Below are 72,089 nucleotides of genomic sequence, written 5' to 3'. Positions count from 1 at the left end.
GTACTCAATAAGTGGCAACTATTATTATGATTATTATTATTTCATGTGAAAAATATCAGATGAATAGGATCAAAGGGTAAAAGAAGAACAGTCTTAGTTCTGCCTGACTTATGCCTTCCCACACCCTCACTCTTTTCACTTCATCTTGGCTCTTAAACACAGACCCTTGCAATTCTGTCCCAAGCCCCCAAAGGGCAGGCAGGGCAAGAGTTGACCTGGCCATAGAGAAGCACAAACCAATCACTCACTGGTCCATGTGCACATCAACAGCAACTCTGAGCATGCCTCTTTTTTCCTCCCTGCCAGGTCCATTTTCTGTATTTTACATCTCCTTGACAATAGAACCTTGGCCTGGCTCCGCAGGACAACATATGAGGCATGCCATAGCAATGTGACAGATAGTTCATTGGCTCTCCTGCCAGGTTATGTAGCTGTGAATCAGAAATGCCAAGGCATTTGAAAACAAAATCCACCCCTTCTGTGGTGGCCACCAAAAATAATGCCCCAAAAGGGATTTTTTTTCTTTTTCTCGTGAGTGTAAAGTAGAAAGGAAAAAAAAATGAGTGGCAGTGGCTAGTCCAGCAAAAGACAGGTTTCATCTTGCTGTGTTCATTTGTTCATTCACTTGTTTGTTCATCACATTCTTAGCAACCACCTACTCTTTGCTGAGTAATATGACATGGGACAAAGGGCTCACCGTCTAGTTAGGGAGATAGACAAACTAAATGAATAATTCTAATGTGCTGTGGTAAGTTTTCTGCCAAAGAGGAACACACAGTGCTCTTGGGCCCCCAGAGGAATGGGAGTGTGTTGTTTTAGTTTGAGAAAGAACCAGCAGCAATAGCAAATAGGTTTTGATGAAAACTTGCGGAACTCAGCAACCCAGCAAACCAACGCAGAGAGTCTGCAAAAGCAGTTCATCTGGGTCACAATGACTGTGTTTCTCTTGCTTGTCCATCCCTGAGCTTGCTGATTAAGCTCTTGTCTCCAACTCTCAAGACAGAGTTAATCCTTAAGAAAATGCTCACAATATTAAGTTACAAAATACAACATAAAAAACACTCAATCCTGTATATACAGTAGGGTTCTAATTTGTATATTTTGTTTCTGTATGTGGGAGTACATATGCATACACAGTAAAAAGACTGGAATGAAACCCAACAAAACATTAACAATGGTTATCTTTGGAAAGCATTTTTATATTTTAATTTTTCTACAATAAACATGTATCTAAAAATAACATTATCTAAAAATGTTAATTTTACAAGGGAAGAGTCTGCAAAAGGCTACATGTTGTATGGCTATGTTTTAAAAAAAATACTTTTATTGATTTGAGAGAGACAGACAGACAGACAGACAGCAATCAGTTGCTTCTCACACACTCCCTAACCAGGGATCAGACCCACAACCTAGGTATGTGCCTTGACTGAGAATCAAACCCATGACCTTGTGGTGTATAGCAGAATGCTCAATAAACTGAGTCACACTGGCAAGGGCATATGATTATGCTTATCTGACATTGTGGAAATGGAAAAATTATAGGGACAGAAAGCATGTCAGTGGTTGCCAGGAGCCTAGGGATGAGAGGAGCTACAAAAGGACACAGAAATTTTTAGAGTGATGGAAATGTTCTGTATCTTGATTGTGGTGATAGTGACATAACTACATGTTTTTGAAAACTCAGAACTTTACATTAAACAGGATTTTACTCCATATAAAGCATACTTCAATAAATCAGAGTTTCTTTTACAGTTAGAATATAAATCATTTTTCCAATTCTATTAACTCTGGAGAATTCAATGGACCTAGGAAGATAATGAAAATTTTGGAGTGTATAATCTCCAAAGGAAGATGAAAAAAAAAGCAGATGAAGAGACTTTTGACCAAAATGGAGGCATAGGTAGATACACTTTGCCTCCTCACACAACCAAAAGAAGGACAACAACAAATTTAAAAACAAAACACAACCAGAACTGCCAGAAAATCGAACTGTATGGAAGTCCAACAACCAAGGAGTTAAAGAAGAAACATTGGAGGGTTTCCAATAAAAAGTCTTATTAGGTGTTGTCACAGATGTAAATGTGTCATAAAGATAGCACTCCAGTTGTAAATCATATACTTGAATTCATACTAAAGTCACCTCATTAAATACTAAAAAAAAAATGTATTTCACATAAATCCTGGTCTCATGTGACTTAACAAGAAGTAGCAAAAAACAATAAACAAAACTCAACCCCCACTGTCTAAGGCTGAATTTGGAGAGACTGACATAAATACAAAATTCTCTTTATCTGTATATATATATATATATATATATATATATATATATATATATATATATAATTGATTATGCTATTACAGTTGTCCCATTTTTTTCTCCCCTTTATTCCCCTCTGCCCTGAACTGCCTCCCACCAGCATCCCCCACTTAGTTCATGTCTATGGTCATACATATAAGTTCTTTGGCTTCTCCATTTCCTACACTATTCTTAACCTCCTCCTGCCTATTTTGTACCTACTATTTATGCTGCTTATCCTCTGTACCCTTTCCCCCATTCTTCCCCCTCCCCCTCCCCTCTGATCTCCATTTCTATGATTCTGTTTCTGTTCTAGTTGTTTGCTTAGTTTGTTTTTATTTTTTGTTTTTGTTTTAGGTTCAGTCGTTGATACTTGTGAGTTTGTTGTCATTTTACTGTTCACAGTTTTGACCTTCTTTTTCTTAGTTAAGTCCCCCTAACATTTCCTATAATAAGGGCTTGGTGATGATGAACTCCTTGAACTTGACCTTATGTGGGAAGCACTTTATCTGCCTTTCCATTCTGAATGATAGCTTTGCTGGATAGAGTAATCTTGGATGGGGGTCCTTGCCTTTCATGACTTGGAATACTTCTTGCTAGCCCCTTCTTGCCTGCAAGGTTTCTTTTGAGAACTCAGCTGATAGTCTTATGGGGACTTCTTTGTAGGTACCTGTCTCCTTTTCTCTTGCTGCTTTTAAGATTCTCTCCTTGTCTTTAGTCTTGGGTAACTTAATTATGCTGTGCCTTGGTGTGTGTTTCCTTGGGTTCAACTTCCTTGGGACTCTGAGCTTCCTGGATCTCCTGGAAGTCTATTTCCTTGGCCAGATTGGGGAAGTTCTCCTTCATTATTTGTTCAAAGAACTTTTCGATTTCTTGCTCTTCCTTTTCTCCTTCTGGCACACCTCTGATTCAAATGTTGGATCGTTCAAGGTTGTCCCAGAGGTTCCTCAGCCTCTCCTCGTTTTTTTGAATTCTTGCTTCTCCCTTCTGTTCTGGTTGAATGTTTGTCTCTTCCTTCTGCTCCCAATCATTGATTTGAGTCCCAGTTTCCTTCCCTTTACTGTTGGTTCCCTGTATGTTTTTCTTTATTTCATGTTGCCTAGCCTTTGCTTTTCCCTCCATTTTGCGACCATACTCAACCAAATCAGTGAGCATCCTGATTACCAGTGGTTTGAACTGTGCATCTGATAGGCTGGCTATCTCTTCATCTCACTTAGTTCTATTTTTGGAGCTTTGATCGGTTCTTTCATTTGGGACATATTTCTTTGTCTCGGCGCACCTGTTACATTGTAAGGGGCGGAGCCTTAGGTATTTGCCCGGGCGGGGCAACTCCTGTCCCTGCGTTGTGATGCTGTGTGTGGGAGAGGGGTCCGAGAAGGAACAATGCTACTTGTTCAGCTCTTGGAAGAGCTTTGCCTTCTTTTTTTCTAGGACTATTTCCTCTTGGTGATGTCATCCACTCCCAAAGTCAAGACCTCTCTCCTGTGCTTCAGGCTTACAGTATTTTGCCATGTATAATGAGTACCCACATCTTTGTGCACATGATACACAGAGTTATTATACCCATTGTTATACCCATGATATGTAATTATTATACCCATGCATAATGTGCATCCTTATTTTCCCTCAAAAATTTGGGTAAAATGTGAGCATTATGCACAACAAAATACAGTATATATACAACTTATTTTTAAGGCTCAATGCAACATCACCTTCTTCAGGAACTATACAATAATAATTCATCTTATTATAAGTCTGTATCTACCACTAGACTGTGAGCTCCTTGAAGGCAAGTAGTATGCTTTATTCACCTCTGAATTTCCACTACGTAGGGTATGCACTCAGACAAAGTTTGTTGAATAAATGAATGATTAGTAGAATCAAGTAATTGGTATCCTACAAAAGTTAGAGGTTTGAATTCCATTGTGGTTATTCCTACCAAAGGGTCAGAAAGAGCAGAGCTCAGCTGGAGAAAGTACAGTGTAATAAGGGCAAAGTTGCTGGTTCCATCATTACATAGACTAGCTAGCTTTGTCCTGGATGATAACCATAGGCCAACTGTGAATTCTGACCATTCTGAAAATGTGATGTTAGTTATCAAGAGAAGTGGGTGCAAAGGCAGAATCGCTAACCCAAATGGTGGTAGGCATCCAGCCCCAGCAAGTAATCTTCCTCTCTCATTGGTGTCTTCACCTGAACTCCATTTGTAAGGCAAGACTGTTGTCAGTTCAAGAAAACCTTGGGGAGAGGTAGAGGAGAAATGTCTTCTTCCTTAGTGTTCCTAGGGGCTACAGATCTAACACCACCAGCTACTGGGAAAGAGTATGGTGAGCCAATAAATTTTTCTTCATGAGTGAAGGGCGTACTTTGTGAGGTTCTGAGCTGAATATACTTTTTTTTAGGTCAGCACATGAGTCTTATAATTTTGGGGTGGAGAAATGAAATTCTGCTGAGAAATGAATGTAATCATGGGTTAATATAAAAGCAATTTTAGGAAATACCAGTATTTCCTATCAAGACCAATATTACATTTTTTTTAAATGACATCTCTCTGTGGATCATCTTTCTCTCAAGGTAGTTCTGAAGTGACTTTTCCCAATGATTCCAAAGGCAATGAAGACTTCATTTTGGAAACACTGGCTGAAGAGCTGGTGACTCACACCTCAGATGAATTAATAAAAGTTAAGAAAACAAAAACCAGATGTTTCCTTTATCTTAATATAGGCATCTATGGTTTCTTTTGTCAGTTACACTGTCAATTGCTGATTTCCTTCTACTGAAGCAAAAATCAATTTTTAAAAAGTTTTGAATCCCTGCATATTTGATGAACTCTGTCCCAATAGTTGCTATTTGGATCAAACATTGACAAAGACTGCAGCTCCAGCGCTGACTGTTTCAGCAAGCTAATGGCACACAGTGTTTGAGAACAGCATACCAGAAGGCTTTGGTTGCTAAATTGGATTTGCTAGAGAACTTTTGCAACAGCCTTTGGGGAAAAGCACAAAGTGAAAGAGTCTTCTTGTTTGCACGTAGTCCTACCCAGAACCAGAATGGGTCTTTTTAACTAGCCATGGCTTCCTTTCCAGATCTAGTATTTATTAGTTGGCCCTTTATCCTCCTGGAAAATGCTAAGAGCTGCATTTTAGAGATCCCACAACATATATATTCATTCTTCCAACTAGACCAGTGGAGGATACACTGAAATCCAGAATAACATACTTTTAAAATATTCCTAATAACACCACCCATCATTCCCTAAGAACTTTGGAAGCTTTCTGCTTTTTGTACTTTGGTTAAAGCACTTATTTTCCCGGACACCACCCATACCAGAAAGATCCAGATGTTCCTAGGTTATAATGGAAGAATAAATTATAAATCCTTTTGTTTTTCAAACTTGCATTTTCTCCCAACTTTCTTGTTTGAGGCACGTGGTCCCCTTTTCTCATCCTTCTTTTCCTGATTGGGCTCCATCTGCCCTTACCTATGTTATCCAGAGGCAAGTTTAGATTTGTACATTTACTGCTACATCTCTTAACTTCTTTGTCATACAATTTGTTTTCTAAAATTGTAGTTAATACCATTCCACCAACCTATTTGCCCAACCCAGACTGTGGGGAATCACTGCAAATGGCACCTTCTCATTCTTTCGCTAGATTTTCACTAGTTGCCAAGTTCTTTTTTTTTTATTTCTTAAGCTCGGTGTTTATTATATTTTTTATGCTCTCTCGGCATAATTATCTTAATGCTGAGAAGAGACCAACCATTTATATTTTAATCGTTATGATCTATTGCAGGTCTCAAATTACTTGACTTTATTATTTTTTAAAGCTTTTTAAATTGATTATGCTATTACAGTTGTCCCAATTTTTCTCCCCTTTATTTTTCTCTCCTCCACCCTGCACTGTCCCTCCTCCCAGCATTCCCATCCCCCCACTTAGTTCATGTCTATGGGTTGTACATAAATGTTCTTTGGCTTCTCCATTTCCTATACTATTCTTAACCTCCCCCTGCCTATTTTGTACCTACTACTTCTGCTGTTTATTCTGTGTACCTTTTCCCCTATTCTCCCCTGCCTCTTCCCACTGATAACCCTCCATGTGATCTCCATTTCTGTGATTCTGTTCCTGTTCTAGTTGTTTGCTTAGTTTGTTTTTATTTTCTGTTTTTGTTTTAGGTTCAGTCGTTGATACTTGTGAGTTTGTTGTCATTTTACTGTTCACAGTTTTGACCTTCTTTTTCTTAGTTAAGTCCCCCTAACATTTCCTATAATAAGGGCTTGGTGATGATGAACTCCTTGAACTTGACCTTATGTGGGAAGCACTTTATCTGCCTTTCCATTCTGAATGATAGCTTTGCTGGATAGAGTAATCTTGGATGGGGGTCCTTGCCTTTCATGACTTGGAATACTTCTTGCTAGCCCCTTCTTGCCTGCAAGGTTTCTTTTGAGAACTCAGCTGATAGTCTTATGGGGACTTCTTTGTAGGTACCTGTCTCCTTTTCTCTTGCTGCTTTTAAGATTCTCTCCTTGTCTTTAGTCTTGGGTAACTTAATTATGCTGTGCCTTGGTGTGTGTTTCCTTGGGTTCAACTTCCTTGGGACTCTGAGCTTCCTGGATCTCCTGGAAGTCTATTTCCTTGGCCAGATTGGGGAAGTTCTCCTTCATTATTTGTTCAAAGAACTTTTCGATTTCTTGCTCTTCCTTTTCTCCTTCTGGCACACCTCTGATTCAAATGTTGGATCGTTCAAGGTTGTCCCAGAGGTTCCTCAGCCTCTCCTCGTTTTTTTGAATTCTTGCTTCTCCCTTCTGTTCTGGTTGAATGTTTGTCTCTTCCTTCTGCTCCCAATCATTGATTTGAGTCCCAGTTTCCTTCCCTTTACTGTTGGTTCCCTGTATGTTTTTCTTTATTTCATGTTGCCTAGCCTTTGCTTTTCCCTCCATTTTGCGACCATACTCAACCAAATCAGTGAGCATCCTGATTACCAGTGGTTTGAACTGTGCATCTGATAGGCTGGCTATCTCTTCATCTCACTTAGTTCTATTTTTGGAGCTTTGATCGGTTCTTTCATTTGGGACATATTTCTTTGTCTCGGCGCACCTGTTACATTGTAAGGGGCGGAGCCTTAGGTATTTGCCCGGGCGGGGCAACTCCTGTCCCTGCGTTGTGATGCTGTATGTGGGAGAGGTGTCTGACAGGGAATAAGGCTGCTTGCTTGGCTCTCAGCCCCTTTCAGTCACTTCCCCCACTACCCACAATCAAATTGGGTCCTTCTGGTGCTGATTCGTGGGTGAGTGGGTTTGTATATGTTCTAGGACCCTGTGGGTCTCTCCAATTGAACTCCCCTGTGAGGCTGGGAGTTTCTCCTGCTTCTGTATCCCCCACAGGTTTTTACCCCCCGGAGGTTTTGAGGCTTTCTTTTCCTACACTGAAACCCAGAATTGCGCGGTCTGCCTCACTCCGGAGCTGGTCCTCCCAGTTTATCCACATGCAAATGTTTAACTGCTCCATTCCCCAGCCACCCTCTCACCCACCTGGTCCTCTAGCCGCCACCTTGCCACACATCCTCTCTCCCCTGGCTACCCGTCTCCACCCCTCCTACCACTCCGGAGGAACATCTCTTCTTTAACTCCTTGGTTGTTGGACTTCCATACAGTTCGATTTTCTGGCAGTTCTGGTTGTGTTTTGTTTATAAATTTGTTGTTGTCCTTCTTTTGGTTGTGCAAGGAGGCAAAGTGTATCTACCTATGCCCCCATCTTGGCCGGAAGTCTAGTCTCCAATTTCGGTTAAGTTGGGCTACATATCTCTTGCATCTATTCCTTCTTCTGCACTTCCAGTGATGTTACTCTAGTCCAGGCCATCACTCTCTCTCTCAGACCAAGTCTAACCAGCATCTGTGTCCACTCTTGCTCCTATTCGTATAATCCATATTTCCACTGCAGCCACAATGACAGTGATCTTTCTAGAACCCAAGTTGATCATTTTTCCCATACACTGTCACTCCCTGGTAATGTAGTTGGCATGGCAGCCTGGGAAAATTTCTTACACAAGTAAGTAATGTGGAAGTGTTAGTTTAAGCTAGGCTAACATCATAGAAATGACAGGGCTTCTGCAGCCTCCCCATCCTTCCCCAGGTTACATGTTTATCACCTGGATTTTCCTTCATTATGCTTCCATGTTGTCTCTATACTTGCTGGTCTTCCCCATTGGACTGTGGACTCTGGGTCTTGATCAATTTTGTGTGTAGCACTATGCACAGTGCCTGGCACAGAGCAGGCATTCACAACTACATAATACAGAGACACCCCCTCTCCTTCCAAGTCGACGCATCAGTTACCTATTGCCCTTATAACATATTACCACAAACTCAGTGGCTTGAAACAATACCTACTTGTCATCTTATGGTTCTGTAGGTCAGAAGTCTGACACAAATCTCTTTCGACTGAAACCAAGGTGTCAGCAGGCCCGCCTTCTTTCTGGAGGCTCTAGGGGAGAACCATTTTCTTTGCCTTTCCCAGCTTTAGGAACCACCTCCCTCTATCTTCAAAGTCAGGAATATAGCATCTCTTTCTCTGAACACAGCCAGGAAAACTGTGAGGGCCTGTATGATTAGATTGGGCCCACCTGGATAATCCAGGTGTATCTCTCCATCTCGAAATCAGATGATTAGCAACTTTAATTTCATCTACAACTTTAATCCTTTTTGCCATATAACCTAACATATTCACAGGTTCCAGGGACTAAGATGTGGACAGCTTTTAGGGCCCTTATTCTGCCAACCATAAGCCACAGTTGGGGAGGGACCTGAATTCCATACAGAAACCCCTTTCTGATGCTTTTCGCACAATTGAAATATTTTTTATCTAATTGGCCCCAGTCACCTTTAGATCAAAACCAGGATTTAGTCACCTCTATGTCCCCAGTACCTGGTCCAGGGCATAGCCTACATGAGGTGCTCAGTGTTTGTGACCAGAAGTTAGTAAGTAAAAGATTAGTTGGCTGGAATGTTTAAATATCAACCTCTTGGTCCCCTTTAAAAAAATGGAACTTTGATTGTTGAAGTTTCAAGAATCAGTTTTAAAAAATCAATTTTGTAGCACAATCAGGGGTCCAATTGCTGTTATCTTGCACTCTCACACTAAACCAGCTCTAAGATTGAAGAAACAGGCATCTTCCATTATCTGACAGAAGTCTTCTAGCTTTTTCAAATGACAAAAAAACAGCTCTCATGCTTTGGGCCTGGTCCACTTGGGAACACAGCTATATAGGAAATTCAAATGAACAAAAGAAAAAAAAATCATGCAATAAAGCCTTGTGATTCCCGAAGCAACCAAGAATGAATACTTCTCAAGCAATTTTTGTAGGATTAGTGTTTAAACACAGTGAACCACGTCAGTTCCAACAAATCTGGAGAAATTAAACCTTGTTTCCAAGAAGCACTCACAGAGCCCTCAATGCCTTTTTCAATCAGTGCAAAAGAAATAATATGCACAATTAAGCTGTGTCTCTTTAGTGGGTCCTGGTGCCCACGAGGCCATACCAGGTAGGAAATAACCAGATCCAGTGTCCAGTCAGAACACTAAGGGCAGGACTCCCGAGCTGCAATTGCAGTATGGGTACATGGTAAAGGAGAAGGGCTCTTTTACTCGGCAGACAGAATTGGCCAGAAACTGTCAGGTCTCATAGAGTTCAGGCTCCAGCCATGAAAGCCCCAGCTAATCCAGTTCTCAGAGTTCAGTCTTTGCCATGGCAACCACTTGGGATATCTCCAGCTTGCTGAACTGGAGATTCTGAAGAAAAGCAGCCCAGGGTAGAAGCATGGTCTGAATAGAGTTTTCGATATTTTATTCATATAGCACCTCATCAGCAAGACCTTACAGAATACTCAATTTCAGTTTCAAGAGACTTCTGAATCCTGGTCAAAATGCTTCAATGTACATCACTCCATCTGGTCTCCTGAACAGGCCTGGCAGCAACTTGGGGCTGGAAACATAATCCAGCACCTACCACAGTGTTGGCACAGGACAGTAACTCAGTAAATGTTTACTGAATCAGTGAATTGTCATCATTTTATAGAGGAAGAAACAGGCTCAGAGAGGTCTGAGTGGCTTCCTAAGAGCCTCCAGTGGCAGACAGGGCTAGGACTCTGGTCTTTATCACTTCTATGCTACCATGCTGACCTTTGAAATCCAACTCAATAAAGGTCAGGAGGGCTTTTCATTGCTTTTCAACATTCATTGAGTATCTACCCTACACCAGACCTTTCCACCACTCTTCCCGTGTCCCCTGCCTTCCTGGTGCCTTTCAAGCCTTGGTTCTAATGTTACCTTCTGAGCAAGACCCCGACAAGGCCTCCTACACCTGCGATGCCCCATCTGCCACACCCATTACCCTCCTATCACATTTCCTATTTCTCACTTATCCCAATCTTTTATTATTTTACATGTATGCTTATTTATGGTTGGCCTTTCCCAACTGGAACGTAAGCTCATGAGGACAGGGGGGCTGGCTCACTTTCTGGTGACAGCCTAGTCTTAAGATGAGGGAGAAGTGGCCACTGAAACAGAAAGCTAATGTGGTCTTAGGCACATTCATAAAAATGTCTAGAATAGTCTTCTGGTGTGTGTCCAGAAGAAAGGAAGGGAATGGACTTGTAAGCCTGGGAGTAGAAAGACTCAGGGAAGATATACCAGCTCTTCTTTTTCAATTCCACAGGGTGATTCCCAGAGGAGGGGTGTGGAGTTTCCGGAGAGGTGCAGTGGGAGAAGGCTGAAGGAAGTTAAAAGGCAGGTTTGGGTTCCAGGTGCTTCTCATTGTGATTGTTGGGCAGTACCTCCTGTTTTCCACTAATATTCTAGTGCTGTGAGGAGAGCCCACATCATTTATTCCTCAATAGGTGGATATAGCTCAGTACTCAGCTTCTTGGTCACTCAATAACTACTTGATTGAATGTTGTATGAAAAATCGATTGTAGGTGGGGAGCTGTCACTGATCATGCTGCCTGGCACATTCCTCATCCTTACCCCCTTCATCTGGATGACCTTTTGCTTACTTTTGAGGGCTAAGCTGAAATACCATTTTGTCAGGAAACTCTTTCCTCTTCCCCTACCACCAGATCACAGTTCCCTCATGGCTTCCTGTAGTTCTCCATCATAGCCTTATTATTGTATTTGATATTATTTGCTGATTATTTAAGATAAGACACTCCCTTTCCAGAAGGCAATCAGTATTTATTGTATGAATGATTCCTAACAACCAGAGATAGCTGTTAGCATCTCCTGCAGAATAGGCTCTGTGAGAGCAGGTACAATTGTTTGGTGCTGTGTTCACCTTGTGTGACACATTGTAAACACTCAACTATTCATTGAATAACTGAACTTTACACCTAAGAAAGTGGAAAGGCAACTGGCCAATGTTACACAATAAGCAAGTAGCAGGGTCTGAATTTGAATCCAGATTTGTGTAACTCCAAAGCCTGGGTTTTTTCTATTACACCAGACTATGTGGTCACAGAGGCATCATTCAGGACCACAAGCTCTGTCTTAAGACATGGGCCCTTTGGTGAAAATGTTGGAGGGTGGAATATGCAAGCAGGGTGCTAACCAGGTTGCCTTATCCACGGGCTTGGAGACACAGGCACTTCACAACGCATTTGAGAAGCTTCCCAACCAGGGGAACTCGTGTCTGCAGCCAGTAGTGCACCTAGTGGAGAAACAGAGTTGAGACTTCATGCTCTACCCTGACCTGATGACATACAGGTGGTGGGCAGCAGGACTGAAGTCTGCAGCTCCCTTTATCATCCTTCTAGGTATACTCGAGATAGATTAGCCTGGATCCTGCCACTGAAGCCAACAGAGTAGTGGTTAACAGTTTACACTTTGGAGACAAGATTGGATGTGATTTAGCTTTTTCACTTACTAGCAGTGTGACTTCTCTGAATATAATGTATGCTCACAGCATAATTAAGGTGAAATTATATGTAGATTTAAAAATACCTCATATTGCTCTGGCTGGCATGGCTCAGTTGGTTGGAATGGTGTCCTGTAAACCAAAAGGCTGCAGGTTTGATTTCTGATCAGGGCATGTGCCTAGGCTGCGTATGGGTTTGATCCTGGTCAGGGCACATACAAAAAGCAATCAATTGATGTTTCTCTCCCTCTCTCTAAAATCAGTAAGCATGTCCTTGGGTGAGGATTAAAAAAAATACCTCATATATACACTGATTTATCTAAGAGGGGCTCAATAAAGGGGAACTACTGTTATTCATTTTTATTTCAAGCCTCATGCTTCATACTGCATCATGTGTGGGGTACTTCCTATTAAGGACTTCCTGATTAAGTCAAACCATCTACGCTTTCACCTCCTTACGCTCCCATATTGAGTCAAGTTAACAAATGTACTTGCTCAAATCTAATGAAGGGTCTGACTTGTAAACAGGGGTTTAGTCAAGAAAAGGGCCTACGGTATATAGGTCTACCATGTGTGTCTTTTGTAGGACCATGAGCAAGGAAGCTGGAACGGATGGCAACAAAACACAATAATGTGGTTAGTGCCACTATTAGACTACACAAAGTTGCCGTCAGCAAACTCTAACCTACAAAACTTTTCATGTCCAAAAAGAAAGACTTAGCTTTAACTTGAAAAAAGAACAAGTTGTGTGATCACGCTTTCAGCCAGACTTGGAACTGCCTTTCTACCTAACTGGATACAGAATTTACTTTCCCCATATAATGGAACTAACATTTTTCATGACATTATCCATTACTGAGCCAACAGGCTACAAATTAGTACAACAGGGTTCAACTGCTTTGAATCATATTTCTTAAATTGTCCAATTGTGACCATAAGCAAATACATCCAGCCTTATACATAAGCACTAAAAATTTACCACGCCATAAGTTACACTCTGTTGGGTTTCCATTTGTTTCTTTTATAAACATTAGTCTTCCTCCTTTCCTGCCAGGTATATAGGTAGAAAAATAAATGAAGTCAGCATTCTTTACTTCTCACTAGAATAAACTGTGACTTAAATACGGTTGAGTGGTTATTTGCAAGGCTATAATTTTTTTAATGACAGATTTTCCTAAAAGAAACCACTATAACATTTGTCCAAGTACTCCAAGTGAAAACAAAAAATACATAAAGATTAAAAGTCTATTACTGTAACATCACATTGCCAAACACGGACAACTAAGATAAAATGCCAAGGAATCTTAAAAAATAACTGTAAAAGGTACAACGTTCAAGTCATTCAAACGTGTAGAGTTCACAAAGAGCAGAAAAACAAGTCCAAGAGCAGATCTACTTGTGCATGATGGCAACTCAGACCGTACTTCATATAGATTCATTCAGGTGTCTAAACCCAACAGGTATATGAGCAGAATTTGTTTTTTCCTTCTTTGCTTGGAGATGTGCACACAGATTAGAGGAGAGAAGAATCTTCCAGATGCTGATCTAAGCACAGCAGGCTTGGTTCCCCTTTGAAAATGTACAAAGGCTGATTTAGTTGACTCAAGCATTAACAGTTTCTCTAAGAAAAAATCTTATGCATGCTGAAACAGACGAGTTACTGAATTTGTCATGCTAAGTATTTATAGTCATTCTAATAAAGTGAGCACACAAGCCTGACAGGATAAAAAAGGTAACTGTTAATTTCTTGTATAACCTTTTGCAATGTGAGTAACTTCATGGGTAAATGATGCTGAAGTTCAAAGCCCCTCAAGCATACACTATCAAGAAAATATTGACTGCATGAAGAGGCACACATCATATAAAATGCACACTTCGCAGGGTTCCTGCATAGCAGGAAAGTCACTATCGCTACATAACAAATGGCTCTGTCAACAGTTAGAGCTGCCACTCGAGTGTACAACAGTAGAATTCCCTTAAAATCTCAAGGAGTATTTACAACAGCACAGATACCTTTGGGAGAATAAATATAGTTTTTTTTTGAAAGATACTTTTCATTGGAAAAGTTGAACATTGTGTAAATTTATCAATTTTTAAACTGGGTAAAACATAAGGCAAAGCTACTAAACCTGAGGGGAGAAAACCCACAAAAAGTTTCTCTTTTCCTCCTGAAATATTAACAGGTCAGAATCAACATAAGAAAGTATGCCCTTTCCAAGCGTTCAATGAACCTTTAGGTATTTTCGGCATCACAAAATAGCATCCACTTTCATACTATGAATATGAAATGGGAAACTGTTATGTACTGTTCCTTGAAAACTGTAAACAAAGAAAAACACACAGCAACTTAGGTATTTCATATTAAAAAGTAACATGAAAATAAAGACAACTACACCAGCATGCAGAGAAGAGTCCTCACCCTTACAATACGCCCTCCAGAGCACTGAATTTCTCTTATCACCAACTTTGGTGTAGTGTGCAATGATCATGGATTCATAAATTAACTTTTAACATCAACTACAGACTAACAAATGACAATTAGACACAGTAAGTTCAAAAGTTTTACATTTTGCTCCTGTTTGGCTGCTAAAGAGCAGCGATTTAAATCCATATAAAAAACTTCTGACCATAAAGCTTGCTATACAGATCAAGTACAGAATCAAAAAGTAAGCAGCAATCGAGTTTCTTATTTAAACGTATCTGGTATAGAATATTTACATATTTGGGAAGAGAGACCTCCAAACCACCATTGTCTTTACTCCCCTCCTGCCCTCTGCCCCCTCTCTGGCCGCCCCAGCCCCTCCAAATCAAAATCAAGTGCCTTAAACTATATACGCCTGTATTTTGGCTAAGCTGACTGGATGCATCTCCTTCTATGGTCTTGGTCTAGAAGAAAAGAAACACAGACTTGGAAGGCATCGGTGGCCTTCTTTTCCCAACAGCAGCGGACTGTAGTCAAGGAATAGGTCCTTTCATAGCAAGGGACAAAGGGCCCCACACTTCATTCTCCAGCCTGAATGGGGCAGGATCAGAATGCCATCAGACTCTTGCACCACAACAGGCCACCAGAGAAAAAGGAAAGAAAAAGGTCAGGACAAAGGCAGCAGCAATCAACTTAAGTTTCCCAACAAAGGAACCTCTCCTCCCTGGGCTCCCCCAGAAATAACATTCCCTCTTTCTTCTCCCCTTCCCCTCCCACAAAACAAAATTAATTCACATCACAAAAACATGGTACTCTGGTTAAGTGTCAGGTAAATATAAGAAAGAGTAAATCTGTCACTTTTTATATTTTAACTGAGACAGAAAGCTAACGGAACACACAACATCACTGTGAAAATAACTTTCTAAAACAAATCCAGTCTACATAGTGCAGCCAATAAAACATAAAAGAGTTTGTTCACAATCTGCCTTGTACACGATAATTATATTCTTTCGATGCCATATAAATAGCATTTATATAGCTTAAACATTCAGACATGCACTGGGACTTTTTAGGTAGTACGAATTTCTTCACAATCACATGTGCAAATTTTACAAATCACTAAGTGAGTATTAGTAAGTTTAGGCTGGACTGTGTCTCGTATTATCTAACAAATTTAATGGGGGCTCAGAATCATCCATAGGGAGAACCAGGCGTGTTCCCCGAATGACCAGTTCATGGTCTCCAAATGCAAGCTCTCGATCCAAGGCATCTTCAGAACTGTTTCCCATAAATCTCCTCGGGGCACCAGATGATGCTGATTCAGTGTTCACAGTAGAATCCCCATAGGTCAAACTAATATCACCATCATTGAGAATAAGATCGGAGTCATCATCTTTCAATTGTTCCTGGTTCTAAAAGCAAATAAAATAAGTTTTAGGAATTGTGAAATTCAAGAAACATTTCCAATAGAATTTTCAAGTACTCTCTACTTAAATCCCTCAGGGATAGCCCACTGCCCTTAGGATTCAAGTCAAAAGTCCTTAACTTGGCCTAAAAGACATTGTTGACTTAGGCCTTCAGCTTCACCTCCCACCATGGTCTCCTTCCCCAACCCCAACAGCCCCATTGTGTGCCTGCAACACTGAACTGCTGACAGCTGCTTAAATCTCTCAAGCTTTCTCTTACCTCCTATACCCTCTGGCCTCCGTCACATGATGAGCACCTAGTTATCACTGAGGTCTCAGTTTAAAGTCACTTTTTCCCAGAAATCATCCTTGATCTTCCAAGGCTAGCTTGGAAGTGTTTCTCCTATGCTCTCCTGTAGCACCCTCTACTTAGCCCTCTCCCCAGAGCAGCACTTGCCCTCGTATCATAACTGCATGGACACTGGTCTGCTTTGGACACAGCCCCCCACTAGACTAAGTCCCTTCTGTGCTCTAGTCCAGCAACGTAACAGTTTGGGGCACACAGAAAGAATTCACTAAACGCAAGTTCAATTGATTATTGAATGGATTTATGTAAATGAAACTTTTACTTCTGTATTAACAATGCCTAGCTGTAGTTGGCGTGGCTCAGTGGATTGTGTGCCAGCCTGTGAACCAAAGGGTCGCCAGTTCAATTCCCAGTCAGGGCACATGCCTGGGTTGTGGGCCAGGTCCCCAGTAGAGGGTGCACAAGAGGCAACCACACATCAGTTTCTCTCCCTCTCTTCCTCCTTCCCTTCCCCTCTCTAAAAATAAAGTAAAAAAAAAAAAAACCATGCCTAGAAATACAATGTCCCCCAAATATATTGAACCCTCACTGCATACTTATTTCCCAGCTTGATAAACATTGATCCTAATGGATACTTTGTGGTCCAAAGAGTATAATTAAATACAGTTCTACAATAGGGGAAAACGTCAAGAAAATATAGTTCCAAATTCGTAAAAAAATGTATGTGTGCATAGAAAAGTCTGGAAGGGCATTCAACAAAATAATGACATATGTAGTTCTCTGCATAATACAGTGCTTGTAATTTTTATTTTCTTCTTATGTTTCTGTACTATCTCAACGTTTATTATAATGAACACATTACTTTTTAATTTTTTTTAATTTATTGATTTTAGAGAGAGAAACATTGGTTTGTTTTTCCACTTATTTGTGCATTCATTGGTTGATTCTTGTATGTACCCTGACCAGGGACTGAACCTGCAAACTTGGTGTATCGGGGCAATGCTCTAACCAACTGAGCTACCTGGCCAGGACTGAACACATATTACTTTTAAAAATAATAAAGTCATTTTTAATGTAAAGAGTAAGAATAATTCTAATGACTCATATTGATCAAGCAAAAAGGTATGTGACTAATACTCCTTGAGAGAAGTAGAGCTGATAGAAACATTCTATATACAGCTCTCCAATACTAGGTGTGTTTGAAAATTTTAAATTTGTGTACGATGGTCAAATAGACTGAGGAGACTATTAGACAAAATAACATAAATTTAGTTTGCTGTTGCTAGAAATTTGCCTAGTTACTCAAAGACAAAGACATGTGAATTAAAAACCAAACCCATAACCACCAACCACCCATAATTCCTTCCTGCTTAAACTAGTTAAAACACTAAGTCTAACTAGTATCTATCACTTAATTAAATTTAGCAAGACTCAGGACAAATTTCTGTGGTACCTTCAAATGTCATCAGGGACTTTTCAGCACCTTTTAATGTCTTTATTAAGTTTGAGATTTGGGGAAGTATCTATCAAATTTTAAAATGCATATATGCCCTTTGACCCAGCAATTTAACCTCTAAAATCTATTCTATATACCTTTATATACTTAGATAAATTTATATGCACAAGGATATCCGCCATAAACATTGCTTGTTATAACAAAAAGGAAAAGGAAACAACTTAAAGGTCTATCCATAGGAGACTGATTAAATCAATCTCAGCGTAGTCACACAATGGAGCACCACTTTGCAGCCATGAATAAAGAGAAGGCAAAGGCTCTCATGTACTCATAGAAAGGAATCCATGATGTATCATTAAGCAAAATAAAGCAGGTAGCAGGACAATACACTGATTATGATCTTATTTGTGTAAAAACAATGACAAACATCTATACAAGGGAAGGACCCCCCAAAAAAGGGACTTGTTTTCTGCAGGGTGGGCCCCTTGTAGTACAGGCTTCCCCCACTAGGTGAGTGTTCTAGGAACCCATCTGTATCAGGGAACCAGCTGGCATTGTTGTGAGAGGCTGCATTCAGCTTCAGTGAATTTTGTTTGAAGGCTCTTTCAACGCATCTGCCCATTTCATGATGGGTGATTTACAAGCGCACCTGCCCATGTCACGCTGAGTGTTCAGCAGTTTTTAACCAAAAACAGCATGACCCCCAAGCCCCCCCCCATACACCTGATCTCACCTCAGCAACTATTTTTGTTTTCCCAAATGAAGAAAGTCCTCAAAGGGAAACGTTTTGCCGGTGTAGAAGAGGTGAAACAAAAAACGGCAGAAGCACTAAAAGGCATCAAGACTGAAAGGGTTCAAAACCGTCTTGAGCAGTGGAAAAAACTTTTTAATAGGTTTATTGCATCAAATGCAGAGTACTTTGAAGGTGACTGATGTTTAAACATGTGAGAATAAATACACAATTTTTATAAATAAATTCAGGGGTTTTTTTTTGGGTAGCCCCTTGTATATGAACATGTAAGTTTGTGAAGGTAAAATATATCAAGAAGTATCCACAATAAAGCCTTAATAAAGACTGCTTCTGAGGGATGTAGGTGGGAGAACGAAGACAACTTTTATTACTCACTTTGTACATTCCATACTGTTTGAATATTTGGCCACAGCATATTACTTTTATAACTAAAAAGAGTAGGCATTCCTATAAAAAGGGGAAATTTGGACACACACACCGAGACAGATGGAAAGAGACAGACAGACAGACAGAACACATCATGTGAAGATGAAGACAGAGATCTGTATGATGCATCTCTAAGCCAAGGAATGCCAAAGCCTGGCAGCAAACCGCACCAGGAGGGAGGCAGAAACATTCTCCCTCGCAGCCCTCAGGGAACCAACCTTGCCAACACCTTTACCTCAGACTTCTAGCCTCCAGACTGTGAGACAATAAATTTCTGTTGTTAATCCATTCAGTTGTGCTGCTATAGCAGCACTAGGAAACGACTACAGTGTTATATTTAGTTAATTCCATAGGACACACACTCATGGAATTCTTTTGGGTTTTGGTGATGGCCAAGTGGGTCTCTGGAATCCCAGAGCTGAGCCTTACTGACTTATCAACAGAGTTGGCTCACCCCCTGAACAGAGTCACGTGGGCTAACAGGGCACAGAGGGAATGGAGACTGTGCTTGAGAGGGGATTGGGAAATGTGGGAGGGAGAGAAGAGATAACATGGGGTGTCCTCCCACCCCACCAGCACTATCTGTCAGAAACATGCACGAGTCAATGTAACACAAAGCTGGAAGGTACTCCTCCCTGTCCCGGGTGCCATCCCCTCTGAGTCTACTCTTCCCCATCGATTCTCTGTGGGGTCTGTGCTCACATGCACAGAGACAGTTGCAGGGAACTGGGGGGGGTGCATGTGTGCGCGGCTTCACCACAGCCTCGCCTACTGAAGACATTGCATCAGAGTAGTCAAAACTGGTGGGTTTTGTTAAAATGGGTGTTTTACTTGATGCCACAAATTATTTCTGAAGGTTTGGGTTAGAAGCAAAAGTTTTTTAGAAGAAACTTGAAAATGCTCATATTTTTAAAATAAAAGCTGGGCGGCATTTGTCATTTCTTTCTTTGTTGCAATGCTTGACAAATCACCAATCATATGTTGGTAGCTAGGAAAAATATGGCATATAGATTATATCTGGATATGCTGACACCTCCCAGCAATGTGGAACGGAGTTCGAAAAAGCTTTCCTAATATCCAAAAGATAATAAGTGTGAAATAAAAGACCATCTGTTGTACCTTAGGGGCATCAAAAATTGTTTTAGTAATCCTCTCAATATGACTGTGAAAACCTGAATTTATAGATTAAAACACACACACATTTAGTACTAAGCTCAGGCCACATACTGCAAATAAATGAAAACCAGCATGGAAAGAGATTTACCAAAATCACCAACAGTAAGATGAGGTACTATTCTAGATCTGTTTTCAAATGTTTCAAAGGCTACAAATTACATTTATAGGTTTCAGTTTCTTTTCTGGCTGAGCAAAATATGCTTATATTCCCTCTCATCAATTTTATACCTTAAAGGTAAGCAAAACAAAACAAAACTAGTAACTCAACTACAGAGCAGAGAAGTTTAACTTAATACATTAAGAACTTAGGTTTTGGATAAAATTCACTTACTTCATAAGCCTGGGGGCTGGTTAGGCATCTTGCAATGGGTCCACAGCAGGCAGGGAGAGTTGTTGTGAGAGGAGGCCCACTGTGTGTCAGCAGAGGCTTCAGATAGCTGTGCTGGTTAAGGAAGAGTTGCGTTCCTTTCTTCACAAATTTAAAAGAATAACTCATCTGATAACAACCACCTACACAGTGTAACAACCATTTCAGAGGATAGCAAAGGACTCTCACATGTTGTCTCATTTTATCACATTATGTCAGTGAGATAGCAAAGGTAGATTTTATAATTATTTCTATTTCATAGAGAGGAGAACTGAGGCTCAGAGGCCCATGATCTGCCTAAAATCACACAATTAAGTAAATGAAGCACCACTACACCAACCCAAATTGGTCTGATTCCAACCCTGTGCCCTTTCCACCATATCATACTGCCTTTATGACTTTAATAAAAAAATGGAAGACAAAATCACTCACAATTTAGCACTGAAGGTGATGCAAAGAAAGTAAAAAAAGGTTAACAGTCTGAAGAGATTAAATATTCCAGTAGTAGAACACAGTAACAAAAATGGTTTCAATCATTTATTGCAGATTCAGCGGGCCTCTTGAATAAGCTGAAACTTCATTATCAAAGGAAATCCAATTTTAAAAATGTTTTTATAACTTATGTATCAGGAGATCTTCTAACAAAGACCTTCATTTCACTATTTACTTATTCTCCAAAAAATAAAAAAAACAGACATGATACTACACAGGGCTGGGCAAAAGTAGGTTTACGCTTGTGAGTATGCAAAAGTTTATTCTTGTATTAATTATTGAATTATGTATTTGTATTACAACTGTAAACCTAGGAAATCACACCACACAAAACCACTGAAAACCTGGAATAATGAATTCTACTAATGCACTAAGCACATAAACTACCAGGTCTGAGTCTAGTGATACTTAATAGGGTAGTATTGAGGCTAACAAGTCTTGGTGTTTAACTCTATAAAAATAAATTCCTTATGCCCTAGGCTGGTGTGGTTCGGTAGATTGAGTGCCGGCCTGCGAACTGAAGGGTTGCTGGTTCTATTTCCAGTCAGGGCACATGCCTGGGTTGCAGGCCAGGTCCCCAGTGGGGGGTATGTGAGAGGTAATCACACATTAATGTTTGTTTCCCTCTCTTTCTCCCTCCCTTCCCCTCTCTCTAAAAATAAATAAATAAAATCTTTTAAAAAATGAAGATTTTTTTCCTTTTTTCCTTTGGTTTTCCTTAAAAACCAAAACTTACCAAATATTGACAAAAGAAAATCTGTAGTCCTGTATCTATTAAAGAAATTAAAAACGTTCTTATGCAAAACACTTCAGGCCCAGGTGGCTTCACTGGTAAAGTCTTCCCAGCACTTAAGGAAGAAATAACACCAATTCTCGAGAAAATGGGAAAAGAGAAAAATTCTGCCCCACTCATTTTATAAAGCCAGCATAACCTTATTGTAGAAACTTGACATGACATTACAAGAAAAAAGTCACAAAGCAGTATCTCTCATGAAAATAGACGCAAAATATTAGCAAATTAAATCCAGTGGCATACACAAAGCACATGATGACCAAGTGGGGTTCATTCTAGCAACACAAGATTGGTTAAATATTCAAATAATCAATGAGAATCAGTGCAATAACAGATTATAGGAGAATAAAACATACAATCATCTCAATTGATGCACAGAAAAATCTGATAACATCCAGTATCTTTTCATGATTAAAAAGAAAACCTCTCAGCAGACTAGAAATAGAGGGAATATTCTTAAGTTGAAAAGGATATTTCAAAAGCCTATAGCTAACACCACACTTAATAGCAAAGTATTGAAAAATTTCCCCCCAAGGCTAGGAATAAGATAAAAATTTCCACTATCATCACTTATATTCAACATCGTATTAGAGAGATCCGACTAGTATAATAAAACATTAAGAAAACCCAAGGCATTGAAAAGGGAAAAAATGATTATTCGCTTGTTTGTATGTACAGAATATCAGAAAGAATCTATAATTAGAAATAATAAGTGAATTTAATCAGATGGCTGGATACAAGTTCAATATCTAAAAATCCAATTGTATACCTAAACTACAACAAACAAGTAGAAAATAAAATAAAAACCATTTGCAATGGCATAAAAAATATCAAAATGTAGAGAGAAATCAAATGAAAATTATGTAAAACCTGTTACTGAAAACTAAAATACATTATTAAAGGAAAATTAAAGACGGTCTAAATAAATGAAGGTTTATGGATTAGAAGAGTCAATATCATTAAGGTGTCAGTTCTCTCCAAATTCATTTATAGATTTAATACAAACCCTATAAAATTGCCAGTGGGCATGTTTGTGAGTGTGTATATGAAAATTATAAGCTGTTTCTAAAATTTAGACAAAAAATGCAACATGCATAAAATAGCCAAGGTGATACTAAAGAATAGCAAAGCTAGAGGATATCCCCTGTTGGAGACTTATGTAAAGTACAATAATTAAGAGAGCTTGGTATTGACATTAAAAAAATAGACAAATAGGAAAGGGAGTCCAGAAACAGACCCCCCCACTCCCTGTTATATGGTCCAGTGATTTACAACAAAGGCTCCACTGCGATTCAGTGGATTAAAGATGGTATTTTTAATAAATGGTGCTGGGTCAATTGAGTACCCATATAGGAAAAAAGTAGGGCTTGACCATACCTCACACCACAAGTAAATTCAAATGTGATAGCTACAGCAATCATACCTTCAGAAGAAAACAAGAAAATATCTTCATGAACTCGAGATATAAAAGATTTCTTAAGATACAAAAAGAACTAACCATAAAAGACTGATAAAATAAACCTCATTAAAATGAATTTCTGTTCCTCAAAAAATAGGCTTAAGAACATGAAAATGTGAGCTTCATATTGAGAGAAGATATTCACAGTATATATAACAAAGAACCCAATTCAGGAATATAGAAAGACCTTCAAATCAGTTAGACAAGACAACTCACATAATGGGCAAAAGAACTGAACAGATATATTTCATAAAAGAGGGTATCAAAATGGCCAATATGAAAGGATGCTTAATCTTACTGGGTATTAAAGGAAAAACAAACTAAACCACGTGAGATATCACTATACACCCATGGAAATGGCTAAAAATTAAAAGTCTGACAAATACCAGGTTTTGATGGAGATGTGCAACAACCACAACTCCCTTAACTTGCTGTTGGGGGTAGAAGTTGGTTACAACCACTCTGGAAAACCAGTTGGCAGTATCTATTAAAGCTAAACATTTAATTGTTTTGTATATTATGCAGAAAAATGTATAGAACATTTTATGCAGGAAACACTAAACAATTTTTGTTAAAAGAGAGGGATGAAAAAGTCCCAAGAGATGTAAAAGTGGCTTATACCCAAAACGCTGAAAATGGAGCCAAAAGCAATGACAAAATCATTAAATAATTTTAAAGCGCCAAGATCTCTCTTCCTAATGAGAGTCTTAATACCATAGATATGCATGTATTCTTGTTTCCATACAGTAATTTAATTTTGAGTATTGTGAAAAGTGAACATAAAAATATAGCCAACAGAATATAGTAAGTAGTAGGTTCTAATAAGTGTTAAATGCATTCTTACCTATAAAAGGCTTTGATTAGAAAAGCAAAAGGGAAAAATTTTAAGTATATTTTATTGATTATGCTATTACACTTGTACCAATTATCCCTCCTTTCCCCCCCATGCCTGGTACCACCCTTTCCTCCAGAAACTCCCCACCTTAGTTCATATCCATGGGTCATGCACAAAAGTCCTTTGCTTCTCCACTGCCTATACTGTTCTTAACGTCTCCCTATTTTGTACCTACCAATTATGCTTCTTAATCCCTGCACCTTTTGCCCCTTTTCTCCCCCTTCTCCCTCCCAGCTGATAACCCTCCAAATGATTTCCATATTTATGATTCTGTTCCTGTTCTGCTTATTTTTTTTTAGATTCGGTTAGTGACAGTTGTAAATTTGTTCCCTTTTTAATGTTCATAGTTTTGATTGTCTTCTTTTTCTTAAGTCAGTCCCTTTACATTTCATGTAATAATGGCTTGGTGATGATGAGCTCCTTTAGCTTTACCTTGTCTGGGAAGCACTTTATCTGCCCTTCCATTCTAAATGATAGCTTTGCTGGATAGAGTAATCTAGGTTGTAGGTCCTTGCTTTTTATCACTTTGAATACCAGTTTCTTCTTGCCTGCCATTACTTTTGAGAAATCAGCTAGTAGTCTTATGGGTACTCCTTTGTACATATCTGTCTTTTTCTTGCTGCTTTTTAAGATTCTCCCCTTATCTTTAATCTTGGGTAATTTAATTATGATGTGTCTGGGGGTGGTCCTCTTTGGGTCCAACTTGCTTGGGACTCTCTGTGCTTCCTGAACTTGTATGTCTATTTCCTTTGCCAAATTAGGGGAGTTTTCTTTCATTATTTTTTCAAGTAAGTTTTCAGTTTCTTGCTCTTCCTTTTCTCCTTCTGGCATCCCTATGATTCAGATGTTGGCACATTTGGAGATGTCCCAGAGTCTTCTTATACTATCCTCATTTTTTTTTTTTTGAATTCTTGTTTCCTCTTACTGTTCTGGTTGAATGCTTATTTCTTCCTTATGTTCCAAATGGTTGATCAATCCCGGCTTCCTTCCCTTCACTGTTGGTTCCCTACAGATTTTTCTTTATTTCTCTTAGTGTAACCTTCACTTCTTCCTTTATGTTGTTGCTGTACCCAGTGAATTCTTTGAGCATTGTGATCACCAGTGTTTTGAACTCTGGAGATAGGTTGGCTATCTCCGTTTCATTTAGTTCTTTTTTGGGGGTTTTGTTCTGTTCTTTCATCTGGGCCGTATTTCTTTGTTTCCTCAATTTGGCAGCCTGTGTTTGTTTCTGTATATTAGGTAGAGTGGCTTTGACTCCCTGTAAAAGGCACCTGAAAGTTGTGTGGAGCAGAGCCTTACGTGATCACCAGGGTGGGGCAACCCTCTTGATCTCTTTGTGGCTCTCTGTAGAGGGAGGGCTCCAAGAAGGGACTGTGTTGCTGGCTTGCTTCTGGGGGTTTGCCTGGCACTTGCCCCTTTTCCAGTCACTTTACCCAATTCCTGTGTGCAACTGGCACCCTTCCAGCCGTTGCCCTGGTGTTACATCTCAGAATGGGTGGGTTTGCATACTCTTTAAGACCATGCAGGCACTTTAAGCAGTTTCCTGAAAATCTGGCAGTTTCTTCCACCACCCTGACCCCTACTGGTTTTTACAGCCAGAAGTTATAGAGATTTATATTCCTGGCACTGGAACCCTAGACTGGACCGTCTGACCTGGGCTTGAGATCACTTGCTCCCAAGGTATCCTTTCCCATTTTTATCTACCACACGTGAATGTTGGACCACCCATACCCATTCTGCCTCCACCGCCACCTCTCCACGCCACACATGGTCTCCTCACCTCTCCACCCAATCTCCGTGTCCCTGCCCCTCCTACCCGTTGGGACGAATGTGGCTTCTTTAAATCCTTGGTTGTGAAACTTCCACACAGTTCGATTTTATGATGGTGTTGGGTGTTACTTGTTTTGGGATTTAGTTGTAATTCCTCTTGCGGTTGCACAAGGAGGAGAAGCATGTACATCTATACCTCCATCCTGATTGGAAGTCTTGAAAAAAATTTTTATGTAGTTGTCCCAAATTTGCTTCAATGGAACATTAACCAGGTTTTGACTCATTTACTGGTAAGTCTCAGCCCAAAAGAGCTTCATGGTCCCTTTTCATAGTTCTATTGTCAAATAAGAAATTAATTTTAACAAATAATGAGTGAAAAGATGTTTTTAAAGGCATTATCTAAACAGGGTATAGCCTATAACATTATCCAAAGTATAGCTATGAAGACACCTGTTACAATAAGACAAGAAAGAAACCTAGCAAACAATGAAACAGTGGCATTCTAAACAGAGGAGAGAATCTGCTAGTCTTTGGAAAGGTCAGAGAAAAAAGGCATATCACTGACTACTGTGGTGTCTAATATTACTGTGTTTTTAAATGTATCCTCATGCTTTTCCCTAAGGCAGCCTTTCCTCTTTTATTCTACCAAGGACACTGACAAGAACCAACAAATACCCTTTTCAGGATTGACTAAATTAGTTAAAGGACAATAAATATTAAAGTCTGCTCAATAAATAAACCTATATATCAAAGAAAATCTATCATAAGGGCTCCTGACTTCCTTCACATGCCAGCTTCTGCAATAACCAGTCGCTACTGGTTTCATGGGGTTTCAGCAGAATTCATTTGGGTGGGTTTCCTTTAATAACCTTTTCCACTACACTGAAGGGAAATGGGAAGACCAAAGAGTTTATGTTCTGCTTCAGGAAGAGAATGGTCAAAATAGTTGTTCCATTAAATTGTAATTGCCTATGTCCATACTACCATTTTTTCTCAATTAAGGATACTTATGATCAAAGTTGTACCATATCCGGAAGAGCCAGGCACTCTCTGCTTTGGTAGTTCTTCTTTCATTTTCAGGAATACCCTGCAAACAAATAATAAAGAAATCAGTATAGATACAAAGATAAAAACATCTATTTATTTAGAGCCACTTCTTTACAGAATCAGAAATGTAGCCAATTATGTATGAAATACTCTCCAATATTAGAAATTTTCAAAGTTGCTACTTTCTTAGAACGCTAGCAAAATGAAAGCAGGTAGGGAAATTCTATAGTCAGGCTACCTGGCTAGGAGGGAAAACTAATGTAGCAAGTAGTCCTCTTTGAAAATAGCTTCCAAAAACATGAACTGGGTCTTTATTTGTAATTTGGTACAGTCAGTAGTGGGGCACTTAAGCAGTGTGGTTCATGTTGCCTCTGACATGAACTAGTTGGGCAAGTCCCTTTCCCTCTGTGAGTCTGAATATCTTCATGCATGCAATGTGAGGGTTAGAAAACACTGAAGGCCCTTTCTAGTGTGAAAGCTCTATGGTTCCATGATTTTGGAAGAGCATAGAATTTAGATTCTGAGTTTTTTTGGTTCCTTCCTGATCCTGGAAATAAATGAATCTTCCTTTCAATGTGTATATACAATATGAAAATGTTTGAGAACATTGCATGGGTTTACAAGAGCCAAAAAACACATGCATTTCCTTTTACATCAGTAAGCATAGGTTTTTGTGTCTTGCTTTTTGAAGAGCATTAATCTATAAATCTCATGATCACCTTACCACATAAACACCTGGATGCCCAACCTCCCCCTCCATACCTACTATACTGTTTCTCTGTGCTTCCCAGTGGACACTTACAATATTAAGTAAACAATCTTAACAAACTAAGGCATCCACAGGGTTTTGAAGGAAAAGGGAAAATGCTATTTTTCTCTGTATGTCACATGTGGTTCACACCAACCTGGCTCTCTCCCTGTCATTCCATTTCCATTTCTCCTCTGTGATGACAGAAGTAACAAAGCAGGTGGAGACTTATGAAATTAATAATCAAGTATTTGTCTGGTGAGCTGTGTGATAACTTTTTTCTTGTTTGGACACAGGGTGGAAGCATCAAGGAGCCATTTATCCCCTTAGAAACTACCCCAGAAGCTCAGCATTGTGGGAATTTATTCAGCCTGGTTTGCTCAGGTACTTCAAGTCCACAGAACTATACTTTAAGGTTGTTACAACAAAAGAGGCAAGTATTTACTATATCACATACACACTCATCATTCAACAGCTAACAAAATCTGCATTTAGGAAATGAATCTGATGATATTTTTTTTTGAACCACACCCTGAAGACAAATAGACCAGGGCTGTTTCAGACAAGAAAAGGAATTGTGTTTCAAAAGAAACATTTTCCATCTTTAAAAATATTTCTCTGACTTTCCATCTATCATCTAGAACAGTGTCACATATTCAAGTGGTGCTCAGAAACTATGGATTGAAAATGCCTGAAAAGAGCAGTCAGTTTAGATAAGGCACTGAGTTACGCTGCACTCAGTCTACCGGGTCCAGGTGCGGAGGAACACCTGAGAAAGTAACACACGGAGGCAGGCAAGGAAATGTGGGCAAGGCTGAGGCACAGGGTAAGAAAGTGCATTCTCCTGAACAGGCAGGGAAGACTGGCTGAAGATTCCAAAGCTTCTAGGCAGTCCTCAAGGGCAGCTGCTGGTCATCCAATTTGAAAGTTACACAGGAGGAACAGCTGGAGTGGGGCTTACATCAGAGACAAGCCTTCATGTGCAAACCAAAGTGGAAAAAGGCTCCCTGTGCCCAGAGCAGTCACAGCCCAGGGCGGTCTACAGATATGAGAGCTGTCACCCTTGATAACCACATGCTGTCTAAAATTCAGTTTTGTTTCTATCACAGAGTGAGAAAAGCCAGGAACGATGCCAGTTAAAAACTTATACAAATGGGACAGGATCTAAATAACAGTGGCATAAAGTCTACAGCAGATTGTATTCTTTCCAAACAACTGTACATTCAACAGAAATGCCAGGGACAACACAAACACATATTTACCAAATGTTCTTGGTCTGAATCAACACCAACCCTAAAGGAGAAATACAAAAGCAAATGAGATCTTGAAGCCAAAAAACATGTCTTCACATATGTATATTGTCAGGCAACTATTTTTTTCAACACAGAAGCTATGGAATGAGTAATGTGTTCTTGCTTCTCTCTGGTTGTTGATTTAAATTTTTGGCTCCTGCCACTTTCCTTAGCAACAACTCGCATCTTTAGGCAAGCACGGTCTATCCACTAATAATTCTCTTCCTGCAATCCCACTTACCAGTTTCAGAAAAATAACATCTGCTTCTCTGAATATAAGTCCATTATAAGCAGAGTCAGGGAAAGCAGCATTGCCCCAGTTACTGGCAAAGAACTACTAGGTAATTCCATAAACAAGGCTGGCACAATGCAATTTCAGGAGGGAGTTGTGTGTTTTCAGACCTCTCAGCTCTCACGGTAACATTCTGTTGTGATGACTGAAGAGAGGGTCCAATTAGAGGTTTTTCCCCATAGGCTAATGGATAGACATTAGCTTTGGTTCTTGATCATTCTTTTTCATCTGCTCAGAATCCCTGCTTTCCATATCCCAGGGAACAACTTCACTATGGAGAAGCTCTCTCTGACTCCTCTCCATTCCCTTAACAGCAGCAGCACTCGCCAATCGTTCATTCTTTCTAAACCGTCTCTCAGATCCTATCTCCTTTCCATTCCAATTGCTCACACTCAGGCCTCATTCTGACTCACGGGGTCTGTAGCAACTGGATGTATGGTTTTCCAGCTGCCAAGCTCTCTAGATTTCACTGCCTAAAGCATAGAGCTCACTGGCTGATTCCCTTGACAAAAGACTCTGAAAGCGGCTTACAACCCAGAGGGTTAAGTATAAAGTCCTTTGTGTGGCATTCAGGGTTCTCTGCAAATTAGCACCCCACCACTCAACCTACCTTTCCCTTTATTCTGTTCAATATATTCTCTATTAGTCACACCTGACTCTTCCTCTCCCAAATCCCTGCCCTCTCCCTCGCCTCCATGCCTTTGCTCATGTTGTTCCCTCTATCTGAAATGCAATGTCTCTCATTTTTTCTACTCCTTGTTTGAGCCCCAAATGAACCATTCTATGACCCCCTCAAGCAGAACCATTTTTCTTTTGCGCTTTTACAGCATTTTCTAGATTCTTCTATAACACTGAACAGTGTATAGTTATTTACCTGTCAGTCTCCCCAAATAGACTGCGAGCTCCTTGAGGGTAAAGGCCATGTCTCAATTCATTTCTGCATCCCCAGAGTCTAGTACAGTACCTGACACACAATAGGTGCTCAAATGTTTACTGATTAAGGTCACTACTACAGAAAACAAAGAGAAAATAGCACTGTTTGAGAAGCTGTAGCAGTAGCAACCCAGAATACAAAAAACACCAAAGGAAGTGAAATGATGCAAGATCTCATCTGAAAGGCAAGTAATGCATGGTCAAGTATTTGAAATCAGATGGATATGACTGGATTTATAAGTCCAAGAAAGGTTCGATTCTTCTTTGTTAAAATAGCCAGAAGCTGTTCAGTATCTTCTTAGCCACACTGAGAACTCTAACCACATTTGTGCATCTAAAGTGACACCTAGTGGTCTTAGAGAGAGCCCATTTATAATACTCAGATGGAACATTATCAGAAGTCAATTCAATGCAATAAACCTTTAGAAAGCACTTATTATCTGCCAGGCACTTCACTAGGCACAGAGCACAGACATGAATTAGATATGGCCCCTGCCGTCAAGGAGCTCAGAGACTGGTGGGGGAAACAGTCACAAAAAAAGAGCGTAAATCCTCAAGGGCACTGCAATCAGGGAGAGCTGGGTTCAATCTGGCCTCAGCTCCTTTATACCAGAGTGAATTTAGTCAACTTATGTAGCCCAATGATCTGTGATCTTTAGCACGTGGAAAATGGGGCTAATATCCACCACACAGAGTTCCTGCAAGGATTAAATAAGAAACATGTATCTCAAGATTTTAAAAGAGTGTCTGGTACATCATTAACACGAAGTGGTAGCTCTTATAACAATGTTATTATCACAAGGCTAATTGAAATAAGTGCTGTAATAAAGATACCCAATGTTAAGCAAATGGAAGACTGGTTCCAATACAAAAGAAGAGGGCAGAAAGAAGGCACTTGAGCTCTGTCATTTCTTGGGGGTGAAAGAAAATTCCAGGCATATAAACAACAGAAGCAAATGCTCGGAAAGAGAAGTGCAAAATATGTGTGGTAAATGACAGGGAGCCAAATGGGACTGTCACAAACTATGATAGAATGTAAGAGTAGCTAGCTGGCTGGCTCTAATTCACTGAGGATCCACTGTCCCCACAACAGCTGGTGTGACCCTACAAAATAATCCTATCACTCCTTTGCTTTAAAATCGTACAAGATTTCCAACTGGATTTTAAAATCCAAACTCATTACCATATCCTACAAGACCTGAAAGCAGGGGTCCACAAACTACGGCCTACAGGCCACATCCAGTGCACCTCCTGTTTTTGTGAATAAAGTCTTGTTGGAACACAACCACACCAACCGACTTATGTACAGTCTGTGGGGCTTTCATGCTAGAGCTGAGTAGTTGATACGGACCATATGGCCTGCAAAGCCTAAAATAGTTACTACCTGCCCTTTATTGGATGTATTTGACAACCCCTTCCCCTATAGGATTTTGCCCAACTCACTTTCAACCTACCCTTAAGTATATCCCAAGCTGTGTGGGCTTTTTTCCTGTTCATTAAAGAGGTCGAGTTTGTTCCTGCCTCAGGAACTTTGCACTTGCTTTCCCTTCTGCTTAGACTGCTCTTCTTCTTCCTCACTGTGTAACTTGTAATACCCTGTCCTTCAGGGAGACTGAGCTTAAATGTAACTTCAGAGAGAGAGCGAGCGCGCGCGTGAGAGCATGCGCGTGAGAGCGCGCGCGTGCTCTCTCTCCTGACTTGCACCTAAAAAATACTTTTGATCCCCAGTCACTATCACAGTACCTTGTTTGTCATCATAGGACTTATCATCTAAAATTGTCATTTTCACTTGATTATTAGTTTATTGTCTGTCTTCTCCCACTAAAGTATGGACTTTACGAAACCAGGGACTTTTTTTGTCTTATTACTACCACTGTGTCTAGAGCAGGGTCTCAACCTTCACATTAATGACATTTTGGCCCAGGTCATCCTCTGTTATGGGGGGCTGCTCTGTACACTGTAGGGTGCTTAGCTTAAAAAGAGTAAAGGGCTTGCTCAATATCACAGAATTAGTAAAGAAGGAGCAAGAACTCAAACTCAAGTCCAAGTCTGCATTAATCTTAAACTTTAAGGACTTATTATCAGCCTCCTCAAAATTGTACTAGACAAATTCGGAGTTCAGAAGTAAAACTTAAATTCCAGTCTCTCTGAAGAGGCCAAAAAAAAAAAAACAGAAACAAAAACAAAACCCAAAACAAAAACAACAATAAGTCCTGACTGGTGTGGCTCAGTGGGTTGGGCATCATCCCACAAACCGAAAGGTCACTGGTTCGATTCCCAGTCAGGGTACATGCCTGGCTTGCAGGCCAGGTCCCTAGTTGGAGGTGCACAAGAGGCAACCAACTGATGATTCTCTCACACATCAATGTTTCACTCCCTTTCTTTTTCCCTCCCTCCTCCTCTCTCTAAAAATAAATAAAATCTTTAAAAAAGAACAACAAGAGTGAACCTAAGATTGTGAGGTAATATATATAATTAAGTACCAAACTATGCTACAGAACAGAGCAAGATGGGTCCCAAGAGCTTGCAAAGCTGATGAGGTGAATTCAGCTTTCTGTGAGTAGGGGGTTTAGTGGGTTTGGGGGGATAAGCATGGATATTTTGTTTGGTTTATGTGTAGGGCAGTTAGGGAAGAGAACTTATTCTACTTAAACACTGAGACTCCTTTTAAAGGTATTAGATTTCCAAAATTCTTACATTTAATTTTGTTTCTCTTAGAATAAGGAAGAGTATTCACTTACAAGCTCTTCAGAAAATAAAGTTGTTCAATCCTTCTAAAATTTACCACCCTCGTTTTTTGATGCTGTTCCTCTGCCCATCATTTAAATGCTTATATGACCTTGAACAACTTAGAAAAAAATGTTAAGGCTCTATTTCCTCACTTGTTTAGATAAATGTGTAAAATGCACTTAGCACAATTCCCAGCACATAGTAGGTGCTGAATAAATGCCAGATCCTCCCTGAAGTAATAATCAGGGTGATACAAACGTTATTCTTTTGTTTGATTATATACAGTAACAGCATAGAAATTGTGAGGAAGGGACGTAAATAGTAAAGTGAGATAAAGACAATAATAAACACATTCAAAGCGTGATTTGGGGCTGGCTGGGCTTTAGAATGTTAAAAGAAAGGCATAATAGAATGCAAAAATGGAGAATGAATTCTATAAAATGTGAAATGCTGTTTTCTCTAATGCACCTTACACATTCTGGAAACTCAGTAGCTCTTAAGGTCTATGAACTTTCAGACAAAGGCAGAACTGAAATATACAAAGGCTTTAGCAACATTGACTGCTGTATCCATAGAAACAATGCGGAACTCTTGAGATAGGAGGGAACTTTCCAACTGAATACATTAATGAGTGTGCATCTAAGATGAAGACCTCACAATCTCAACCTTGGATTTTCAGGTCAGAAACTGTGCTGTTCATAAAGATGAGAAGTATAAGATAATATTTAATATCGTTTAGGGTTGGGATGAACAGAACTGTCTTACAGGTTGCAGAAGAAAAATTTTGATCCAATCTGGTGATATGGATCAAAAGCCTTAAACATATGCATATCCTTTGACCAAACAATTCCACTTCAAGGAATGCATCTTAAGGAAATAATCAAACGAATACACAATGATGCGTGTATTTACAAATGTTCACATTGTTAATAGTAATAGTAATAGCAAAATCCTCGAATGCTAATGGTAGCAGCAAAATCCTAGAAATAATACAAAAGTCCAAATGTACAGATTTGATTAAATGACACAGCCATTAAAATAATATTTACTAACATAAGTGCCCATGCTATATTGCATTTAAAAATCAGTTTACAAGAGTACCTGTAGAGTTGCCCCATTTTGAAGTCTAAGAAAAACATCCCTCAAAGTGTTAATAATGGTTTTTATTTTTTTGCATATTTTTCATTTTTCTGTACTACATGTTATATAGCTTTTTTAAAGGAAAACATTAAACATTATAGATTTGTCAAAGCTTAAAATTTTCTCATGATTAAAAGAAAAATAACCTGGCCCTGACTGGTGTGGCTCAGTGGATTGAGCGCTGGGCTGTGAACCAAAGGGTTGCCAGTTCACTTCCCAGTCAGGGCACATGCCTGGATGGTAGGCCAGGTCCCTGGTAGGGGGCGCTCGCAAGGCAACCACAATGGATGTTTCTCTCCCTCTCTCCCTCCCTCCCATCCCCTCTCTAAAAGTAAATAAATAAAATCATTTCTAAAAAAGAAAAAGAAAAATAACCTGAATTATAATTTAATACTAAAATGAGGTCCCCAATCACTGCTTACCTTATATGTAAGCATGACAGCATGGCAGTGGTGCCACCACCAAATACCCACACAGTAAAAAACACAATCAGAAGTGTGGTGCTGAACATCATTTGCCGTGCATAAGTGGCAGTATCTCGAATGGCCAAGGCAAATGCCATGGCGCCACGAAGGCCTAAAAGGGAATGGAAGAGGTAATCCTTCAATAACTCATTACCAATATGAGCTTCATAAATTCAGAGAACTTAGCATGGCATTCTGAGAACTTAAGACGGGCATGAACAAATACATAATATATGTCAACATACATAAGTATATACAAATAAATGGAAAGAGAATTAGTAGAATATACTGACATGCACTGATCTTTTAACAATTTTATGAAATTTATTTTCTTTCATTTTATTTTATTGTTGTTCTATTACAGCTGCCCAATTCCCCCCCCCAATTGCTCTCCACTCCCCCGCCCACCCCTGAGTAAAATTCACTCTTTTTGGTGTACAGTTCCATGAGTTTTGATAAATGCACAGAAGTGTGTGACCACTAACACAACCAAGACACAGAACACTTTCATTATCTGCCGCCCCTCCCCCCAAATTCCTTTGCTCAACCTCTTTTTAGTCCAACCTCTCTGTCACGCTGCCAAACCCCTGGCAACCATTCATCTGTTCTCCAGTGCTATGCTTTTGTCTTTTTGAGAATGTCATATAAATGGAATCATATAGTATATGACCTTTTGAGATTGCCTCCGAGGTTCATCCATGTTGTTGTGTGTACCAACAGTTTGTTCTTTTTAGAGCTAAGTAGTATTCCATAGCATGGATGTACCATAGTTTGCTTATTCATTCACCCATTGGAACACAGACAGTTGGGCTGTTTCTAGATTTTGGTAATTATAAACAGATTTGCCATAAACATTCACATACAGGTTTTTGTGTGAAAGTGCGTAAGTCTTCATCTTCTCTACTATGTGTGACATACTTCTGAACCAGAACAATGAAAAAATTTGCATAGAAGAGAAATGGTCACTATATATATTTTTTTCTATTGAAGGTTGCAACTTCAATATTTAAAGGAGTTTTACATTACCAGCATGTCATTTCCATTTAAAATCAAGATGGCATATGCATTGTGAGTGGTTTCTTGGAGTAGGGAAAGAGAGGCAAAGTTATAACTTACCAGCAAACATCATCATGTGTTGAAAATTTGATCCAATCTTACTTCTTCTACCCAAATTAAGTAAGAGGGACAAGGGGTAAATATTGGCAGCTCTTCCCAAGAAAATAGCAATCTAAAATTATTAATAGGTTAAGGACAATTTCTTTTTACTATATTAATATTATTTAGACTCTACATGCAAGATGGTGAAAGAGAATCTTAGGAAGCTCACTTTCTAACGATCTTTTGATTCCGCTAACACAGAGCAAACAAATAAGACTTTCTGCAATGATGAAAATGTTATATATCTGCACTGTCCAACATGCTGAGTGCCTAAAATGTGGTGAGTGTGGCCTAGAAACTTAAATTTAATTTCATTTAAATTAATTTAAATTTAAACAATCACAAGTAGCCCTGACCAGTGTGGCTCAGTGGGTTGGGCACTGTCCTGTAAACCGAAAGGTTGACGCTTTGGTTCCCAGTCTGGGCACATGCCTGGGTTGCAGGTTTGGTCCCCTGTCCAGGCATGTACCAGAGGCAATCAATTGATGTTTCTCTCTCACATGAATGGTTCTCTCCCTCCCTTCCCCCTCTCTAAAAAATAAAGAAAGAAAATCTTAATAAATGAGTAATCACAAGTGGTTACTTGCCACCAAATTGAACAGTACAGATCTAACATACAGGAAATTTATGAGATGAACAGATACATGTTTAAAAGCAAAGCTTCTTTGGTACAATCTTAAGATTAATATAAAAGGCTAATGCATTTTAATTGTCAGTGTTGGTAGGAGGAAGAGTAGCACTAAACTTGCCCTTGCTTCCTCAGAACAAGTAAAAGGGCAGCTTAAGCACTCCATGTTCCTCCAACTCTGTAACTTCCACCCTAATTCAAAGGGAAGGCTTAATAGGAATTCAGAATGGTTTTAACAAAAAAAAAACAATTTTAGTGTCTTTTCCTTCAGTTTGCTATCTATAGAGACTCCTACTTTACAATAACAATTTTTATTTCAGGGGTTTCAATATAATCTCCACCCCATTTTTCTGAAAGGAGTATAAAGGAAAATCTAAGATTAAAAATGAAACAAAGTGGGGAAAACAAGTGCTGACCTAAGTACCTTTGTAAATGGCTAAAGTCTGTAAGGCTAAAAGCAAAACAAACTGCACACAGCATTATATGCTCATTGAAAAACTTGAATCTTGTTTAAACCTCAGTTAATTTGGGTCTTTGTCACATAAAATGAAACCTACATCCTAAGTACTATAGCCAGGAAGAGAGCAGCTCTCCTTGGCAAGAGTCAGTTTGCATGGTAAGATTTTGTATCGAGAAACTTCAATTCCTAACAGACTCAGAAACCTAGGGAGACTATTTAGCCTTGTTTCTGGTTAAGTATAGTGGGTCATGCCACTTGACTGCTCAAAAATTTCTCAAACACCAGCAGGATATGAAGTTACTGATCTCATGGGAGTCTTCCAGCTAATGTTCTCCTCTTATTAATAGGGCTTTATCTTTTTTTGTGCCTGAAGTTCATTCCCAGAAGACTAAGACTCTGCAGAATGGCACTGCAGTGACACCTCACTTTCTAACAGATTGTACTTAGAATTTTAATTTCAAAAATATTTTTGCTAGCCCTGGCCGGTATGGCTCAGTCGGATGTAGTGTCGTCCCATAACCAGGTTTCGAGTTCGATCCCCAGCCTGGGCATGCCACATGCAACCCCTTGTCCAGACACCAATCCCCAGTTGGGGCGTGTACAGGAGGCAACCAATCCATGCTTCTCTCTCACATTGATGCTTCTCTCTCTCCCTTCCTCTCTCTTTAAAAGCAATGAAAAAAAAAAGTCCTTGAGTGAGGAATGAATGAAAAAAATATATATATATATGGATGTATGTATGTATTTCTGTTAATCTCTTCAGCAGAAGTGTATTGCGGAGGTTTTTAAAATTCTTCTTTTGAAAATCACCAATTCAAATATCCTTCTCTCCAACCATAACTTTTTTTTCATGTTTCCTGTTCATCTATGTCACTTGGATAATTCTTCCACCTCACTGGGACCTCTCGTCCAAAGATTCTGCTACTTTCCCTTCAGTAAGTCCTATTGCTGCTTCACTTCCCTTCCTAACCACACCTTAATAATACTCCCCAATACCTGACACTCAGTTGCCCTGTTCTGTGGACCCAACCATCTCTTTCCTCCATGCTCACAGCTAAGGATGAAGTCATACAACAGGACAGACTGATTCCACAGCTAATACCTATTTCTCAGACTCAAACAGGTCCCTAATACTGCTCCGCATTCCTATAGCATTTCTTTGGTCAACCCACTCTTCCATTGTCTACAACAGCTATTTCTAAATCATCTCAAAACTCCTGTCACCTGTGGAAACAAGCCTCCAAGATGGTTCCCAATGACCCCTGCCTGCAAATAGTCACAGCCTTGGGAAGTCCCTGCTCACACTGCACCAGGGTCCATCTGTGTGACCAAGAGAAAATGGCAGAAGGGATGATGGTATATATCACTTCCAAGATTAAGTTATAAAAGGCGCTTGGCTTCCATCTTGGGGATCTCTCAGCTCATTCCCTCTGGGGGAAGTAATGTTGTGAGCTGCTCCAAGAAGAGGTTCACATGGAACAGAACGGAAGCCTCTAGCTAAGAGCCACGTGAGCAAGCTTGGGGTGGATTCTCCAGCTCGTCAAGTCTGCAGAGAGCACAGTCCCAGCCCCGAGAGTGATCGCAACCTCATAAGAGACTCTTGAGCCAGAACAGCCCAGCTAAGCTGCTCCTGGAATCCTGACTCTCAGAAACTGTGTGAGATAATAGATGACTGTTGTTGTTTTAAGCTGCTAATTTTTAGGGCAATTTGTTACATAATAGATAACTGACAGGCCACCTGCTCCCATCTCATTTAGCAGATACTTTCACCTCATACTTAACAGATTAAAATAGAGGTTATCAGTCAGGAACACCATCTCGAAAATACACCTTCATCTCTACATAACCTATCCTCTCCTGGAATTGTGGTAGAGTTATGCCTCCTTCCACTGAAGGCCAAGCCTTCCCCACATGCTTTGCATTTGATTTCCTCCTGTCTTATCACAAGGCCAGCGATATTGATTGCTCCCTTTCATGTACTCAGCTTCTCCCTTCCAAGGAGAAAGTTTTAAAAGTTTTAAAATAAAGTTTTAAAAATAGAACACATAATAAAGGATACAAATGCTCCTACTACAAATGTTGGATTGAAGACATGGTTCTGGAAGGTGAAGAGTGTCAGTCCCATGTAGGAGAAGATGAAATTCTCTGCCAAGAAATTGAGAAGCTCAAACAACTGAAACGAAATGTCAAAAGGTTAGGCCAGTAAATAAATTAAGTTACATAATTTGAAAACATGAGTATTACTAAGATAATGAAACAGACATTTCAAATATATGAAGTTCATGTATGTTCCGAAAAACGTGATTGAGAGGCAAGCAAATGTATTGATGACATTCCCAGTCCCACAGAAAAGACCAGAAATGTCGCCTCTTACTTTCCCCAATCAGCTTCTCTTCTCCAATCCTCATATCCAGTCATTCTTATCCTCCTTCACCAAACCCTGACAATCTTTTTTTTTTGGAATGTTCCTTGTTGTCTCTGCCACTACCCTTGTCTACCTTTTATCACTCCCCACCCATCATGCTGTGAAAGGACTGTAAGTGGTATCCCTGTCACCTATCTGCTACACCTCCACCCAATGAATCTCTCTAAGCATGGCAGTTTCATAGACACTTCCCTCATCACATGAGCATGAACTGGAGACTGGGAGATACAGTTCAAATTTTTTTGTCCTGGCACAGGACTCATTATAACAACTCTCATATCGCCTCCGTGTGATGCAATTTCACTTTTTACGTGGGTCTTGGCCTTCGCTTAGGGAGTAAGGGCTCATGCATCAGTGTCTTGTGCTCAGTACCCTTCCCAGCTGCCTGCCCACCTTCCGCCTGTTGATATCACTGCCTTGTCAAGTGTTACTAACAGAGTAGGGATATGAGACTTACTGAATGAATGAATTCAAAGATCCCTTAACCCAGCATCCCTCTGTGCATCAGGGTTATCTGCCACTGCTCTTTAACACGAGCCCTATACCCCCATAAAACATGGGCTCAGGAATCCAAGTGCCTTCTCCACTTGCTAGCCATGTGTGTTTGGGCAAATTAGTTAATCTTTCTAAACTGGTGTTGACTTATTGCTGAAAAATGGGAATAGAAGCAAAAATAAATAAGTATATACTTAATTTACTTTAAATAACTTAATATACTAGTATTATTACTTATTTGTTTAATGATTAATGGCTAAGCTTTATCCAGTTTTTACTATGTGTTCAATACTATGCTAAGGACTTTACATGCATTATCTTTTTTAATCTCACCACAACTGTGAGGTAGGCACTATTATTATCCTCATTTTCAAGATGACAAAACTGAAGCACAGAGAAATTATGTAACTGCCCCCCTGTTCATACAGACAGCAAGTAAGTAGTGGAAGCAAGATCTAGAACAATACAGTGACTCCCGAGTCTCTACTTTAATCAATACCAGAGGTTGGTAAACTTTTCCTGTGAAGGGACAGAGAGTAAACATTTGAGGCTTTGTGGGCCTCATGGTCCCTTGTCACAACCACTCAACCCTTCCATCTTAGCACAAAAGTAGCCACAGGCTCTTAGTTAAAAGATGGGTGTGGCAGTGTGCCCATACAGCTACTTATGGACACTGAAATAGGAATTTCATGTAACTTTCACATCTCACAAATTATTCTTTTGATTTGTTTACAACCACTTAGAAATCTGAAAACCATCCGTAGCTCGCAGACCTCACAGGAAAGCCTGGCTAACCTTTGCCGACCCCTGCTCTGCACTTTACTGCCTTCCATTTGAAAATTTTAGTTGCCTTTTTATTTCTGCCTCTGCTGGTTTTGTTTCCCCTAGGCTTTTCTGAATCTTTCCCAGCTTTCTAGTCTCACCATTTCCTCTACGATAGCTTTCCAGCTCCTCAAGCTTCAAACCATCTCCCCGCTTCTCTGAACTCTGGTATGAAATCTAATCTGAAACAAACAACTAGAAGTTCTATTAGTCTTTTTATGTACACAAACTTTATATCACCAGTAAGACTGAACACTCACACCTTGTTTGTTTTTTAATTCACCACCCTGCTGCCTACAAAAATGCCAACCCCTCACCAGCTGATTATTTCTCTATATATTTATTGCACTGCATTAACTTGTAGAAGGGATTTGTAACCCCGATGTATATCCATGGGGGGAAAAGCCTAATTTCTTTTGAAGGGTTGGGAAAAAAGCATGTCATACACTAAATTTGTGGCTCCAGAACAAAGAAGAAAAGAAGAAGTACCTTTGTTCCTGCTTTATCATGAGTCCTTTCCAGGCTAATCTCAAGTGTTCTAATCATTTGGCAAACCTTAAAGCCTCTATTTCTTGATGTAATCATAATCGAGCATGCATCTGTATTTATTCTAGTCATTACACATTGTTTATGTCTTTGCCCCATATACCTCATAAGACTAGAAAATGTTATGCCTATTTCTTTTATAATTTCCTTCAGGTACCCAGCTCAACTGATCATTCAGTGCCATATGATGCCCAATCACTGATGTTTTGACATTCCTGAATACACAGTACCCTTGAAGTGCCTGAAGGAATTTAATCTTCGCTGTATCACCTGGCACTGCATCTAGTCAGATTAGAAGTTAATCTTACCAATATCACACAGCAGTAGTTCTACTTAGACCTAAGTGAACTTCTAAAACATTCCTCTTAAAAGCTATTACAGTGCTCGCTTCGGCAGCACATATACTAAAATGGGAATGTTACAGAGAAGGCTGGCATGGCCCCCGTGCAGGGGACACACAGATCCAGGAACTGTTCCATATTTTTGTGGTGGGCACACAGTGCAATATACAGATCTAATATCATAGAAATGTGTACTTGAAACCTGTATGATCTTATTAACCAATGCGACCCCAATAAATTTAATTTTAAAAATATAAACACTGATGCCCAGAGGGAAAATAAAATAAAAATGAAATATTTAAGCTTAGTAAAAAGTAAGCCATGAGATTAGGAAAACAGAAAAGGAAGCTAACTGATACAGCAGCAATAGCCTGTGGATAGTCTGCTGACCTACCTCTACCCCATAGTCACCCTTCACCTGCTAATTCCATCTATTTCTAGAGTCAAAGAAAGAGGAGCCACAATGAGTAGGCATCGTTTTGAACAGATCAAGGATTATTTTTTTTCAGTATGAAACACTTCTGTTTCACTGCAGGGAGGAAAAGTTTATTCACAAACTATAAAGTTTCTCTTACCTGTTTAGTTCTATGCTGAGACTCCGTGGACAAATTATTGTATGTATAGTGGGCCTGTGTGATGCCACAGAACAACACTGCAACCACACCTATTATGACAAAGAATTCCAAGTTCATGTGAGAGTTCCCGACTTTTCTACTGAGGCTTTTATTTTACAGAAGTAGATTATATGCTTAGTGTTGACATTTTCAATTGTGGCATACTTTGTTGAGACATACTACTTCCACTGAAAATCTTTTTTATATTCTATAGTGACAGCATAAATCCCAACTTTAACACGTATGTTCAAATATTAGTGGAGTTAGTCTACTCATAGAAAAAAAAATGCCTGGCATAGTCTCTCTAAGGATTTACAGTCGAAAGGAGAAAGAAACCCACCTGTGAAACCCCATGCTTCAGCCAAGAGGAAGGTGCTCCAGGACATCAAGAAGAACAAGCCTGTCTCCAACAACTGGAACTCTCGTAATTTGGTGAACTTTGTCACGTAAGACTGTCAAGGTTAGTAACAAGATCTCGTAATACAGGAATGTGACTAGAAAAAATAATAGTCAAAGCAAGGCAACCATGAAAGTTAAAGAAGGATTAGCCACCCTCTCTAACACCAAAGTCGCAAAATAAGAAGGCACCAGAATGAAGAAACTCTTAAAATGAGTATCTTACTGAGGAGTGAGCAGCCATCCCTTAAATGAGGAAGTCATACAGCTTAGTCAATCAAATTATTTCATGTGTATCACATGTCCTGCCAGAAACACAGAGTAAAGGACAGGCAGAGATGGGAGCAACAGATCAGATACACAACATGCCAACTACTGATTATTAATGTGTGACCCAAAGCAAGGGAGCTTCCATAATTACAGCAATTCACATTTATTAAAAATGTAATTTCCATGAGATGTCATATTTATTCGATGTCCTAACACCTCTGTGATGCGGAACATTCCATGACAAAGAAACTGAGGCACATCACTCATACTAGTCTAAAAAGTATTTGTTAGTTGACAGTGGAAGGGCCCATGTGAAGCTGCAACAAATCTCAGACTGCAATCTCCATTCACTTCAATAAACATGTACTACAACAAAAAGATTAGTAAGATATACTTCCTACCCTCAAGGAAATTGTAATAGGAAAGAGATAACTATTGGCCCTGGTTACTTCAGAACTCTTCTTACTGCCTCTTTGTGCCCCAACTCACCTGTAAAAAGCCCTAAGACAAGTCTCTTCCAGCACAAAGCTGAAGTGTACCAAACTTATAGATTCTTAAAAAAAGGATTTGTTTTATAGGAAAGTATATAAAAGAGCTGGAAGCTCTTTATCTAGTCCCACTGATTTTCCCCACTGCTCCCACCATCCACCTTCCTACACAGGGACCTAGGAGGTCAACTGTCAATGCTGCTATACCAGAGGCTCCAGGGGGACAGAAGACATGTCTGTCTCATTTTTGTTTGATGCTCAGAGCATAGCATCTGGCATGTAGCAGGCAATCTTGTATTCTTTAATGAATACAAGAAAGACTTGCCCAATATTTCTAACAGCAAATCAGTGGCAGTGCCTAGGACTCTGGAGCAGAAGGTTCATATCGGTGAAAGCTAACATGAACTCCCATCTGTTCTGGCCCAGGAACACTATCTTACTCAGTTGGCATCATGATCGTAGGTTTCCTATTTTTCCTTGTAAACTAAGAGCAAAAGACTGCCAGGCTGAACAGCAACACAGGACACCCAAAGGCTCTTTGAAATATATCTAAGTTTTTATCGATTTAGTGTACAACATTAACATTCACCCCAAAGGGTCACTGTGTCTAATTAAACTTTCTTAGTGAAAGTTTGAGGACATGGAGCCCTACAAAAAACAATTAAATTCTTTTATTTATTGGCAATGATGATTGGCTAATGTTTTCAAACCAAGTATTTGGTTATGAAGTTAATAATTGTAACACAATGCCAATATGGAACTGGAAGAGACTACGGAACACAGCATTCAATTATGTTGTTGGGTTAATGAGAAAAGATAAAAATATAATAAAAGGATATTAAAGCTGTCACCACTCCAGTAGCAGCACCCATTGCAAAAGATCCACTGAAGATCCCCAGGAAAATCCCAATAGACTTGAACATGGCTGTGACATCGAAGGTGTGGCTGTTGTCTCCAGCTGGCTGGTATGCCACTATTGAGCTACAAAGGAGAGATTGGTCTTACTTTCAGAAGCAAATTTTCACTTAAAAACATTATCTAAAAATAATTACATGAGTACATAAATAAAAACATTATCTAGCATAGAGCTTAAAAAAATGAAATCAAAGGGGGAAAAAACCCCAAAAACTTTGGATTCAAATTGCCAAAGTAAGGTCAAAAGGTTACCCAAACACCGTTCAATGGCTCAAGCTAACAAGAAAACTCAGCTTTTAGTTAAACGACAATTTCAGGAGGTAGAATATTTTAAGGTCCTTTATATGAAAATTGTACTGAGCCTTTTCCTCCAGCCTCCAGATATTGTGCACTACTATTCTTTTGTGACTCTGTTTAAGACTTACTGAGTGCCTGAAAGCCCTAACAGACTGATATGAACAAACTAATGAAAAAGCACACTTATTTCCAGCAGAGAAATAACACTCAACACAGTCACATTTTGTTTTTTCTATGGGGAAAAAAGATGACTGAAGTACTCTCTCAACTTTTAGACTACTAGAATGGGCCCAATGCCTAATATCTGTTCACTCACTGAAATGGACTTTTACAGGAAAAAGGGCTTGAAAGACCTTTCAAGGAATTAGAATCTACTCAACAGTACTTTTAGCATACCCAGCTAGATCCTCCCTCCACCTCAGACTTCTGAAAGAAATTCACTCTGCAAGAGGCCAAGACAGGCAATTATAGGAGACACTTCCCATCTTGAACTCATAGTCGAAACCTTGTCTGAAATGCTTCTTTTAAAACAGTAATCCCAGGAAATAGAAATGGCTGAGAAATTCACTGTTGCCACCAGGTCTCTGGCAAGGGTGCCTACCAGTTACTAAATTAGTTCTCATCTCAGTACACTGAGGTACTAGTATTTATTTTTAAAGATTTTTTAAAAGATTTTATTTATTTAATTTTAGAGAAAGGGGAAAGGAAGGAGAAAGAGAGGGAGAGAAACATCACTGTGTGGTTGCCTCTCGCATGCCCCTTAGTGGGGACCTGGCCTGCAACCCAGGCATGTGCCCTAGACTGGAAATTGAACGGGTGACCCTGAGGTACCATTATTTTTCTAAAATGTCCAGACTGAAACATATCATACATGTCATATCAAAGAAAAAAAGGAGGAAAAAAACCCATTATTACTAAGAACATAATGAATTCTCCCTGTGGTTACGGCAATGTTTTTTCTGACTCAAGACTACAAAATGAGTTTGCTGTACCATGTACACCAAGTTCTTTTCACAGCTTCTCAGTTAAAAAAAAAACCAACAAACTAAGACCAGCCCTGACTGGTGTGGCTCTGTGGGTTGGGCATCATTCCACAAAGTGAAAGGTCACATGTTCTGGAGTTCGGGCACATGCCTGGATTGCAGGTTGGTCCCTGGTTGGGGTACAGGGCACACGTGAGAGGCAGTCAGTTGATGCTTCTCTCCCCCTCTTTCTCCGTCCCTTCCCCTCTCTCTAAAAATAAATAAAATCTTTTTTTTAAACTAAATCCAAACTAAAATTTCCTAATTTTACTAATTTTATTCAAGTATAGCACTAATGTCAATTTCTGGTAATGGCACCAAGAAATTTCTGAGACTCAATCTGAACTGAAACGTTTAAACATTTGTGTTTAAATGTTCAAAGTGACCGATCATTTTCGGACCAGTAGGTTTGATGTTATTTTAATAAACACAAAATGGCTTTTAATGCCATGCTTTCTAACCTACACATAAAGGGCCCCACCACTATACTATAAGATCTGACAACCTTATATCATGAAAATAAAGCAGCTGGCTGGAGGGAAAAAAGGACATTGCCACAGCAACCTTCGTTCTCCCTGGTGATAGTTTCCAAAATGCTGGCTGGAACAAAATATCTAATGCCATGACTCCTGAGACTGCCTTCCCTGGACTAGTCCATATACATTCAAGATTCACGTTAATCATTATCTTATGCTTTCATCTCAAAAATACATGAGAACACATAAAAAGCATGGTGGGCTGAGAACATGTGAGAAGTATATTTTCTTCATTTTTAGCCAAATGCTGTCCTCTGGATTAAAATCCTAACCCATCTTTTTCACATCAATCAATATTTTATCCTGAAGCTGTGACATTTTTGTGAGTTTTTTTTTTAAAATTCTGAAGTAGGGAGGTGGGGGTGGGAGGGGCAGAGGAAAGTGGTGGCAGGTAAATGGAGACAAATGTATTTGAACAATAAAAAAATTCTCAATGATAAAAGTTAATATAAATGATTAAAAAATAAAAAATAAACAATTCTGAAAGTAATACAATGTACAACTGATGGGGTAATCACCCCATCATTCCACTACCCTGAGAGATCTCTTTTTTCCCACCTGTATTTTCCCCCCTTTTTGTTACATGCATGCTATTTTATGTTTAGTTGTAATCACAGTGAACATATGATTTTGAATTCTGCTTCTTCAACTGATCATGACATAAGAATTATGATAGTTTCTCTAACCTGGGGTTTTAAGATTTCAAAAAGGGTCCAAATGGAAATAACATAATTTATGTAACCATGTCCCCACAGTTACACATTTAAAAGTTGCTTCTAATCTTTTTGATCCTATTACTAACAGTTTAAGAGAACACATTTGTGTGTGGTTTTTTTTTTTAATTTTGGACTATTTCCCTGTGCTATATTCCTAGAAACAGGGTATTGCTATACCTATGGCTCTTTTTATATGTTGCAGAACTGCTTTCAAATAGATGTGTGTTCAAATAGATACATTTTTGGAGGGAAATATGACTATATCTCTCAACTTTTTAGTGATCATACCTACTGGCCTAGAAATTCTATTTCTAAAAAATATTATAGAGAAATAATCTTAAGTATTAAACAGAGATTTACAGATACATATGTTCATTGTAGTACTATGTACAATAATACAATATTAGAAAATGCCAAATATTCATCAACAGGACCTTAGAGAGAGAAATCTGTAGTACATCCCTATAATGGGGTAAGAGAGGATTTAATGTACTGCAGTGTCCAAATAAAAAAATCAAGAAACTCCCGGAATACAAAAGCCCTAGGTCAGATGGTTTCACAGGAGAATTTTACAAAACATTTAAGGAAGAGCTAACCCGTGTCCTTCTCAGACTATTCCAAAAAGTCCAAGATGAAGGAAGACTCCCAGACTCTTTTTATGAGGCCAGCATCACCCTAATCCCAAAACCAGATAAAGACCCTACAAAGAAAGAAAACCACAGGCCAATATTGCTGATGAACATTTGACACTAAAATCCTCAACAAAATATTGGCACACCACATCCAGCAATACATTAAAAAGATCATCCACCATGTTAAAGTAGAATTCATCCCAGGGATGCAGGGATGGTTCAATATATGCAAAATAATAAATGTAATACATCACATAAACAAAAGGAAAGACAAAAACCACATGATCATCTCGATAGATGCAGAAAAAGCATTTGACAAGGTACAGCACCCATTTATGATCTAAACACTCAGCCAAATGGGAATAAATGGGGCATGTCTCAACGTAATAAAGGCCATATATGAAAAACCTACAGCCAATATCATATTCAATGGGCAAAAACTAAAAGCATTCCCAGTAAGATCAGGAACAAGGCAAGGATGTCTGCTTTCACAACTTCTATTCAACATAGTACTGGAAGTCCTAGCCACAGCAGTCAGACAAGAAAAAGAAACAAAAGGCATCCAAATTGGAAGGAGGAAGTAAAACTATCATCATTTGCAGATGACATGATAGTGTACATAGAAAACTCAATAGACTCCACCAAAAAACTATTCAATCTAGTAAGTGAATTTTGCAAAACAGCAGGATACAAAGTCAATATTCAGAAATCAAAGGCATTTTTGTACACCAGCAATGAAATAGAAGAAGAAATCAGAAAAAAAATTACCATTTGCTATAGCAACAAGAAAAATAAAGGAATATTCCTAAACCTAGGAATAAATTTAACCAAGAAGGTAAAAGACCTATACGCAGAAAACTATATAACATTGAAGAAAGAAATTAAGGAAAACACAAATAAATGGAAACATATACCGTGCTCATGGACTGGGAGAATTAATATCATCAAAATGTCCATACTACCCAAAGTAATTTATAGATTCAATGCAATCCCTATTAAAATACCAATGATGTACTTCACAGATATAGAACAGACATTTCAAAAATTTACATGGAACCATAAATGACCCCGAGTAGCCGCAGCAATTTTGAGAAAGAAAAACAAAGTAGGAGGGATCACAATACTGGACATCAAACTGTATTGTAAGGCTATATAATCAAAACAATCCATTACTGGCCCAAGAACAGACCCAGAGACCAGTGGAGCAGAATAGAAAGCCCAGAAATAAGTCCATGTCTTTATGGGCAACAATTATTTGACAAAGGGGGCAGAAGCATAAAATGGAGCCATAATAACCTCTTCAACAAATGGTGTTGGGAGAGCTGGACGGCTCCATGCAAAAAATTGAAATTTGATCATCAGCTGATACCATAGACAAAAATAAATTCAAGATGGATAAAATACTTAAATATGAGTTGCAACACCATAAAAGTCCTAGAGGAGAACATGGGCAGGAAACTCTCAGATATCCCATGCAGCAATATTTTCACTGATACATCCCCTAAAGCAAGGGACATAAAAGAAAGAGTAAACAACTGGGACCTCATCAAAATAAGAAGCTTCTGCATGGCTAAAGAAAACAACAGCAAAATGAAAAGGGAGCCAACCATGTGGGAAAATATATTTGCTAATGATATATCAGATAGAGGTTTGATCTCCAAAATATATAGAGAACTCACACAACTGCACTCCAAGAAGACAAACGATCCAATGAAAAAATGGGCAAATGATCCAGGCAGACACTTTCCCAAGGAAGAGATACAGAGGGTCTGGAGACATTTGAAAGGATACTCAGCATCAGTAGCCATCAGAGAAATGCAAATTAAAACCACAATGACATACCACATCACACCGGTCAGAATGGCCATCAGAAACATCAAAAAACAACAGGTGCTGGCGAGGCTGTGGAGAAAAGGGACCCCTAGTCCCCTGTTGGTGGGAATGCAGACTGGTGCAGCCACTGTGGAAAGCAGTGTGGAATTTCCTCAAAAAGCTGAAAATGCAGCTGCCTTTTGATCCAGTGATTCTCCTGCTCGGACTATACCCTAAGAACCCCAAAACGCCAATTCAAAAGAACCTATGCACCCCAATATTCATAGCAGCACAATTTACAATAGCCAAATGTTGGAAGTAACTTAAATGCCCATCAGTAGATGATTGGATCAAAAAATTATGGGACATTTACAGAATGGAATACTACTCAGCAGAAAGAAAAAAAGAACTACTACACTCCGGGACAGCATGGATGGAACTAGAGAGCATTATGCTAAGCGAAATAAGCCAGGGGGCGAAAGATAAATACCGTACGATTTCACCTATAAGTGGAACCTAACCAACAAAACATAGATGCAAGGAAAATATGACCAGCAACATTGAAAGAAAAAAGAAACCAACAGAGTCAAGAGGTAAGGAGGAAGAGGTGGGCGGGGAAAAGGAAGGGAAGGGTCGAGTCAAGGAACATATAGCAAGGACTCAAGGACAAAGCCAAAGTGGGGAAGGACTGAGGGAGGGAGATGGGGGAGGGAGATGGGGGAGGGCGGCTGGGGAAAGCGGTGGTGGGAAGGCAGAAACAAATGTATTCAAACAAAAATAAATAAATTTTTAAAAATGAAAAAAATTGTATTTATAAAAAAAGCAAGTTACAGAAAGTATGTAGAGTACTACGTCTTTTTTTTTGCTTGAAAATGATTAATATATTTATATGTATGTTACTATCCTAATGGCAAAAGTCTAGATGAAAAGCTTAATAGTGGTTACTTCTGAGAGCTGAAATTTCAGAAATGTCCTCCCTTCTAAGTCGAATCCTTTGAATTTTTGTTACAAATATATTAATTTTATTATCATGAACAATGACAAAAATAAAATACAAAAGAGCAGGTGATACCAATTTCAGTGCTAACACCAATATATGAGTGATCTAGTTTTACGACACCAGGGTTTCTCAATCAGGCACTGTTGATATTTGGGACCAGAAATTGTTTGTTAGATGGTAGATGCTGTCCTGTGTATTGAAGCATATTGAGCAGTACCCCTGGCCTCTACTCACTAGATGCCAGTAGCAACCTCTTCCCATTCATGACAACTAAAATGTTCCCAAACATTGCCAATTATCCACTGGGGAGGGGACAAAACTGCCTCCAGTTAAGAATGACTGCAGTAGACCATTAATAGCAGTAACTACATTCATTAACAATTTTTTTCTTGTTAACTGAATAGGTAAAAATGGTCACATATTTTAACATGTGTATCTCTGATAACTAGAAAAGTTAAAGTCTGTCATATATGGCTACTCATTGTATTTCCTCTTGTATAAAATATTAATGACTCTAAAGCATAGTTTAAACTAGTATGAATTTGGTCTCCAGGCTAATTATGATATATCCATTCAGCAGAATACTATGCAACTTAAATTTTATCTCTAACTGGATATATACACACTAGACTATAGGAGTACATAGAGATCCACCTCATACAGAGGTGTATGGGTAAACCAGTTTCACTACACCCTCACCAGATTAAAAGTATTAACATTAACAAAAATTAGTACTACTAATCTAACAGGTCAAAAAAACAAACAAAAACAACTTCCAACATAAATTTCAAGAAGGTTTTCCTTAACCTGTTCATTGTCAAACAGCAGTCCTTCAGAAAGGGGTTCCCCCCTTTATGCAAGGCTGCTTTACAGAATATACACTTTAGAAAACCATCAAACTAATAAAACTCAACACAAAGATGACTATTTTTTATCTAACGTACTTAAAAGACAAACGAAAGATGATGGCAGACATATTACTAAACACTCCAGCTAGTTATCCCTCACAGCCAGCAACACAACTGGTTTCCCTTCAGCTTTGGGGCAGAAACTCATTTGCTCACCTCCATTAAAGACACCATCACGACTAACAATGTCCCTGATATGATACTCTCTAGATACATGCCTTCTCCAACAGAGTTCTACCAGACTATATAATGAATTAACTTATCTCCCATGAACCTAGAATAGTACTAGCTATGCACCATCCCTAGGAGAACTGAGAAAAGAACACTGGAATCATTCTCTAAAAGGCTTAGGTTCTCTCACAGAACCCTGTTAGAGAAAGGCTACAAATAGAAGAAGGATCATGGCCCTTTGTGAGTTATTTTCCTCTTAACACTATACAAGTGTTTTCTTTTTGTTTTTTTTAAAGATTTTATTTACTTATTTTTAGAGGCAGGAAAGGGAGGGATAAAGAGCGGGAGAGAAACAGCAATCAGTTGCCTCTCGTATGCCCCCAAATGGGGACCTGGCCTGCAACTCAGGCATGTGCCCTGACTGGGAATCAAACCGGCGACCTTTTGGTCCACACACCGGCACTCAATCCACTGAGCCACACCAGCAAGGGCTCAACTGTTGTTTCTTAAATTTGCAGGAAATAAGTTACTTTACTAATGGAAAAATGTAAGGCACATGGTACATCAGTTTAAGATAGTACCAAAACAGAAATTTCCAGCATAGAGATTTTTTTCTGACTCTTCATCCATTAGGCAATGGGGAAGAAATACTTAGATGATTAAGTAGCAGAATAATCATCCAAGATGGGGAATCGATGCCTAAAAGTAACTGCCCATGCTGTATTCTTTTCATCTGGTGATCTTACATGTTCCTATGTACCAAAAGCTTCAACAATCTTTGCAGCTTCATTTACTTTCATAACACCTAAGTTATACCCACACTATCAATTTCTTCCTCCCTTCAAATAATATAAAACTTTTACTTTGCACCTATTGTCATTAAAGGTACATGCATTCTGTATCAATACCAGTTCTAGCCTTTAGGTTTTATTTCTTAAATTAAATTTACATTAGCTATAGACAGCTGCAAAAAAGTCTGGCAATAAATATGGCAGAAGGGGTGGAATTTACACATATCACATTCACCAAAAAGATTTGATTTTTGTATATCTTTATACACAATATTTAAGGATTAATGTTGCTTTCAGAAAGAATTATTTTCCACTTTGCAGTAAGATAATGGGGCCACTCAAGCTATGCAAACCAGAGTCAGTGACTGATTACTCTTTTATAGTTAGTAAAGTATAAATTAAGGAGGGAAATACAAATAAAGAAAAAATGTATGATTTTACTTTTCTCTCATAGAAAGTTCTGGTATGGAATAAAGGCAAATGTCTACAGGGTTAGATATTAGCTTAGTAGGAATGGGTTAGCAGAATGGAACTCCTCAGAAATTGAGATCCCTTAAATAAAATCCTTAAAGAAAAAGAAATTAAGACCCCTTATTTTACCTACAAACACCTTCTAATAAAATGTATAGTAATTTCTGTAGTTATATTCAAATATTGCTCATTTCAAAAATTGTCTTTAAGAACTGTATTATTTGACCTGGCTGGGTGGCTAAGTTGGTTGGAGCATCGTCCCATACACCAAAAGGTTGTGGGTTCAATTCCCTGGTCAGGGCACATACATAGATTGCAAGAGGCAACTGGTCAATGTTTCTCTCTCCCATCGATGTTCTCTCTCTCTCTCTCTCTCTCTCTCTCTCTCTCTCTCTCTCTCAAATCAAGAAGCATATCCTCGGTGAGGATTTTAAAAAAGTGTATCAAGGGTAAAGGTTGCCAAGGAACATGTATAAAGGATCCATGCACAACGCCAAAGAGGGGTAGGACTGAGGGTGGGAGGTGGGGGTGGGTGGGGCAGGGGAGAATGATGCAGAGAAAATGGAGACAACTATATTTGAACAACAATAAAAAAGTGTATTATTTAACACTTCTAATCTAAATCTAAAAATTTAAAAATGTTTCTGAAATGATGATATTAAATAAGAGAAATTCACAATAAACTACAATGCAATATTTCTCAATCATCAAATTATAAAAAATACAAAAGTTTACAAATAGTCTGTTGAAGCTATGAGGAAACAGGCACTTCCATAATTTAGTGGTTAAAGTGCAAAATGGCATAATCCCTTTGGTGGACAATTTAGCAATGTCTAACAGAATTACAAATGTATTTATTCTTTAACCCACTAATCTTATTTCTGGAAACTTATCCTACCAATATGCCTATGCATGTAAAAAACAGGTATGTTCAAGTTTAATCACTGCAGCATTATTTGGGGTAGCAAAGGACTAAAGACACTTTATGTTTCCAACAATAGGAGACTGTTTAAAGAATCCATAGATCAGTTCACAGTACAGTACATAAAACACTATGTAGCTGAAAACAAAGAAAGAGAAAATTCTGTTTTGATATGGAAAGATCTCCAGAATACAGTTATGTAAGATAAAGCTAGGTATAGAACATATATAGCATGCTACTTTGAATATAAGAAATATCCACTGAGCTGGTGTGGCTCAGTGGAGACTTGAGTGCTGGCCTGTGAAGCAAGGGGGTTCACTGGTTCAATTCCCAGTCAGGGCACATGCCTAGGTTGTGGGCCAGATCCACAGTACAGAGCACACAAGAGACAACCACACACTGATGTTTCTCTCCCTCTCTTTCTCCCTCCCTTTCCCCTAAAAAATAAATAAATAAAATATATTTAAAAAGAAAATAAAAATAAGAAATATACAAAAGAAAAAATAAGCAAATGGGACTACATCAAACTAAAGAGCTTTTGCACAGCAAAGGAAATCATCAACAAAATAAAGACAATCCACAGAACTGGAGAATGTATTGGCTGATACATCTGGTAAGGGGTTAATATCCAAAATTTATAAAGAACTTACAAAATTAAATAGCAAAAAAACAAACAACTTGATTAAAAAATGGGTGAAGGACCTGAATAGACACTTCTCCAAAGAGGACACACAGATGGACAATAGTCATATGAAAAGATGCTCAACATCACTAGTCATCAGAGAAATGCAAATTCAAATCACAATGAGATACCATCTGTCTCAGACCTGTCAGAATGGCTATCATCAATAAATCAACAAACAGCAAATGCTGGTGAGGATGTGTAGAAAATGGAACTCTTTTGCACTGTTGGTGGGAATGCAGACTGGTGCAGCCACTGTGGAAAGCAGTATGGAGTCACCTCAAAAAATTAAAAATGGATCTGCCTTTTGACCCAGTGATCCCACTTCTGGGAATATGTCCAAAGGAACCCAAAACACTAATTTGTAAGAATGTAAGTGCCACTCTGTTCATTGCAATATTATTTACAATCACCAAGATATGGAAGCAGCCCAGGTTCCCATCAGTAGATGAGTGGACAAAACAACTATGGGACATTTACATAATGGAATACTACTCGGCAGTAAAAAAAAGAAAGAAAGAAAGAAAAAGAAAAAAAGAAAGTTTTACTGTTTGTGAAAGTGTGGATGGACCTGAAGAAAATTATGCTAAGTGAAATAAGGTAGTCAGAAAAAGACAAATACCATACAATTTCATTCATATGCAGAACTAATGAACAAACTGAACTAACAAGGAAAGTGGGAACAGACTCAAAGAGGGAGAGCAGGATGAAAGGTGGCGGCGGGCAGCCGGGGGGCGGGGCAGAGATCAAGCAAAAAGGAAAAGAGACTCATGAACATGGAGAATGGTGTGGTAATTGCAGGGGGTGGGGGGTATAAGTGGACTAAATAGTAATGGAAAAAATACAATAAAGTTTAAATCGAAAAATAAGTAAAATAAAACTGAAGATAAAAAATAAGAAATAAAAGGCAAATAAGAATGTGGGAGGGGGTGGGCACAGCAGGGGAAAGTAATGAAGGGAAATGGGGACAACCGTAATTGAACAACAATAAAAAATTTTAAAAAATCATCTATATGTGTGTATTTGAATACAGAAAAGACTAGGATACACAAGAAACTAATGAAAACGGTAAACTATAAGGAGCTGAGGGGACAGGTGGATGAGGAAGGAGTAAGAGTCTGACTTTTCAATATTTACCTTTCTATATGGTTTTGATTTTTGAATCATATGAATACATTCTCTATCTCAAAAATTTATTTTAATTCAAAAAGTGTGTGTTATAATGATAGAACATAAAATTATATATATACTACAATCACAACTATGTAAAAATAAACATAGAAACAAGCATAAAAGAAAGTGTCCTAGAACGTTCAGAGTAATTAAGTGTTAGGACAACATTTTTTTTTTCTTCCTTTTTCAGCCCTGCATTTTTCCATGTTATCTCTAAATATGCATTTCTTCAAGAGGAAAAGAATGCCTCATTCTTTCAAATGTTTCCATTCATAATGCACTTTATTCAATAAATGACTTTTGGTTCCTAGTACCCTAACATTCAATATGCAGAATATAGGAAGAAAACAAACACTTACGAAGACAGCACTATGGCAACAGCATCATTGAGGACACTTTCACCAAAAAGAAGCGCATAGAGTTCAACATCAACTTGAAGCTCGTGGAATATGGCAAGAACGGTCACTAGCAATCAGAAAGAGTCAGGAATATTTAGACATTACCAGTATAACATATTCCCCACCACAGATTATTATAAACATTATTTAGAAATTCATTTCTTTGTCTTAGAATTCAATCTTCTGATCTGTAGTCAGACACATTATCCATTGCGCCACTGGCCCGCGTCTTTAGAATTCAATCTTAATAAACATTCTTTTACTATATTAAAGAACCAGTAATTTTATGTCAATATTTTTCTTTTCCCTGAATATGTACCTGCAATATCTCCTTTCTCTCTCTTACAAACCAGCTGAAAATAACCTTGGAAGATTCAGTTGGCCTACATTCTTCATGCAAATGCTAGTAATACTGTCTTGTACATTTCTTTTCCATAAGGAATATATTCAGAATTTCTTATAGACCAAGTGATCATTAATCTTGAAAGAAGAATATTATGGAAAGCATTTCCTGCTGCAAACTTCATTTTTTCCTTGGAGCCTTACAACTCACTTCTATCTGACTTGCAAACTTGAAGCATACTGGTTTAGCAAAGATAGTAGGAAATGAAAACACAAGTTTGCTCTTTGGCCAGAATTACAGCTGCTATGTTTAACTTAATAAGAAGCCAACTATCATGTTATTATAGCTTGAAAAGAAAAAAAAAAAACCTTTTAGGAAACAATTATGTGAGAATTCGTTGAAAATCAAATAAAATTGAAATTGCTTTATAACTTCAATTGCTGAGTTTCATACAGCTCAGTTACTAAATCCAAGCAGACATGAAATATTATTTTAACTGTAGATAGGAGAGCTTCTTCAAATGCCAACCAAAAAAAAACCCCCTAAAAAAACCACACAGGAAACTTGCATTTAAAAGATATAGTTTATACCACAAAGTATTTTATCTGGAATATACTGATACCAAGGTTTACCAAAAAGAAGGAGAGGAGGAGGGCAGGAGCAATGCTACAGAATTTTATAAAGAGAACCTTATATCAAGAGAACAATTACAAAATGAAAGAATTATTATAGGGGTATATGCCTTTATATTCAGAATACATATAACAGCCCAACTTTACACAAGCAAAAGGGCCATTTAGGCAATACCCCTACCAAAACAAAACCAGGAGGTTGAAACAATGTAGCCAAGTGCTACTGACTTAAATTTCTCATAGGCTTGAAAAAGTTGAGGACCTTACTTCTAGCGAGGACACAGAAACAAAGAGTACTGCCTCCTTTGCAAAAACCATCCTATCTTTGTCTTGATAATGGAAGCAGTTACAAATAATAAGCGGACAGTTTTGATGGTCTTCAAGGAAGCAATCTGATTTTCTGTTTAAAAACATGTTCAACTATTGCCCTGGCTGGTGTAGTTCAGTGGATTGAGTGCTAGCCTGCAAACCAAAGTGTCGTTGGTTCGATTCCCAGTCAGGGCACATGCCTGGAAATCATACAGTTGGACCAGCAACAGGCAAGTGGAATAAAAAGTAAAATGAAAAAAAAATGTGTTCTTAAGCCAAAAGAAACCATGAGTTTTGGGTTTTCCTCCATAATTGGAAAGTACAGTACTATGGGAAGTACCTAATCATGAATTCTGCACCTCAAAGCAATAATTACCATATGTGCTTTGCCAGCAACACTGTTCCTTAAGTACTTAAGCTCCTCTCTCATGTAAAACATACCTGGATCCGTTGCTGATACAATGGCACCGAACAGCAGGCAATCTGTAAAGTAAAAATCTCCCGCAAGTTGTCCAGTTACTTTCATCAGTGTTACACAGCCATACATTATTGACCTGTTCAATAAACATATTTCTACTTTAGAAAAAACATTGACTTGTTAAAGAAGTTAGACTATAGTAAGAATAAGAAGACAGGTCCACTGTAGTACTTTGTGACCAATCTCAAATTTAATTCATGCCATTTAAATATGGTAATACCTTTGTCTTAAGGAAAACTATGACGACTTATCTAGAGGAACGCATTTTACTGGAAAAAGTCCTTGAACACATTCAGAAATACAATACTGCATAAACCAAATATGTGCTATTTTAAATTATAATTTGAAATCTGTAAAGTGTTTTAAGCTTCAAGTACTTACCCAATTACAAAACAAGAAATTGCCGTTCCAAGGAAAGCATACGCTAGAATAGACCCAAGGTTTCGAAAGAAATGTCTCTGACAAAAGAAAACGTTACACTGTGTTAGAATACCTACCAATTAATTGAAAAAGAAAATGTTTTCTATTCTAGTGTGCTGTGCTAATATTAAAGGCATCATTCATTAAAGGACATAAGAGAAAGAATTTTTGTATAGGCATAAATTTCAGCATCTAAAAAGGATAAGGAAAGGAGAAAGAAGGGAAACCTGGAAAGAACTGCCTGTTTCTGAAGTGTAAAAGATGACAAAGCCCATGGAGTTTAAGGTTGTTCAAAGTATATGAAATACAAAAGCACTTACTCTTTTCAAACTATATCCTGCATAAAATATGATAGGAGGAAGTAATATGTTGAAAAATACTTCCGGATCAAAAGTAACCTGTTAAAATAAAGAGTTCTTTTAGATGCATTCCCTTAGAAGGCTTCATATTACATTATCACACTATCAAAAAGAAAAAAGGAAATGTTAAATAGGTGAAAGACAAGAATCTTATTGCAGTAACTGAAAAATATTTCCTATAGGATATATGTTGTTTCACTTCTCAACCAAATGACAAGGACATAGATTTGTAACAACCAGTTGAGCCAAATCTGTGAAAAGTGTGTTAAAATACTATCTTAAAAACCTTAAAAATAGGAGAAAGCATGAACCTATCTTTGCTTTAAATAACAGAGATCCAAAACTGGTAACAAAATGTGGGGGTACAGCATAATGGTTGGCAAGAGGAAACAGGTAACATCGCTAAAGGTTTGTAACATAAAATTATGGTAAAAAGTTTCTGCACAACACATTCTAGTCCTGAGAGTTCATTTCTTTTCATACTTATTCCTTAGAATAATATAGATGCCCCCTTCTGTTCATAAGGCTGAAATAGGATTTGACATAAACATAAAGCATCTACCCTATACCCATGCTACAAGTTCATTTACTAGAACTTTTAAGGAACTGGAATTTTCCACAGGTGGAAAGAATTCTTGCTGCAAAATAAACTTGAAGTTCATTTAAAATTTTAATAAGCATTCAAGATGGTCAGGAACACAATCAAGTAGTTATAAAAGCCAAGTCCTGCCAATGTGGAAGACAGAAGTGCAGGCAAATGGCCAAGGGTGGGCGGAAACAAAGAGACCCTGAGAAGCTTCAAGAACAGAAACTATGAGGGTAACAGGAGAAAGCAGTTTCAAGAATGTCCAGGAGCCAGTAAGACTGCAAACCAACCTCCTACATAAACATTTATTTATGTACAGAATGGTACAATAACTGATACTCAGACTAAGACCCTTGAAGCTGTGCCAGATTATGCATCAAAGAAAGATTAAATCGTCCTCAGTATAGAATACCATCAAGGCAAGAAAGAATTCAAAAAGATATTAAGAGAATATTTTAGATATTGTCAACTCAATGTGCTGAAGTACTATAAACTCTAAAGACCATCTGCGAATGGAAAGAAACACTTATAAATTCTGCTTAACTCAACATTGGTCACCATTTATTACAATTGCAAAAATCAGAGAGAAACAAAAAGGGTTATAGTACTAAACCTCAATCAGAAAATGAAATGTACAGACATGTTCATTACTCTGCATTACATTACATTCCTTGAGGTTTTCTTCCATTTTAAAAGACAAATGATTTTAAATATCATTAAAATTCATTATATAGGAGACTTCTGGCCAAGATAGAGGCATAGGTAGATACAATTTGTCTCCCTGCACAACTAAAAGAAGGACAACAACAAATTTAAAAACAAAACACAACCGGAACTGCCAGAAAATCGAATTGTATAGAAGTCCGACAACCAAGGAGTTAAAGAAGGAACATTCATCCAGACTGGTAGGAGGGGTGGAGACGGGCAGCCAGGCCAGAGGGGACATGAGGCAAGGCGGCCCACTGGGCAGGCAAGACTGCATCTGGCAGTTGCACATTTGCATGTGGATAAACTGGGAGGAACAATAGGGGAGTGAGACAGACTAGGGTTCTAGTGAAGGAAAAGAAAGCCTCAAAACCTCTGGCTGTAAAAAAAACTGTGGGGGATGAGGCAGCAGGAGAAAATCCTGGCCTCACAGGACAGTTCATTAGAGAGACCCACAAGGTCCTAGAATGTACACAAATCCACCCACCCGAGAATCAGTGCCACAAGGGCCCAATTTGCTTGTGGGTAGCAGAAGTGACTGAAAACCAGCAGAGAACTGAGCAAGTGGCACTGCCCCCTCTCCCACAGACCGCTTCACAATGCAGCGACATGGGTTGTCCCTGCCCTGGTGAATACCTAAGGCTCCGCCCCTTACAACGTAGTAGGTGCACAGAGACAAAGAAATATGGCCCAGGTGAAAGAAGAGATCAAAACTCCAGAAAAAGAACTAAGCACTGAGGAGATAGCCAACCAATCAGATACAGAGTTCAAAACACTGGTAATCAGGATGCTCACAAAAATGATTGCGTACAGATGCAAAATAAAGGAAGAAGTGAAGGCTATACAAAGTGAAATAAAGAAAAATATACAGGGAATCCACAGTGAAGAAAAGGAAACCGGGGCTCAAATCAACTGTGTGGAACAGAAGGAAGAAATAAATATTCAACCAGAACAGAATGAAGAAACGAGAATTCAAAAAAATGAGGAGAGGCTGAGGAACCTCTGGGACAACTTTCAACGTTCCAACATCCAAATTACAGAGGGGGGGGGTTCCAGAAGGAGAAGAGGAAGAGCAAGAGCAAGAAACTGGAAACTTATTTGAAAAAATAACAAAGGAGAACTTCCCTAATCTGGCCAAGGAAACAGACTTCCAGGATATCCAGGAAGCTCCAGAGTCCCAAAGAGGTTGGACCCAAGGAAGGCACAGCATAATTAAGTTACCCAAGATTCATGAAAAGGACAGACCCTTAAAAGCAGCAAGAGAAAAGGAGACAGTTACCTTCAAAGGAATTCCCACAAGACTATCTGCTGATTTCTCAAAAGAAACCTTGCTGGCAAGAAGTATTCCAAGTCATGAAAGGCAAGGACCCCCATTCCAAGATTACTCCATCCAGCAAAGCAATCATTTAGAACAGAAGGGCAAATAAAGTGCTTCCCAGGTAAGGTAACGTTAAAGGAGTTGATCATCACCAAGCCCTTATTATCTGAAATGTTAAAGGGACTTATCTAAGAAGAAGATCAAAACTGTGAACAGTACAATGACAACAAACCCACAACTATCAACAGCTGAAGTAAAAATACAAAAACAAAAACAAACTAAGCAAACAACTAGAACAAGAACAGAATCACAGAAAGGGAGATCACATGGAGGGTTATCAGCAGAGGGGGGATGGGGGAAAAGGTACAGAAAATAAGAAGTGTTAATTGTCAGGTAAAAAATAGACAGTGAAGGTTAAGAATAGTATAGGAAATCGAGAAGCCAAAGAACTTATGCGTATGACCCATGGACATGAACTAAGAGAGGGAATGCTGGTGGGGGGAATGCAGGGGGGAAGGGAATAAAGGGGAGAAAAAAATGGTACAACTGTAATAGCATAATCAATAAAATATACTTAAAAATAAATATAAATAAATAAAATATTGAATTAAAAACTCATTATTTATTTTTCTCTTGAATCACTTTGCTCCTATTTGTATATTTTTTAAAAAGTCAAAATTCCCTTTAACCAAGAACTTACCTTTCTAAGCATTTCATTATCTTGGACGTTATTGAGTTCATGTGAACTAATTTCTCCTTTCAGTGTATACTCATAAAATTTTCCGCTAACATTTACCAATAAGGTAGTTGGGCTTGACTGCACTTCACAACTCAGGGTCACATTATTTACATCGCTTGGAACATGAATTCCATATCGAAGCACAAGGCCCACAAAAAGACCTGGAATAATAAAAGAACAATATTAGCTCTTCTATCAGACAGAGATTACTTCTTCTGTATCTTACATGCATCTTTGAATTGATAACAGAAAATCTCTTATGATAGTCCCCTGTGGTTCAGAACCAATTTTTAGACTGAATGCAGTTACATTTTGAAGTATTACTAAAGTCACAAATCTAAAAGTCCAATATTCATATAATATAGTGAGACAGGAGGCAAAAATATTTCCTAGGGTAACAGCACATATCATTGCATATCTAGATTAAGATATGAACAAGTGACAAGGAAGGTAACAAAATGAGGAAATACCGTCAAATCATCTGTACACAAAATATGCTCCAAGGTATCCCAAGCTGACAATATAATCATGTTAGAAATGTGTTTACCGCCTCCATTCATTAATTCACAAGGCTGTTAAACACACACATATCTCAAGTTACTCCTAAAGCACATAGCTGGCTAAATAATACACATTTAACTAATTAGAAAGTCAATAATATTTGTAGATTAGTTGAGTTCTCCTACTATTAAGAGGCCAAAATTTAATTTTAAATGACCTGCTTCAAAATCAAAACATGGAATAGAAATTCCGAGTCTGGCACTATGATATCAACATCTTGCTAGAATATTACCTGGATCATCATATTGATATTCAAATATGCACAATGTTCTAGGCACTATAAACCAATATTGACCAAACTGTTTAATTGAGATATAATTCATGAACCATAAAGTTTACCCTTTTAAATTGTACAACTGGTGGCTTTTAGTATATTCACAAAGTGGTATATTGATCACTACTATCTAATTCAAAAAATTTTTGTTGCTCCAAAAAGAAACCCCATACCTATTATCAGTCACTCTCTATTTCCCTGGCAACCACTGATCTATTTACTCTATATACACATTTGCCTATTCTGAACATTTCAAATAAATGAGTGACCTTTTGTCTGACTTCTTTCACTTAGCATAATGTTTTCAAGATTTATCCACACTGTAGCATGAATCAGAACTTAATTCCCTTTTATGGTTAAATAATATTCCATTAAATATGGGGTCGGCCAAAAAGTCTGTATGTTTTTTTCTTTACAATAAAAGACACATTTTTCATTTTCACCAATAACTTTATTGATTTGGATATTTTCAGTATATCGGCTGTCTCCTGCTATTGGCTTCTAGCAGATAGTGGCAAAGGGTGCTGCTAAACATCTTCCAATGCATAAGACAGCCCCACAGTAAAGATTTGGCCAAAACATCAATAGTACCAAGAAACTTCGCCATCCACTTTTGACACATTCACTCAGTCACAGCACCTTCTCCAATACACTGCACAAATCTCTTTCTCTCTCTCTTTTTTTTTTTTGCATTTCAGTTGCGTTTTTACCTTTCTTGAAATAATAAAGCATAATATGCCAAAAATGTTGCATATCTCCTTCCATCATGCATATTAAAATGGCTGCACAAAAATTCACCAATTTTGATGTTTGTTTTAAATGCATGCTGATGTGACAGTTGTCACAATACAATCTAACAAAATTGTTTGGAATGAAGTTAAAAACAACTAAGCACTACTAGAGCCCTCCATATGGAAAAAACCAAACATAACTTTTTGGCCTACCTAATAGACATACATCAACTACAGATTAAACTTCTAGAACTTTAACTCCAAGATGCACAGTATACCCCTATTAGTTACATTTTACTTTCCTGTCTCATTTTACTCTAACCAGCCAGCCATTCTTTTGATATACATAAATTGAGTACTATGCTAAGTAGGTCCCCAGGGTTTAGAGATGAAAACAAGGTCCCTCCTCCAAAAAGCTCAGTCCAGTTAGCCAAAACAGGCTGAATAAAGAATTATAATGTAATATATATGTATACTGATGTTTTAAAAACAGAAAAGAGGTACCGCAAGCCTGAGGGAGTGGGACATCAGAGAAGTTTTTCCAGAGGTGCCACCTAATCAGGTAATAAAGTAAAAGAATATGTTTTCCAGGTAGGCAGAATAGTATTATATGTCCAGTCAAGGAAGAGTGAGAGAACACAAACCATTCAGGGAATCACATGTAGTTCACTATGGCTGGGGTATAAAGTGACAAGAGTTGAGGTAAGAAAGATCAGCAGGAGATGAATCATAAAAGACCTTAAAATTGAAGAATGGAGTTTGAATTTATCCTGAAAGCAAAAAGTTATAGAAAGGTTTTAAACAGGGACTTAACATCAGAATTCTATTTTAGAAAGAATGGTCTAGACTACAGAGGGTCAGAAAGGCCAGATAGAAGGCCACTGCCATCATTCAGGCACTGAGAGTTTAGGCCCTATTTTAAGAGAGTGGAGATAGGGGGATTTTTAGAAAGTATTATCTTTCAGAAAGATTTCGTAACCAAGTAGGCTGGATGTAAGGGAGATGAAAGACTAGGAGCAGCCTAAGCTGACCTGAGCAACTAGGTGGAGAGCAGGGCCATTCGGTGGGACAGGGAATAGATTTAATGGGGAAAATGTGCAGTTCAGTATTGGACATGTTGAGTTTGATGTACCTGTGATACATGCACAGTTGAGTATGTGGGATCTGGAGCTCAAGGAAGGGGGAGGGGTGTCTCAACTGGAGATACGCACTTGGCAGTCATAAGATGATTGAGTCAGGTGCAGATGAAATTACCTGGGGAGCAAATAAAATGGGAATAGGACTATGGATATAGGCCTGGGGTTTTATCCCAAGATTTAACAGCAAACATTAAAAGGCTGGTAGAGGAGGAGCTGATGAAAGAATCTAAAAAGGAAAAGCCACAGGAGTAGAAGGAAGTACGAAAGAGAAAAAAACTGAGAAAAATGCAAATACTACAGCAAAGTCAAGAAAGACAGGCATTAAAAAAGAGTCCGCTGGGATAGGCAACAAGGAGGTCATAGGTCACCCTGGTAAGAGCAGCTTCAGTGGAGCAGAGTGGACAGAAGCCATTCCAGCATGGGAACTGATGAAGCAGAAATAGGAGTTCTAAGAGCAGTAGTTGGTAGGGAAGGGGGAAAGGAGTGGGGATAAGGGATCCCCTAGTCAAATTAGAGCCACGCATTTTTTTTTTTTAGGTGAGCAGCAATGATTAAATGGTGAGCAGAACAATGACATCAACTTTTAAAAAAGTTTTTAACAAAGGTCCAGGCTTAAAATAAGTGAAAGATACACCTTGAAAATATCTCACTTACAAAAAACAAAATTAAAAAGTGACAACTGGGTATCACCTGTGTTCGATACACATACCTTGGTAGAGAAAAGGCTTTAGATCCACAGTCAATTCTACCTATATGATATGGTAATAGCTTTTTTTTCTGCTTCCCCACAAGAGCTCCTAATTAAGAGGCTCAGTAAAAGCTGTCCCTTTATGAATGTGCAGAAATCACAATTACAATATTACAAACACTAATAACAGCAGCATAAATTCCTCCCATATCCTCAAACCTGACTCTGTAAGGAAAAGTACCCAATGCTGAAATATCACTGGGTGCCCTGAGGAAAGCTCAGCACTTGGAAAAATTTGAGACATGCACCTTGGCAGGTAAAACATCAGGAAGGACAATAATTACTTAGCTTGGGAAAAAATCAAGATCCTTTTATTACAGCATCAGACATCTGAAAAGTTGGGTTTTTTTTTAAGAGTTGACAGATCAAGTTAATTTGGGTTCTGTGAAAGGTCAAATCCTTATCATGGAGTTAAAGCAATTCTCAGTAAAGAGAACCTACACAAAAAGAGTGCTTTGTTAAGGGGACAAGGCAGAAACTTCTAGCCTCCTACACAGGCAGAGACACAGAAATTATTAATATCATGAAATGTAAAATGAGCACTAACAGTCAACAAAGAATACAACCCCAAAGAGATATCTTTCACAAAACAGAGAGGCCCCACCCCTCTTGCACATTCCTGACCCTCTTATGCTAGAAACTGCTGGGGATAAAGAACCCAGTATCACTCAAAGGCCCCACCACTGTATGAGTCACAGTTAGTGGAAACTGGCTTTCTAATGGATTTCAGCCCATTCTTTCAGCTTATCAAACTACAAGCCTCTAATAGTCAAAAATATGGAAGGAACATCACTGGGATATTAAGTGTGGCCAAAATTGATAAAAATTCCACATATTAAAAAGTATATGTATGATATATATTTATATGTGTATATATTTATGTGTGTATATATAATATTTATCTAATTCTTAAAGAATGCTGTTAGATTCTGTCTCAAAAGCTCATTGAAATTGAAGACAGGCAAAAAAGTCAAGGCTTTTGCTGACCTCTGGTTAGTTTTACCTGTGTTTATTCATCTATTTGTCTCCTACAGGTCCTCCAAACATTATCCTCCTCAAATCCTCAATCTCACTGCCTATGTTTCTGAGAATCTCAGCTAGTGGCCATTTGATATAAGCTGCCTCAAGCCCAAGCCTCTCCATCTCAATCTGAGCTCATTTCTCTTGAGCTCCCTCTCAGGAAAGATCAACCTCTTTTCCAAGAGAATCCTTTCACCTGGGACCTTGAGCCAATACCATCTGAACTGTCACTGCAAATATTTAATCCTCATAACCTAATGAAATATACTATCATAAATCTCTCAGTCATTATTTGCTCATCTATAAAATGGGGATAAATTGCTTGATCAAAATTATTTGGCATTCAGTGACAAAGACAGAATTGAAATATGAGTTTTCGCTTTCCAAAGACACTGTAATTTTCTAATCACCTACCCATTCTCACGTCAGCACTAACTTCTACAGTGGTTTAGGTCTCCATTCTCTCATGGCCCTCCCTCACAATCTACCTCCAAAACCCCTATAACTTTAGCCTGGCCAGGTAGCTCAGTTGGTTAGAGCATCCTCCTCATACATCAAGGTTGTGAGTTTGATCCTCCAGTCAGGGCACATACAAGAATCAACCGATGAATGCATAAATAAGTGAAACAACATATCTATGTCTCTCTCTCTCTCATCCCCTCCCTCCCTTCCTCTCTCTCTAAAATCAATAAATAATTTTTTTAAAACCCTACAACTTTAAGTATTATCTCCCTACATATTTTATCTCATAAAATTTAGTATAGTATGGTATAGGAGTAAAAGCACAAGTTTGGAATCAGAAAGATGTATGAATTTTGGTTCCATCAAGTTCTAGTCTGTGACCATAAGGTAAATAACCTCTCAGTGAACCTCAGTTTCCTCAAACATAATTGATCATAATACTAATCTGTTGTCTTCACAGTTATGTTTTATTATTTTGACATGAGGCAATGTGGCTAGGGACTAAGAATGATTCTTTTGAGCCAGCCTGATTGAGTTAGAATCCTGGCTTAATACTTGTAAGTTCGTGACCTCACGCAGGTCATTTATCCTCTCTGTGCCCCGATTTCCTCATCTATAAAATGGGGAAGATACTAGTACCTACCTCACACCATTGTTATGAGGTTTAAATGAAGTGATACTTGTAGAGCACCTAGCAGTGTCTAACACAGTGTAATGTTCAATAAACATTATCTATTAAGTCGCCAGATTGTAAGTGCTTTGTGACTTACAATCTAGTAGTGACTAGGAATAATGAAAAATCTAGGAATAATGACTCACATCTGTATTTCCAGGAGCTCATACATTAAAGGCACTTAATAAAGTTATTAATCGCCATTAAGCATAAGACTCTGCATGTTGTAAGTTTAAGGCAAAACAAATCCTTTCCTGTCTTGCTTTTTATACCATCTGTAAGCACACTGCAGTGGGTGATCCCTTTTCAGACCCAACTGACTACCCTGACAATTTTTATCACCTGCGACTCACTTTTAAGCTTCTTAAGCAAACTGGCCCAATGAACAAACTACTTAAGTGTTTTGACATTGTAGAAACTGACCACATTGACAATTTATTTATTTATTTATTTACCTTTGCTTCTCAAAAAAAGGAGAGGCTTATATTAAAAAGCATTCCCCAGCATTTATGTTGCTAAATGAACATCACAGAAATCAAATCATCAGTGGGCTGAACTGTAGAGGCCTGGACATTCCCAGAGTAAGAATCACCTGAAAGTCAAGCTGAAAAATAAAGGTCTTAAAAATCATATATTACCGTAATAGCCAGGATAGTATAAGAGTCACAAGAAAAGGGAAATGGTAGACAGTAATCATGATTAGAAAATGTCGATTTCCATGGAACTGAAACTAGTTTGACTCAATCCCATCTATTCTCAAACTGGACTTGGGAGTTAGGAGGTTGTTTGTCCACAGCCCCCATTGCCCATACTAAGAAAATGGGACAGGCTAACAAATGCCAAGTTGTGACAATCAACTACTCTTCCACTTTATATTTCAGAAGAGATATCCTTGTTTTTCCTTCACAAAATACTAACATCAAGGTGTTCCATTATTTTTTATTAACTTAGAAACATCAGGAAATGCAATTTGTAATCCTACTTTTCAACTTCAGCCCAAGAAGTAGGTGAAGTTAATGATATCAATTACCAAAGAAAATGTGTTCAGGGCAGTTCTAAGTTTCTATTTGATTCTTAAAAAAATAACGTTTGCCTCTTAACTTACAAGACTGAGCAATTAAAAGAACCATTCCAAACCTAACCTGAGAAAATGCAGTTACAATAACAGTAATAATAGTATTACAGCTACCATTAATTGAGCATTTACTTAGGAGTCAGGTACTAAGCTAAAAACATTTCTTCCTCACAATAATCCTACTATCATTGTTCCCAATTTATACATGACTATGTAAGACATCAAGGGGACTTGCCTAAGATCACACAGAGCTATTGGAACAGTGAGACAGAAACCCAGGTCTGACTCTAAAGCAGGAGTTGGCAAACTATGGTGACAGTCTGCTTTTATATGGCCCAAGAGCTAAGAACAATTTTTGCGTTCTTAAAGGTCTGTAAAAATTAAAGACAAAAACGAAGAAGAAAGTGCAACAGAGACACAGAGACCTATGTGACCCACAGAGTTGATAATACTTACTATCTGGCCCTTTACAGAAAAAAAAATTTGTAGACCTCTGGTCTTAAGTCTTGCACCTTTAACCACTATGTCATACTCTCTCTCTCTATAGGAAAGAGGTTTCTATGATAGGTTCCTTATGTTAACACCATAATATTTTGTGTTGTCATTTGGCATTTAACAGAATTTAAGATGTAATTATTTTCTTTATATGACCTGTATACCCAAGAAGACTAAGTTCCTTGGAGGCAGGGATCTTATATTTATTTGTATTTTCTGTGCATAAAACATAGTAGGGAATGTTTGTTGAGGATAGTAAATAAATCACACACTGTTTTCCAAAGAAATTATATAGAGATGCACACAGCTAGCTACCCAGCCAATTTAGCTTAAGGGGTGCTACAAATAAAATGCAAAAAATACAAAATATGAAAACCATCTAAGGTGTCTAAAAATTAAGAATCCTAGGAAGAGATATTTTGCACAGCAGCTCTGAACTGTATTGCCTTACAAATGAAAAATAAGCCTGAGTTCAAGCATTGTCCTGATTCACACAACTATCTTTCCTTGCTACCCTTGAGATGCACATTCCAGAAGTCTGTATTTACTGGAAAAGGGTGTATGTGGGGGGAGTGTGCGTGGGGAAATGTCTTTTTGTGCCAAGGCTTCTACGTATCTGCAAGTCTGAAAATCAAAGCTCAACAAGCTCATCAGTTTAAGCCTGTTCCAAATGAAGATAATCTTCACTCATGTACTGTACAGAAAGAACTATTTGTCCTCCAGAATCTCCTCAGCGATATCTACCCTCACAGGCATTTTAGATTAAGACAGTGAGCAATATGTATCTTTTCCCCTTACGACGCCCCTGCACAGGCCAAAATGCCTCTGAGCTAGTAGTTTTATTTGCCCAGCTCCCTTTATGACCAAAGATTATAAATAAATAAGTGAATAAATAAATAAATAAATAACCTTAAAAAACTACACCAAGACGCAAGAACTGAAGCCATTTACTCAATGATAACCGTATGCCGCCAGCAAGTCATACTGCATGTGTGGTGTTCCTAATTACTGCTTGGCTGAACCGTCCTTAACATCATAGTACAACACACTGCTGGAAGATCTTTAACTCTTCCTTGCCCTCTCCTCAATATGCTTGAATTGGAAGGGTCACCCATATATACATGCATATCAGATTTTACACACATAGCACAATACATCAGAACGTCGCTAACAATGCCTAAGCCTTCTTTAGCTTCTTTCACGTCTGGGTTTTTACTTGGGCTACACGGGAGTAAGGTCTTCATTCTCCACCACGAAAGGACAGGGCGCATCAAGAACTGGGTGATGGGTAAAGGTGGACTCTGGCTCCAAAAGAAGGCCAGGTTCCGAGCAGTAGAGATACTACTGCAGCTTCAATGGACCCTAAACAAACTGACACCCCAGAGAAATGGATCGCTAGGCTGTTTTCCCTCCCCCCAGTCTCCAGCCTAACCCGAGACACCGCACCCACTCCCTTCCCGTCCTTAGTCCAGGGCCCAAGCTTGAAAGGCAGAGGCGAGGGGGTGCAGAAGAAAAAGGGGCTGGGGTCGGAGGGGAAAAAAGGTGTGGGCAGGCAGAAGAAAAGGCGGTGCGAGGAAGGCAAAATGGGGTGCGAGGCTGAGGAGAAAATGGGATAAGGCAGAGAAACAGGGAGCGGAGTAGGAAAAAAAAGGGGGGGCGAGGAAGAGAAACGGGTGGGGGAGAGGAAGAGGCACAAAATGAAAGGCATCAGAAGAACTCAACGTAGGCCTGGCAGGGCCAGGAAAGGAGACCAAGCAGCCCGCGGGCAGAGGAAGGGGGAGCGCCAGAGGCGGACGTGGGGGTGAGGCACTTGCCATAAATCATAGCCAGGCCGGTTTCGTGAAGGAAGCGGGCCCGGCGGTGTTTGAAGAGCCAGATCGTAAGAATGGTGAGGGTGAGCAGCAAGATGAAGATGAGCAGATTGGCGCTGTCCTGCCGGTGACTCTCCTCAGCTTGCTTCTCGGACACGATCTCCTCGTCCATGGCTCTCGTCGCACCGCCTGCGCCGTCCGAAGCCCCGGCCCAGCCAAAGACGCCCACTGCGAGGAGTAACCAGAGCGGCCGCCTGAGCCTGTGGGCCCGGGGTCCGCCGCCGCCGCCATCAATACCTCGGCGGAGAGTCGACCGCAGCCAGCCGCGCGGAGCCATGGTTCCCCCCCGCCCCCTACCCGGCTCTTCACCCGGCGCCGCCTGCGGTCGGACCACGCCCCTAGGGCTCACGGGAAGGGGGCGGGGCAACGAGATGCCCGTGGAGTTAGCGCCACCGCCGCCACTGCCCCACCCGCTCTTAAAGGGGCTACGACACTCACAGATCGCCCTGCCCGGTCCCTTCGCCCTTCAGTCTGGCTCCTCACCAGCTCTTCCCAGCACGCGGCACGCACACTAGGGCGCTGCCAGGAATTGAAAGGCCCTCGAATCTAGCTTACTGCCTTCTGGAAAAGAAACCTCGGCTCAGCATAATCAAGCAGCGGTAGATTTCGCTAGGCCTACTTTGATCCTATTCTTAGAGCTCTCAGGGGGAATCCATTTTTCATAACCCATCCAGTGTTGTCCCCCAGTGTCTCTTAACGGGATAAGAAGTTGTCCCCTTGGAAGTAGCCTAAATCTCCATCTCTGTAATGTAAATCGGATTCTCCTTGTTCTGTCCTAATTGGGGGGAAAACAACAACAACAAAAAAACAGCGTTGTAGTAGTACATAAAAGAATGGACTCAAAGGCAAGGATTATGTATATGTGTATGTTTGGATTTCTTTACATGTAAACACCTAATATAGTTCATCTCTCACATTGGAAACATGTAAGGAGAAACTCATCAGTCTCGTAAAGAAGGTTCATGAGGTTTGTTCTCAACTTTACCCATGCTCCAAACACTCCCCTTTCTAACCCAAGAGATCCTTTTTGGTGTGGCTTGGTCTCTCCCTCTCCTCGTGCTCCTATTTCCTGCTGTATTTTTTTTCATTTAATTAAATTAACTTATTTATTTTTCAATTACAGTATACATTCAATATTATTTTGTATTACTTTCAGCTGTACAGCATAGTGGTCATGTTGACGGAAGAGATCTGGTTTTCACTGATGCATGCAAAGAATTATAGATCAGCAACTCTATTAACGTGCAATCAGAATTTATGAGTGATCCATTCCCGTGGAAGAGAATGGGCCTAGCTAACGTTGGGTGTGGGTGAAAGGCATAGGTTCAGGGCAAAGCAGGGCGGCAAAAGTAAGGGCAACTGAAGGCCGGGTGGCAAGCCTCCAGGTGGCCAGAGGCTGGGTAGCCCGAGCCTGGGCAGCTAGAGAGCCAAGAAAGTGAGTCCTTTGTTCTGGGGACTTCTACAGTTGGCGGATGGGAGTAAAAATGTTACATA

The 72,089-nt window shown here is 39.0% G+C and overlaps 1 protein-coding gene and 1 non-coding gene across 3 annotated transcripts; one reads left to right on the top strand and one right to left on the bottom strand.

The window, feature by feature from the left end:
• Positions 1-13,337: 13,337 nt before the first annotated feature.
• SLC9A6 (solute carrier family 9 member A6) lies at positions 13,338-70,883 on the bottom strand. 2 transcript variants are annotated; one of them, XM_054578099.1, is made up of 17 exons: positions 70,539-70,883; positions 61,508-61,707; positions 58,160-58,237; positions 57,801-57,877; positions 57,383-57,495; positions 55,619-55,724; positions 44,051-44,192; positions 42,398-42,503; positions 42,019-42,107; positions 38,874-38,987; positions 35,685-35,796; positions 34,527-34,680; positions 30,176-30,265; positions 28,980-29,010; positions 26,930-27,009; positions 20,478-20,583; positions 13,338-16,036 (listed from the first exon to the last, which is right to left on the bottom strand). In XM_054578099.1, the coding sequence occupies exons 1-17, from the start codon at positions 70,870-70,872 to the stop codon at positions 15,764-15,766; spliced, it is 2,205 nt and encodes a 734-aa protein (XP_054434074.1). In that variant the 5' UTR covers positions 70,873-70,883; the 3' UTR covers positions 13,338-15,763. The 2 variants fall into 2 exon arrangements, with proteins under 2 accessions (XP_054434074.1, XP_054434073.1); XM_054578098.1 differs by lacking the exon at positions 30,176-30,265.
• Positions 41,483-41,587, top strand: LOC129074325 (U6 spliceosomal RNA). The gene has a single exon (XR_008529533.1). It is a non-coding gene; the product is annotated as a U6 spliceosomal RNA (small nuclear RNA).
• Positions 70,884-72,089: the final 1,206 nt, after the last annotated feature.

This window comes from Pteronotus mesoamericanus, unplaced genomic scaffold, assembly GCF_021234165.1.
Source record: "Pteronotus mesoamericanus isolate MK-2021 breed Mesoamerican mustached bat unplaced genomic scaffold, CSHL_Meso_final contig_49, whole genome shotgun sequence".
Lineage (NCBI taxonomy): Eukaryota > Metazoa > Chordata > Mammalia > Chiroptera > Mormoopidae > Pteronotus > Pteronotus mesoamericanus.
This window is presented reverse-complemented; position numbering and strand designations above follow the sequence as displayed.

What these genes read in the sequence shown, in the direction of transcription:
- SLC9A6 (XM_054578099.1), bottom strand. Translation starts at nt 70,872, where the DNA reads ATGGCTCCGCGCGGCTGGCTGCGGTCGACTCTCCGCCGAGGTATTGAT. An exon ending in TGAAGCATGGGGTTTCACAG is followed by an intron (nt 42,108 to 42,397) that starts GTGGGTTTCTTT and finishes TTGTCATAATAG; the next exon opens with GTGTGGTTGCAGTGTTGTTC. An exon ending in CTATTTGGGGAGACTGACAG is followed by an intron (nt 29,011 to 30,175) that starts GTAAATAACTAT and finishes TTTCTCCTTTAG; the next exon opens with GGTTGGTGTTGATTCAGACC.